The following is a 72,089-nucleotide window of genomic DNA, read 5'->3' on the forward strand; positions in this document are numbered from 1 at the left end:
CAGAATTTTAACGAGGTTCAGCAAATTTTGCCTACGTCCTCGGGCACTACCAAATATATTTCACTCCAAAAATTACAAGTGAAATTTACAAATAGGGAGAGAGAATAATGCCTTAAGTAGAGAATGTCAATTATGGGATGAAGAAAGTAAGAAATGGTTAGGCCTATTTATAGTTGAGGTTCAAGGATCAACTTGCAATGTCCCTATACAATTAGGGATCAAAATTACAATTATCACATGCCAACTTTTAACCCAACTTGCCAACCAATCTTACTTTCTACTTTCGGTGCCCACCCTTTTTGACTTTTCAAACAATGGGTAGGTTCCAATAAGTAATCACATATCCCATTGAACCGACCATGACAAGCACCAGTAGCACTAAAGGAATTTGATAACATAGCAGTAGAATTCGAAATGGGCGAGACACCAAACAAGTATCTTCGTTGCGATTCTTCTTGAACAATCATAGATGGAAGCGGTTGCATAAGGAAAATCTGACCACAAATTGCAGAATAGGTCTCATTGAGTTTCACCAATAATTGAAACAAGCACTACTAAAGAAAATGTTTCACATTTTGTTGTGAATTCGCACAATTGCAGGAAGAAATTGGAACTAAAGCAGCATACTCGTCTCACAAAAGCTTGAGCCACACGAAATATCTAGAGACAGAAGAATCTCCCTAAATAAGCATATCGATATCACGATGAAGGAAAATAATTCGTGAACCATCAATCTTACTGAAACGTTCTTTCAGATCTTGCCAAACAAGTGCTGCACTCGAGGTAAAGACTAATCCTGTTGAAAGTTCAGTACCAATAGTGTTGAGAATCCATGAAAGAAAGATCACGTTACAATGATCCCATTGGGGATGAAGAGAAACATCAAAATCATCTCTGTCACAATTACCATCGAAAAACCTTAATTTGTTCTTCGCCAACAATGCAATTCACATTGAATGACTCCAAAGGCTATAATTCTCGAGACTAATTAGTTGGTGAGAAACAAGAAGACTTCTCGGTGTATCAGATGAATGTAGGTAAAAAGGATGTGTGAAATCGATGACTATGGAATCCATGGTAGATATACAACGGCGGCACTATTAAGAACGCAAAAGGGAAAAAATGAAACGAATAAGAGAAAAAACCCAATAGCAAAACGAAACCGCTCAATAGCAAAGTCCGGTAAAAAACAACCAGGCCCTAGACAAACAAGCAACGCACAATGAGAAATGATTTCACATATTGAAAAAAAATGCAAGTTGTGAAGAAATCAACCATGGAAATCTAAAGGAGGATCGAGATCTAGCTCTGATACGATGTCAAATTTATAATACTTGCAATGTAAAGAATTCAATGTAAAGAATTCATCAATTTCTTATTGATTATTGAATTAAATTACAATGTATCTATTTATACTAGTTAGCTAGCAACCTAACTAAGTAACTAATCCATAACTAATTCTTAACTACTCAACAACTAACTAAACTAATTTCTACATGGTATTGGTGTTTGATATACTTAAGGACATTTTCTCAACCAGTTGTTAACTCCAATACAGGATGTAAAGATGCAATGTTAAAAAGCACACTTATTAGTTATGATTAAACATGTCCATAAAATAAAAAAGTGAAACTTACAATGATAGATTTATTTGTTGCAATGGTAAAAGGTTTGAATCTTATAACTTTAAATTTTTATTATAAAAGGACTTAGAAAGCAAAAATCACCATATCTCTTTTATATATATATATATAATTTTAATATTTTTTATATTTTTTTAATTTTTTATAATTTAAAAAATTAGGTTCAAAATAAACCTAAACAAATGGAATAATAAGAAAAACAAGAACAATTATTTCTAATTTTTAAAATAATTTTTATAATATTCTACAATTTTTTATAATTTAAAAACTACATCTAAAATGATTTTAGACAGATATATCCATATTCAAATGAGGATGTATTTTAATTGACTACGTTAACATAGTAACAATCAACGATTAAAATCATTAATTAAAATTCGATAAAATCATAAAATCTTAAATGATGTTTATTCATATATAAAAATTTTACCAAATAAAAAGATAAAATATTATAAGATAAATAAGAAAAAACAATCAAATCAAATGTATACAAAATAAATAAATTAATTAAAAATAAAATTTCCTGACTAAAGGAGAAAAGAAGCCATTTTTTCTTCCTCAATCGCTCCCCTCCATCCCTTTTAATTATGATGGAATATGGAAGACATTAATTGATGCCGACCCACGCACAGACTTTTTATAAACTTCTGTTAAACTAATGTACGGCGACTTGACCAAGATTTTGCATGGAAAGTGGAAGTCCAAATGAGATACGTTTCTTTCTATATCAACACGTAAAATGGAAAATTTTTATTTATCTTTTTATAATTTATAAAATTTTAAATTAATAATAATAAAATTATATTTTACCTCCTAAAAATAATAAAAATTTGATTTAATACTTTAAAAATTATAAACATATAGACTATTAAAATGATAAAATTATATTTTTACTATAAAATCTATAATTTAATTCCAGCCTCTCAAAATTTTTTAGCTCCACCACTAAATTCACTGGAACGAAGTCATAAATTAAAAATCATAAAAAATATTAAATATATATAATTTTTTAAATTTTAAAAAATTAATTAAATGTTAATGTGTTATCCACGTGATAATGCACATGTATACAATATCAATAATGTTAAAAATGTTAAATTTTTTATTTTTTTTGGATGGTTTGACAAAAAAAATACAAGTTTAAGTGTTAAAAAGGACAAAAAATAATTTTTTTTGTAAAATTGGAAGGCCAAAAAAATCATTATACCTAAATTTAATTCATAATGTTTATATATTTTATCAATTTGACTATTATTTTTTAGCTAAATTTGGTCATTAATATTTTAAAAAGAGTTAACTCATTTTTTTAACATAAATATTGACTGAAACATTAACATTTTAAACAATATTAGTATGACAACTTTTATGACAATTCATATGTACTAAATGTTGACATGACAATATTTTTCTTATATGTAGCATCAACAAATAATTTAAAATTTATAAAATATTCAAAAAATTAAAATTATAAAATATAAAAAATTCATAAAATAAAAAAATAGTATAAAGGACACGTGAATTGCCATACAGGCTGCAATGTTTAAAAATATAATGTTTAGTCAATTTTTCCATTAAAAAAATAATTCAACTTTTTTTGAAAAGTTGATAGTCAAATTCTACTCTTTGTTAAAAAGTTGAAGGTCAAATTTAGTTAAAAAAATAAGGGTCAATTTGACAAAAAAAATGTAAACGTTAAATACTAAGATTTTTTAAGCTCAATACCAATGAAGTTTAGGTAATTGGGTTAATAATTTCTTTAAGTTCATGGATTTAATATTGCTTTAAAATACCATTTGGTGCCTAAGTTTGACTTTAATATTTAATTTGATACATGAGTTTTTTTTTTCAATTTGGTACTAGAATTTGGCTTCAATGCCCGATTTGGTACCTAAGCCAAACATCATGTGGTGCAAAAAATATTTGACATGTGTGCTCTAGAAAAAAAATATAGGTACTTAATTGAGACAAAAAAAGCTCAAATACTAATTTGAAAATTGAAGCCAAATTAAGGTACTTAATTGGGACAAAAAAAACTCAAGTATGAAATTGATAAAAATTACGTTCTAAAATGAACATTAAATCCAAACTCAGATACTAAATTGAGACAAAAAAAAATTTTGAGGTACCAAACAGTATACTGATCTTTTATGACTTGTTTGGTTACTCATATAATAACATGAGGAAAAAAACTCATTTATTTCATATGTATTACAATAGTTAGACATATAATAAAAAAAACAACTAAAACTCATTTATTTCATATGTATCACAATAGATAGACATAAAATAAAAAAACAACTAGCACAAATTTACACTTGAAATTAGAAAGATGAGTAAAAACTCTTGTGAAAAAAAAAGACCTCTTCAAAATACGCATAAATTTTTCCTTTTTCTCGAAACAAGCCATGTAAGTGGCTAAAAATTACCAATTGAAATTAGTCTATTGTTAACTCATATACTAAAACATGGTGAAGTACTTTAAGCTTCCAACAAGTTTCAAATTTGAGGAAGTACTTGGGTATTTCACTTTTTCATAAAGAGAGTCACCAAATATACGTTTTGCTTTATTGTTGACAAAGTTCATAAGCAGGTTAAAGGATGGGATGTTAGACTTCTTTTGTTAGCGACTTGTGTTACGCTTGCTAAGTCAATGTTATTATCAATCTCTTCTTATTACATGCAAATTGCTAAGATTCCTATAGGCATTTGTATGAAAATTGAGAAGACTGTTAGAAGCTTTATTTGAGAGGGGTATTGATTTGAAGAAGCCAACTCTTGTGTCTTGGAACTAATGTTGCCAACCCTATGAGCATGGGATTTAGGCGTTTGAAAATTGAATATGAATAACCATTCCTTCCTAATGAAATTGGGCTTCACAATTTTGACCAACAAAGAAGCTTTGTGGGTTCGAATTTTACGCTCTAAATATAACATGAAGGAAACATGTCCTATCAGTATTAATCGACTAGCTGCTTCTCATGTCTAGTAGTCATTTGCAAGGGTTTGAGATGATATTAGGTGCAACATTCATTTATCAATTGACAATGGGTGTAGCACTAACTTTTGGAAAGATGTTTAGGTATATGCCTTTGCCATCGGACTAGAACTTTAGTCTCGCAATCCATGAGATCTTAGGCAATTTCTTTACTTCAAATCTGCCTAAGTCAACCTAACATTCACAAAGTGAGAAATCTCGATAAAATTCTCCAACATACCGAAAATAAAATGGAAGCAACTCAAAACAAAAAAGTAACAAAAGAATGGAAAAGCCACAAGAAAGTAAAAAAAAAAAAGCATACCAAGTGTTTGAGTAAATACTCTCAATAGTATTCAATTATTATTAATGATCACAACTGAGTGATTACAAATGAGGGGAGAGGCCTCTATTTGTAGTTAAACTCCCCCAAATCTCACGGTACAGATTAAGTTACATCAACGATCAATATTACAGCCTACCTAGAATTGAGATTCTTAAAGGTTTTACACAATCCATTAATATTACATAATCAAATCTTATCAGGTTCAATATATTATAATATTACTTGCCATATTTACCAAGGTAGCCCTGATTTTCATTAAGTGTTTCATTATGCTATTAAGGCTTCAAGTAGATGGACTTCTCCACATGTTTTACGAATTGGGCCAGTTCAAGTGGGTCAAATGGGCCCCATTTCATCAGTTGACCTCCACGGGATGCTATTTGTGCATTTATCACGGGCTTTGTGTAACACCTAATTCTCAACCTGTTCACCGAGTCCAGGTTCTGGATGATACAGATTCTGGATAATTGAGTAACACTATTTAAAATTCACTTTCCAACAAATTAACTAAACACGACAATTGATACTAATACATACATCATTTAAATTTTTTTCTTAACAATCTCATTTATAATTTTGACTGTAAATATCAAAGAATTTGTGATTTGGCTAAAACTCCGAGGCACAACCTTTGGAAGCACCCATCTATATGTCACTTTCATTGTTAGAGCAATTACAATCTAATTTAACCTTTTTCACTTACTACTAACTATATTATGCTTTCACAATATGTCTTTCAATAATATTTTGGTCTTTTACGGGCTTACGAAAGTTTATTTGCTAACTCGAGGTCGAATTAGGACCAAAATGTAAAGTTAACAAACTATTGGGTTGACGTTGCGACTTCAAGGGTTCTAGGTCATGACACAACTCACTGTTGATTCCTCGTCACGATACTATGGGTTTGACGTCGTGACGTGATTTTCTGTTTCCAAAAGTCCAAATGGTACCATTTTGCAACACCTAATCAACCAAACCAATATCTCAATTATGCCATTTAAGCAAAGTTACCAATTACACATACTCATTTCTAGCCTTTAGTATTACATGAACATATACATTACATAATTTACCAATTATACTTTGATACCAAATCATTTTATCCAACCTATTATCATTTTTTTGGGTTTTTTTTATCAATGCATAGATGTACTTCTTAGGGAAAGTGGATTGTTAACGTCAATGAATTATGTCAAGTCATGTGTCCATAATGTTGTTATGGATTTTTATGCTAATTTGTTGCAAAGTATTAAGTAACAAAAATAGTAAGTTGCATTAAAAGGTATTTATATGTGGAGAATGGGATAAAGTTAGCCCTACAATGATAAAGAAAGCCTTGAATTGTTATTGTCTAAATATGATAGCTACTATTGAGGGGGAGAGGTGATGTTGCTATTGAGAGTGAGTAATTTGGATATGATGATGTTGAGTAAGAAGAAGCACCTCAGACCCATAAATTGTCAATTTCTTTAGGTCCCAAGGCTATTCCCTTTAATATTCATAAAAGGATGATTGAAGATCTTACATCCTTTATTGCCAATAATAGGCACATTACCAAACTTCTTATTGAAGCCAAGACTATTAAGAAGATTAGAGATAGGCAAAAGGCTCTTCGTGCTAATCTAATATCCCTTCTTAACGAAGAATAAGTTGGCAATCTTGTTTACCAAAAAGGGGGAGAAAGAGAGTAAGTGGAAGTTGCTGGTGATAGGGGAGATTCATATTTTGCTTCAAATTCATTGATGTTACTGTAGTTTTTTCGGAAGATATGGTTTTTGGAGGTTTGTTTCTTGATTTTTCTACTTCTAATGGTTGGATTTCATTTGGTGAATAGATGATGATTGCTTTGGTTGCATATATTTTCTATGATTCATTATTGATGGATTAAAAGGAAATATGCTAAGAGGGAGTAAGTTGTTAATTTATGTTTAAGCTTCCTACTTTGTTTGTGTTTTGTTCAAAAAATTGTCAAAGGAGGAGATTGTTGTAAAGTATGAAAAGACTAAATAAGTGTATGAGGGAGTGACCATCTACGATAGACTAGACTATCTTCATATTTGAGTTGTTGGCAATTTATTGAGCTAGATATTTGGGTTATATTGGGATTGTGGATCGTATCTAGTCTATCAATGAAGATCATATCACTTAAGAAAATGTATAAAGAAGGTGGATTGAATCAAATCATACTTATCTAATCACAAGGTTTTAGTTGCTTTATAATAATAATAATAATAATATCTATAGCTGTCAAATTGCATGTATAAAATATAGTGCAAAGGTGGAGTATGATTTATATTACCTTTCCTCCTAACCCTTTTGTATTAACAATAAACAATATTTTAAGATTAACCTATTATTCTTTTTAAGTAGAGAAAATTAAATTATAATTTTACGTTAGATGTACACGAGAAAAGATTGTATAAAACAATGATATTATTCATTTCTAATAATTTTATGTCACATAAATTTATCCTGAATTTTAAAATTTTAATTTTAATTTTATTTTTTCTTGATAAAAATACTAAAAATTATTTAAAAAGAAATACAAATGACGTGACGTCATAATTACAAAATTCATTACATTTTGATTACTATTGTTAAAGTTTAAAAATGTTTTTCATTTTATTTTTTATTTTTAAAATTCATGTAATTATTATTCATAAAAAAATTATCATTCCCCACACTTTTAATTTAACACCAACCGACCATCGTCAACACCATTTGCTTGCTAGTCAACCCCATTTTCAAATAAGCTTTCGACGAAAAGAACTGGGTTAGAAGCAGAAACAATTGAAGCAAGTAAATTTGAAGGATCTCAACATTCTGCTAATACCCAGATATAAAAATCCAATCTTTAGGGATAACAAAGCTTAAAAATTAAAACTTTAAACTAAAGGTTAATTTTAAAAAAATAGTAACGAAAGAGACATGCAAGATTCAAGATGGGTAAATCTCAACCTCATCATCAAACTAATGATCAGCCCCTGGAGGTAAAGAGCCACCCCCAAACTGACCTCCACTATAAAAAGCTTGAGGTGGCAAGCCGGGATGAGGCACATCAAGGAAGCCAAAGCAGAGCATGAGAAACTAGAGAGGGAGGTGCTTGAGGCAGAGATTGGGCGAGAAAGGGAAAGGGTGACTGCAATTCTTTTTCTAGCACTACAACGAAGAAATTTTTTTCCTTAGTTTCACTATTAGCTTAGGTTCTGGCTAAAAGAATTTCAGACGTGGAAAAAAATTATTAGCCGGAAATTATTAAATATTAATATAATTTTTAAAAAATTCCATGTGGACGTCCACCTTTCATTTTAACGGGAGTGATTAAAATACGAGTGCCTAAATTACAAACATTTTATTTTTTGTCTAAAATAATTTTTTTTATTTATAATTAATTGATCATTTGTGTAGTTTAACCTTTAATTTTATACTTAAGTAAAAAATTATGCATAATTATTGTGAATGGATCACATTTCATCATCAACTGTTTATTTTTTTTTAGAGAGCACTTGCGGTGAGGGAGAGTCACTACTACCAGTGGTAAATATTTTGGTTTCGACAAAAAAAAAAGTAAAACCTTGAAAGTTAAAATATACTCTAAGTTAAGTTAATAATATTAAGTATTTAGGCCAATTGATGACATTATAAAAATAGAAGGACCAAATTATGTCAAAAAATAAAGTAAGTAAATTAAATCTCAAGTTTCAACATAGTATAAGAGCTAAAATTAAAGTTTGACTATTGTCTTATAATATCAAAAAAAAAAGAAAAGAAAAGAAAGAAGACAAATTCAAAAGAAATGAGAAGACATGTGTTCGTCTTTGAGACCTTTAGGATATTTAAATTATATATAAACACATAGCATCTTAATTGAAAAGTTAATTATACTAACTATTTGGAGTTATTAATAACATTATAAAAATATAAGGACTAAAGTATAGAGATTCAATATCAAATTTAAGCATAATAGAGGGATTAAATTGAAATTTAACCATTTTTCTAGGTCATTAGTGCCTTCCTACTCGCAATAACTCCAAAAATTTTGTATGGGCTGCCGCCATGGATGGACATTGTTGGTATTGTTTCTGGGCCTTAACCGAAAACTTGTATTGTATATATACTCATATGATCACAAAAAGAGGAAGATGGCTTCAGTTGTATGGCATGTAGTAGTAGTCGTCGTCGTCGTACATACGTGCAAATATACCAATATCACCTAAGTTGATAATTCTCATGTACCTTTGCCGGAACATGTTCTACAGTCACAGCCTCTGAGTTCCGGTTTTGCTCCTAGATGCTGTTATTCTAATGCACAATCTCTCTGCTTAAAAATGATTATTCAATTTCCTAACATCCTGTCTAATGAGATCATAACAAGTCCAAGATAAAAGGGCTTATTAGTCTTAGCATACACATGATGGCTTTGCTTACATGACCCTTTTGCAAGTTTTTTACCATTTTGAGCAATAGGAGATTATTAATTAGAAATTACGTAAAACTCAGTTATTACATACAACTACTATATCATTAGATAACTCGAACACAATTTTTAAACCTACAAATGATGGGAGAACACTGCTGAAGGAAGCATTTATTACAAGCCAGAGGAAATACAAACATGACGCAGTACTTAAGTAACATAACTACACGAACACTCTTGAGAGAGATGATTGATTGTTAGGTCGTGACTTAAATTATATGGAGGAAGCAGTTGGACATGGGGGAATGCATATATCAGTAATGCCTTCCAGCATCATCACTACAGTCTTGATGGAAGGACGAAGTGCTGGTTCATCTTGGATACACCAAAGTGCCACCATCACCATTCTTTCCAAGCTTTTCTTATCTACTTCTTCACCAAGCACAAGCTTATCCAACTTTTTTTCAACCAGACATTTATACACCAAAATCGACAGAATGATCTCCTCTGGGTTTGATACAGTGGTGTCCAAGTTTCGTCTGCAAAACACAGTTTCCAATAGCACAATTCCGTAACTGTAAATGTCAGCCTTCGCTGATATTGGAACATTCTTATGCCATTCTGGGGCCATGTATCCTCTAGTTCCCCTCACTACTGTGAAGGTCCTTGTATGATCCCCCATCAACAGTTTTGCCAGCCCGAAGTCTGAAATTTTAGCTCTCCAATAATCATCCATCAATATGTTTTGCGGCTTTATGTCACAGTGAATGATTGGGGTCTCACACTCCTCATGTAAATAGAGGATTCCTCTAGCTACATCCAGGGCTATTCTTGTTCTTTCATCCCAATCAGGGCGCTGTCTTGACTTGAACAGTAGATCAGCAAGGGAGCCGTTGCCCATGTACTCATACACCAACACCCTCTTGGAGTCCTCAGCACAGTATCCCAAAAGTCGAACTAAATTCTTGTGGTGAGCTCTGCCAATTGCTCGCATTTCTGCTTGGAACTCTCTTTCTCCTTCTTCCACTAACTTCTCCAATCGCTTTACTGCAATCAAATTTCTTCCTCTGTTTAAGGACCCTTTGTAGACTGCTCCAAAGGATCCCTTACCCAACTCTTCTTTAAAACCATTCGTTGCTCTCTTGAGTACATTGTATGAAAACGATGCCAACGTAAGCTCTCCGGTTAGGCCCAAATTTCCAATTTCCAACAGCCTTTTGTATCTTAGAACTCGAAATTTAAAAATGAATACACCAGAGATTGCAAGCAAAGCACATGAACATGCGACAAGACTGAAAGTTAAAAGAAGAATTTTCAGCGTCGGATCTTTCCGTTCGATATGGGGCTTTAATTCATCAAGAACAGCCCCGTCATCTGCTTCTAGGCTTCTGATTCCCATCTTCAAGAAAGCTGTGGAAGTGGAACTCTCGTCATTAGCACCATGTTGTCGTAGCAAATGCCATAGTGGAAGCTTTTGTTTCCTGCAAACTCCATCGCTAAACTGTGCTGCCTCACAACTACAGTCTTCCAAGCATGTTTGGCTGCAGGCACTCATGGACATTAGCTCTTCACTGTAAAATATACCTGTAGTCCATACTATATTTTGCAATGGAGTGATGTTATAAAGGGGTATATTGTCCTTCCCTCCTTTACAATGTGCTTCACTATAATTTCTCTTGCAGCCGAGGGTATTGCGCTGAGGATCGATAAAATCAGTGCCGGGAAGGCATGCACAGTAAGCTCTGTCATCATTAAACGTGCAATAGCTATTGGTACCACAAAAGCCTTTAACTTTACAGGAATCCTCCAACGCACGCAACACTCGGGAAATTCGAAATCCACCACTTGGCTCAAATTGATGAGTATATAACTGGAAATTTCCATCAACATCAAGGCTTGCACTGTGAACGATACTGTCGTTGCTGCTGGTGGTGGTGGTGTTCTCGTTGTGGTCATTGTAGCTCACCTCTGGATAAAATTTAGAATTAATTTCTAGGTAGATGGAGGAATCAGTGTTGTTGATAAGTTGTAGGAAGCCTGTCGAGTTAAGAAATAATCGGAGTGAACGATTCACACCATCAATAGCTGTGGCCCAATAGGCAGTTGTAGGATCATCATCGACGTCTAGAGGGTATAGAACGAGATTCCCATCTAGTTGCATACTTAGATGAAACCTTCCGGACGAGTGATCATTTTCTGAAGAACTGGAGATCAACTCGTGACTAGGTAATAGAGCCTGACCACCTAAAAGGGTATCTGTAGGATGCTCGAAACTCTCCCAAATGGTATGATTGACTTTGTTGTAGAGCACAAAATTGCCTGAATCTAGCATGGAGGCAGAGAAGACACTGACAGCCGAGTCATTTGGATAAGCAATAACTTTATTTTCTCCGCTCACACGGCTCGAAAGAAGCAAACCTTTCTCGTTTAGTGTCAGAGTAGCAGTTGCATGGAGCGGCGGGTCATCACGGTTTGCTGTCCATACAACTTTGTTATCTGTCTTTCTATTGCCCTCCAGCCAAACTCCAATTGAAAAGCCATTGTCTTGACTGTAAAAACCAAATGCGAAACGACCAGAAGGCGAAGCCAATGAGGTGGGTGGAGTTAAGGGGGAAAGCGAATATCCCAGCCCAATGGTGCCGCTTGAATGCTTGTCTTCAACTCCTCTAGCCACAAAGAATGAAGAAAGGAGGATGAGAAGAGACCACACGGCTGCCATAGAAATTATTGTATTTCTGTCTTCTACTTTTGGAACTGATGAAGAAATTATTTTACAAGTACCCAAATTAAAATGGCCGAGGTCTGGAATCAGGGTTTGCGCGGAAAAAGACAGGTAACCTGACTCCTTACGTTCTTTTACCTAGGTAACATTACCTTCATCGAAAGAGTGAACGCACGTCTTGAATGCAGAAATTATTGCATAAATCCTTCTCTCCACTTAAACTATACGTCTAATCAATTAAATTAATATATATCATTCAAAGGTATAAATCAAGATTTCCAATTTCATAAGGATGGTACAATTCTACGTTATATTTATCTTTTTTCAATATAAAAATAATAAATTAGATTTTTTTCTTTGACTTTTAGCATTTTTAGTGAGATTTAATTTTTTTAAGAAGAAAAAGTTAAAAGTGAGGAGAAAAATATGATTTGTTATTTTTCTATTAAAAAAATAAAAATGACAGTAAAATTTAAGTTTTTTACAATCCGTTAGGTGGTGGAAACTCCAAGGCTCCATCTAATAATTTTTCCTTTTCAATAGGAGGGATGATGTAGTTGCGAACACGACATTTTCCTCCTTACTTCTCTCTTTTTCTTTTAGATGATACTAAAAAGTATAATTTTTAAATATTAATAAAATAATATCACGTTTTTAAATTTTAAAGATAATAAAGTATTATTATATGTTCATATATATAATATCTTTTTCAACTTAATTTAAATTTAATTAAATTATTTAAAGTAACTAATTTTTTTTATTATAAATAATCATCTTTTTTTACAAATTTTAATTTTTTTTCATAAGTTCTTTTTTTTATGCAACCAAATTAAAAAAAATTGTTTAATTTTTTCATGTCATTGATACATAATTTTGATAATTATTTTATATTGAATCTTAAATCTCGAACCCCAAGATTTAGGGTTTGGATTCAAAATTTAAAGTTCGAGGTTCGATTTTGAATTTAGGTTCAAAGTTTAGGTTGAGAGTTTAAAAATTTGAGGTTTATGATTTGAATTTAATGTTTAAGGATTTGGGGTTTGTGTTTAGGGTTTAAGGATTTAAAGTTATAAGTTTGAGTTTGGGGTTTAGAATTCTAAATTCAAGGTTCAGAGTAAAAAAACTACTAAAATTATGTGTTAGTGACAGTGAAAAAAATTGTTGAAAGGGATCATGAGTAATGTGGTGGAAATGATTAATAAGATAATTTCTCTATAGATGAGAGTATAACAATAATTTAGCTTCTTTACATTGTGATGGTGCAGCAAAATTTTATTGATGCTTAAAAACCTTAGTTTTTAGGATCATCGTAATGTAAGTTATTTTCTTTCTTTTACTAGTTAGTTTTTAATTATTTTAATTTTATTAATATTATATTGAAATCATTTAAAATTAATTTTTTAGTTTTTACATTTAAATTTTATTTTAAGTTATTTATTTAATATAATAAAAAATTAAATTAGTTAATTAATTGAAATATTTAAATAAAATATATCAAAATTATAATACTATTAAAATATATAAAAATAATTTAATAATATTTATTTTTATTAATATTCTTAAGGTGAGCTTGAACTATCCATAGTCTCTCTCTAACCATAAATAAGAGGTTAATGTACTTAAATACACTCGAACATACGTCCTCTTGTATTGATAACATTATCCATGTCAATCGAGTTATGACTCCATCAGCCGAAATATTAAAATTTCTAAAAGCACATCTTTAGATATTTTGTTATATACCAAAATTTCTAAAGGAATATCAATAGTTTTATGAAAAATCATTAGGATTTTTTATATACCAAAATCTCATTCCTAAATCCTAAACTAAAATGTATTATCAAATACCACCGTTTCTAATAACATATCCTTTTATATTTTGATAAATACAAAAAATTTTATGGGACTGTCAACATTTCTAAGAAAAAATCATAATAAATTTAGGACATGCTAAGGTTGAAAATAAGCAAAAACGACACAAAAGGAAAATATATTGTGATTTCCATACCTTGAAATTGTGATACCTCCAACAGTATGGAAAGATGGAAGATCACCTTTCAGTGGTATCCCGATATCCACCCTCAAAGAAGACCCCCAATGTTCGAAACTGCCTGAGGAATCGAGATATCCTCTTCTAGGTATCGCGACACCAACATTGTGAGGGGGACAAAATTGGATAAAAAGAGTAATCTTTTTAATTGATGTATAGATTAGAGACCTTTCACTTATCACATTATAATTGATGTATAGAGCACAAAATGTTTTTCTTTTTAACAACCAGATAGTTTCCACAATGATAAATATTGAAATTTTAATTTAAAAATTACTCCTCTAATTATTATTAATTACATGAAAAACATAATTAAAATAAACCCAACTTCAAAGTTAAAAACACTAATTAGTAACATGGGGAAGTGATGTAGATGGAGGGATCGGTACATTCATTGTTCCTTCCAGCATCAAGATCACATTTCTCATCAGTGGACGCAAATTGGGATCATCTTGAATGCACCAAAGCCCCACCTTCACAAACCTTTCCACCATTTTCATGTCCACTTCTTCTTCACCTTCCACGAGCTTATTCAACTCTCCCCCAACAAAGCAATTGTATACAAATGTTGAAAGCAGTATCTCATCTGCACTGCGACCTTCTACTTCTATGTTGCTCCTGCAACATACGATCTCCAACAGTATCACTCCGAAACTGTATACATCAACTTTTACCGATAACAATGCACTGTTTTGCCATTCAGGTGCCGAGTACCATGCTGTTCCACTTGTACTGCTTGTTTGATTAGGCCTCAATAGCTTTGCCAATCCGAAATCCGAAATCTTTGCAGTCAATGAATCATCCAAGAGTATGTTGCTGGGCTTGATGTTGCAATGGATGATACTCACCTCACACTCTTCATGTAAATAAAGGATACCTTTAGCCACGTCCAACGCTATTCTGGCTCTCTGTTTCCAAACCGGGCGTTCATTCCTGTTGAATAGAAAATCCTCTAGTGAGCCATTGCTCATGTATTCATAAACAAGGAACTTCTTTGAACCTTCCACACAAAATCCAAGCAATCGGACCAAATTCCTGTGGTTATTTCTTCCAATGGCTGTCATCTCAGTTCGAAACTGATCCCTTTCTCCTTCCTTAACCATTCCTAATCTCTTAACAGCAATACTTTTACCATCCCCTGGCAAAGTTCCTTTATAAACCGCTCCAAAAGAGCCTCTACCCAACTCATCTTGGAAACCTTGTGTTGCTTCATCTAGCTCATTGAAAGTGAATGATCGTAGTGTAAATTGCTCGGCAAATCCTGAACTTTTACTTTCTAAAAGCTTCTCATAACTTTGGACCCGATACCTGTATAACAAGAAGCTACATATTGCAATCACAAAACACAAGCTTGCAACGGAACCCAAACTTAAGCCCATAGTTAAAATGAGGTTTTGGTTTGCTTCGCTTATCAACATTGGACTTGTTTCAGGTGGGGGGCTAATGGTGCTACCCGGAATCAACTTGATGAAGGCTGTGGTTGTTATATTTACATGTTTTCTACCATATTTAAGCGGCAAGGAATACAAGCTACAGTGATTTGGGCTATAAAGAGCTCCACCACAGGAGCAATCATCCTCGCAAGCTTTCTTACAGTCTTCCTTCTCCAGATTACGCTTCACAGAATAAAGATTACCAGCCCAAGACATATTGTCTAAGGTAGTGCTATTGTTGTGTATCACTACATCTCTCTTAGTCTCGCACCCATCTACAGTGAAATTCTGAGAGCAACCCAGGAATTTGGCATTCTCGTCGATAAATATGAAACCAGGATAGCAATAGCACTCAGTATCGTTACCGCTGCTGGTGGAGCAGTAGCTGTTCAACCCACACCGACCTGGAATCTCACATTCATCATCCAAATTCTGCCACTTGTTTGACATAGTATTGCTTTCAAGTTGATGCGAGTACAATCTGAAAACACCGTCATAATCAAGGGTTGCTCTATAGATAATCATTGTTTCGTTCCCAGCTATCGAGCCGTTTGCCAAAACGTTTTCTTTGTCGAAACTTAGTGATGAATACAGTACTAGAACGCCACTCTCCTTGAGATTCAACACGGGGGAAGAAAAGCCAGTACGGAAGACCCAGTACTCATAAGCAGCTGCAGAAAAAATATTTAAACCGGCTACAAGCCCATAAGACTTCAAGAGCATATAATAATGGCCAGTTGAGTGGTATTGAAGCAATGGTTAGCATGTAGTGGTTTGAACTTGACACACTGGAAATCAACTCAAGGCTTAAATTCTGGCCTCCTAAGATTGTGTCGGTCGGGATATCAAAGCTCTCCCAAACAACAGACCTGTTCTCGTAGAGCACTAGATTCCCGGTGTCCAGCAACGAAGCTGAATCAACAAAATGCACTCCGGACAGATTCGCAATGGCATTTTCCACACCGCCCTCAGTCCGAAGAAGCAATACGCCTTGTGTAGTGAATTCCAAAGTAGCATTTGAGGTGACAGGCGGGTCATCTCTTTTTGCAGTCCAGACAATGGTGTTTTCTGGTCGACCAACAAGCCATATTCCGGCCGCATATCTTTCTCCTTGCCGGTAGAAACCAAATTCGAAATTCCCCGAAGGTGAGGCCCACGAACTATGCTGTTTTCCGGTATATAGTGAAGAACCGGGTTTGATAATGTTTGCCTCGTCTTCTTCAGCTATGACATTAACAGGGAAAGAAACCAGAAGGAACAGCAAGAGAATAATATTTGACGGTACATGAGCCATAACTAAGGTTGGGCTGTAAGCAAGGAGATAAGGGAGAAGAAGCCCTTCTCTGAATTTGCTTAGCTAAGCCTAAGGGTAAACTAAAAATAGTACATGTCCGGATGAGAAAGTTTTTCGTTTTCTAACATCATTTTCCCTTCTGCAGACTTCTGGCCATATCTCATACACCCTTAAGCATTGAGGATATTATTTTGGTCGTTGTTCCTAACATTGCAAGAACGAATAAAAGAAATGCTCATCATATTGGATAAGAGTAGGTGTATTGAAGGTGTTGTGTTTTATATGTTTATTTACTTGGTGTAATTGTTTTCATTGAATGTGTCGAAAACATAATTTAGATGATTATGAATGTAAATACTAATAATACCTCCTTTTAAACATAATTTTTTTCTTTCATTTTGATTAAAGTTGGGGGATTTTATTAAAGTGTTTATCAACTTTTAAGGGTTAAATTTATATTAGATTATTATTTCTTTTTTGTAAATTAGCAATATATATGTATTGAATTTAATTATATTATCCGAGTAAATATTGATTTTGAAAAAAAATATTTGTGTTGTAAATTAGTATTATATTTATAATATTTATTTTTACTCTTTAACATTTTTGCATTGTTTATTATTAAAATTCAATTTACAAAATAATTGTTATCTATTTTGTGTTTATGTCAAGCTTTATAATATATTTTCATAATTTATTATAATGATATGAAAGTTTTAATAAATTTATACAAGTTAAAATGTGTGTAGAGGTGTTCATAGGTCAAACTCTAACAAAATTTTAGGTTTGATCGATAGGTCTGGGCTCAACTTAAAAAACAGACTTAAATTTTTTTCTAAACTCAACCTAGATTACAAATGTTAAATCTGGGCCCTGATCAACCCACCCATATTAAAGCCTATAGTATTTATACAATAAGAAACGTATCGATACTTGTTACAAGGTGTCAATACCTTAGAAAGGGTGTCAATACTCAAACACTTTTTCTTTAGGCATGTATCAATACCTTCCCCAAGGTGTCGGTATTTTAGGTATGTAAGGTATCGATATCTTGGTCATGTATCTGGGTCGAGCTGGTCTCGGCAAAAAACACCTTTCTCAAGGCCTGATTTGTTTTCTAAACGAACCTTTTTTTTTGCCCAAATTTATTTTTCAGGTCCATATTTTTACCCAAATTCTCCCATTTTTCAAGTGGGCCTTCGCTTTTGTACTTTTAGCGCATTTTAAATTGAATCTCTTTACTTTTATTTCAAGGAATTTACTTTCCTATTTTCTGATTTAAAAATGTAAGTCTAATTATTAATATTGTTAATTTTTTCAATTAAATTTAGGTTTAACATAACATCATTGTTTTAGTTACATGACTACCAAGTGATTATTTTTTCTTATTTTAAAATGTTAGACCAACAAATTTAACCAAAAAAATTTAAACGATGTTAACAATTGCACCTGATTTGAAATGTAAAGTGTAGATGGACTAATTCCTAGAAATAACATTATATAAATTAAATTTAAAATTTACAAAGAGTACATGAACTTATAGCATATTATAATCGTGTGTATATTGATTCGAGTTTATATCAAATAATCTCCTATTTAAAAATATAAAAAATATTTAAATGACTTTTTTCTATGGATCCAATTTAAAGAAATTTTTATTTTTATTTTATTTTACAAATATATATATTTATTTAAAGCTATTTATTCATAAGTTGACTTGGATTGATCTAGAGTTAGTATTCAACTAATTAGAAAATATAAAATATTTTAATATAGGCTTAAATGATGTACTAAAAAAGTTAAAGAGTATGGCGGAGTTGATTTAACATTTTTTTTACTATTAATTTTCATGTATAATTATTTAATAATTAAAATATACATATATATATTTATGATTTGAAATATGAATAAAATTAAAGTTTAACCTTGATAATAGTTGTTATATATATATTAAAAATTGATGATTTATTTTTTATTGTAACTTCTTTTAAAATATTTAAAATTTAAAATTTCTAGATAATTTAAAAGGGGTAGGATTTTTTATTTTAAGATTGAAAGGGGAAAATTTTAAATTTGTAGAGAATTTAATGTAATAAAAATCATCTTAAATGGGGTATTATGTAAATTTTAAAAAATTAAGAAACGACCCCTACCTGCACCTTGTATCCGCCAATGTATATATATATCAACTAATGTAATTGTTCCCATAATTTTATGAGCTATTGAAGATAAAAAAAGCAAAAGAAAGATTTAAAAATTACCTATCCTATAATTAAAAGTTTAATATTAACAAAGCTTATGAGATGTTGCTACACTAATACAATCGAAAGCTCAAAAGCACCGTTAATTTTGTCACTTTCAAGGAATACTAAAAGATTTGTAGGAGTAAAAGCCAAAATATTAACTCTCTCCATCTTCACAAACACTATCTTAACAATTCGATCTGTGACTGAGTTAACTTCTCTCATAACATGTCTGATCTCCCAATGTTCGAAATTTCGTAGCTTCTATTGGATCCACCTAACTAATGTTGATCTCGAACTAGTTGTAAAACTCCTTTGCAAAACAAGGATCACCTCAAGGCTATCCATGTGAATTGATGATCTATTCAAGCCTCGATTTTGTAAAAAACTTAGCCCATCAAAAATACCCTGTAGTTCAACTTTAAAGATGAACACATCCCTAAAGAGTGATTGAAGTCCAAAATTCAATTCCCTTGATCATTCCAAATCACTCACACTATAGAATTATTATTACCTATGCTCAAATTAACAAAACCATCCATCTTTATGAAGTTTATGCTTTTTGAAAAGGAAAGAAGTTAATGCTTTTGTTTGAAAAAAGAGAGTCAAATACGAATTTTTTAGCTAGATGGTATTAAAAAAAACTTAAACAATACAACTTTAAATTTAAATACGAAGATGGTATGACCAGGGTGGTCACGCCACCGCCAGAGGCGGCACCACCCTGGTCTCTAACACAAAATAGTTAAAAAAATAGTTAAAAAAAAAGCTGACTGAAACGAAAAAAAAGGTTGTAGATACTGGTGGTGGGCCTGCCACAGGCGGCACCGATGGTGCCAGTGCTAATGGCGGCACCGCTGCTCCTACTGCCACCAGATGTGACTTTTCAGTCACGGGGGTTTTGGGGGGTTTTGGCTTCTTCTCTGTTGGGACCATATATTATGGTCCCCTAGCTCATTTGGGGAAGAAAGGAGAGAAAAGAAAGAAAGAAGAGAAGAAGAAGAAGGAGCAAGACGTGAGGGAAGGGAAGAAAAAAGAAAAAGAAAAAGAGAAGGAGAAGAAGAGGGAGGGAAGGAAAAAGAAGGAAAAATAGGGTAAAATTTTTTTAAACAAGTATTTTAGACACTACACTATTATTATTGTTGATTTGAATATGATTTAATTTAGATTTAATTTATAAATTTATTTTTTCGCGAGGTGTTATTTGATTAAAAAGAGATATTAAGGTATGTTTGTATTTATTTTATATTTTTATTCATTCATTCCTAATTTATTTTTAATTTTTATTGAAATAAAAAAGCTTATGTATGTTATGTGTAAAGAACGTTTTATTATTATTATTTTATGTAACTTATTTGTTAAGTGTGTTTCAGGGGTTTTTTACCCCAATATTATAAAAAACAATTATACACGAAAATGGGTTGTTAGTCAGATTAAATACGAAAATGGTATTTTTTTTAGGTCGTGCCTACCTGATAGACGCAACCCATTTTTTTAATATTAATTTTTTTGTTTAAAAAATTATTATTATATTATTTTTTTTCGTGTTAGTATAGAACCCGGGTATATGTAAGGGAACATACATACATGTTGCGCCTATCTGACAGGCTCAACTAGTATGTTTAAACAAACCATTAATTTTAATAATGCATACTTTATCCGGATGAAGTATGTATTAGCAGATTCACTAATATGATTATATATATAGATATTTACGCATGTATCACATTACAAAAATAAAAATTAAAATACTTATACATAATAAAACATGTATCTCATTACAATAATAGTTATTTTCCAAATAACATATTGTTTTATAATTTTATTTCTTATTTAATATTTTAATTTTATTTTAATAATGCATACTTTATCCAAATAAAGTATGTATTAGTAGATTCACTTATATGATTATATATATATAGATTTACGCATGTATCACATTACAAAAACAAAATTTTAAATACTTATATCTAATAAAACATGTATCTCATTACAATAATAGTTATTTTCCAAATAACATATTGTTTTATAATTTTATTTCTTATTTAATATTTTAATTTAATTTTAATAATGCATACTTTATCCGGTAGCAGTAGGAGCAGGTGGGGGGTGTTGGGCCTACCTATCAGGCGCGACTAGTCGCACCTACCTGACAAGCTCGACCCGTTTTAGGTATTTTTTACCCGTACAAAACCCGTATTTTTACACATATATTAATATAAATATTAAAATAATAATAATTTTTTAAACAAAAAAATTTTTAATATTAAAAAAATAGGTTGCGCCTGTCAAGTAGGCGCGACCTAAAAAAATATACTATTTTCGTAATTAATCCGGCTGGCAACCCATTTTCGTGTATAATTTTTTTTATAATATTGGGGTAAAAAACTTGTGTTTCAGGTTGATTAGATATATTTTTTATAAAATTTCTTTGGCATGTTATATTCTAATTATTTTAATTTTTTTATTTTTTGTGTGATGTGGTTTTTATACGATTTTATAAAAATAGTATAAAAAAGAAAATATGAAACAAATATATTAATGAAAAAATAAAATACGAAAAGAAATAGAATATGAAAAAAATAGAATAAAATACGAAACATAATATAAAAATAAAATACGAAAATAGTATATTTTAAAAATAAAATCCAAAAATTTTAAAAATATAAACAAAGGGACAAAATTAGGTTATTTAAAAAACACTAAAATAATACATTTGAAACATTATGTACTAAAATAAGATAAAAAATAAAATACGAAAATAGTATATTTTAAAAATTAAAATCCGAATATTTTAGAAATACAAACAAAGAGACAAAATCAAGGTTATTTTAAAAACACTAAAATAATACATTTGAAACATTATGTACTAAAATAAGATAAAAATAAAATATGAAAATAATATATTTTAAAAAATAGAATCTGAAAATTTTAAAAAAATTAGAAATACAAAAAATTTTTATTTCCCAATGAATTTAATTAAAATATTTTACTTATTAAATTAAAATATTATACAAATTTTTTTATTTCCTAATAAATTAAATTAAAATATATTAAACTACATGTCGGGTGTATTAAATATATTATATTTTAAACCAAAATATTTTACTTATTTTATATATTTTAAATTATAATAAAAACATTTGTATTTGAGTTGGATATATTTATTTTTTTAATGTAGTATAGCAAAAATATATGTTGTTGAAAACACTGTTTGCTATTTTTTTGTAATTAAAAGTAATATATAAAATTTAGTTATTCTAATAAATATTTAAAATCCATCAAACATTAAAATTAATAATTGAAATTTATTTTTGAAATTGCAGGCATCGCAATGGCTTCATTGATCAAGAATGATGTTCCTCACATATATGACACAGTTAATAAGATGGTAAAATATTGTTATTTGTTAATCACGGGTTCTATTAAAAAAATATTTACGTAATTTAAGGAAATAAATTATGTTATTATAACTATTTTCTGTAATTTAACACTGTCAGGACTCGTATCGCATATTAAGGGGTCGGGTGAATGGTTTAGGATATTCCCCAGATGCACGACTGATGCCCTACTTGGAGCTAGCTGGATTCGGGTCAGCAGCATTGACCCGAACGTTCAATTTGCGGTATGATTTAATATCTGCATTGGTCGAGCATTGGCGACCAGAGACCCACACTTTTCATTTGCCGTGTGGGGAGTGCACTGTCACTCTAGAGGATGTTGCATTGCACTTTGGGCTCCCAATCGACGGGGATGCCGTCACGGGCGTAAGTGCGATAGCTGAGCCAGCTGCACTTTGTTATAGCCTACTAGGAGTCTCGCTCGGCGATGCTAATTCTACTTTTTCGGAGTTGAAATTTACATGGCTAAAAGCCAATTTTCAGCATTTATCAGTTAATGCCACTGAAAAAGAGTTGGTGTGTGCAGCTCAAGCGTACATTATGCATATCATAAAGAGTTGGTGTGCGCAGCTCAAGCGTACATTATGCATATCATAGGGGGTGTACTGATGCCCAATTCCAACAACAACAAGGTTCATCTCCAGTATTTACCTCTATTAGCTGATTTGCGTAATGTTAACTCGTATAGTTAGGGTTTCACAGTTCTGGCTATGTTGTATCATAAGCTTTGTCGGACGATAAAACCTGATGCCATAGACATGGGTGGATGCCTTGTATTGTTGCAATCATGGGCTCTTTATTGGATGCCATTTTTGGCATCGATTAGTCACCAACCATACGTATTTCTGCTAGTTAACAGGTGATAAAATTTAACTTGTTAGCAATTGACAATTTCTTTATAATGATACTATTCTAACGATACTATATTTACTTGAAAATTGTTTTCGTAGATGGAGTATTTATCTGGGTATCGGGAGGTCGTACACTATCCCGATATATCGTTTAATGATTGAACAACATGCCGAGGAAGGGGTAAGCTATTCAAATATTCGTGACATGTAATTGCTTTGTATATCTTACTCGAATGGTGTTAAATTTTAACCATGGTATTAATCATGCAGTTTATATGGATGCCATATCGTAGACCAGAAATTGCGGCTATTATACTGTAACAGTCCGATTTAGACCCTAATCGGAACGGTGGTTTCAGGACCACGAATCCGAGTCAGAAAAATATTTAAAAATTATTTTTTGTGTTCATTATGTGTGAATTAATATCTTTGAAATTTTTGTGATTTAATTTTATTGTTTGAGTGTCCGATTAAATAAAAAGACTTAATCGCGTAAAAGGAAAAGCTGGTGGTTAAATGTGAAAGTGATAAATTGTTGTTGTCTTTATAAGTAGAGGCATTTATAATGCAATTAGACCAAATTTATGAGTAGTGGACGGTGATGGCTTTAGATTATAATGATTTTATATTAAAATTAAAAGGTTAAATTTTTTTAATGGAATAATATGTTATAATATAATAAAACATAAAAAGAAAACATGCATGTATTCATTTTTATTTGACCGAAGCTAGTAAAAGAAAAGCAAAAGAGAAAGCACATGATATTTGGCCATTGTTGATCCAAATTCAAGGTTAGTTTGGTTTCGGTTTTTGATAATTTTTACGTTTTTGAGATCGTTGCTTCGAGTACTATTCGACCTATGCTTATTTTTTTTATTTTGATGAATATTTTGAGTTATTCCATTGATAAGAGCTTGTGATTTTTGTTGTTTGATGATGAAATATGAAAAATATGTTTTAGATTAACATGTTTTGTATTGGAGTTTTTGATGATTTTGAGTTAATAGGACTGAATTGAAAAAATAATAAATTGAAGGGCTAAAATTAAAAATAAATAAAATATATGGACTAGTATGAGTATGTTGAAAATTCGGCCCAACTATGTTGTTGTGAGATTTGGTGTATTTTGTGTTTTGTGCAATTAGGACTAAATAGTAAAAATATGAAATATCAGGGGTAAAATAGTAATTTTTCTATTTATGTGTTTTTGGATTAAATTGAGTGAAATTGTGTTTAAATGAGGTTAATTTGAAATTATATAGATCAAGAACAAAGGAAATGAGACTTGGATCGGGGAAAAATAAAAATAGTTGAATAGTTGATTTGTAACGTCCGTCGATATCCAAGGTAAGTCTTTAAGTAATTAAGCATGGTTTATTTTGAACATAGAATGATTTAATATGATGATTCGAATTTTATAATGTATTAGTTTGATAGCTGAATGAGATATGTCAATGAATTAATGTGATTAAGTTGTATTTGAATGATATCAAAGCTTTAGAAAATGTGTATGTGTTGCATGGAATATTATACGATTCGATATATGTGAAATGTTGTGGAATGATTATATGTTTGTGATGTTCGGGCTTTGAGCCTAGCAAGCCTTGTGCTGGTGACTTTGTTCGGGCTTCGTGCCTAGCAGGCTTACTGCCGGTGAATGAATTTCAGACCTTGGGTCTAGCAGGCCTTGTGCCGGTGTTGAATCAGGCTTATGCCTAGCAGGTTTTATACCGGTGAATTGTTCTCAAGTTTATGATTAGAGAGTTTAAGATATTGTGGATATTGAACAATTAAAATTAAGCTGTAAAACATTGTATATGTTCGGCCAAACAGGTAAGTACAAGTAAGCGTATATGAAACTTGAGTATTCGATTACATGTGAATTTATTTTGAACACGTGTATTTGGTTACATGTGAGTTTATATTGAACTTATATTTATATACGTTCGATACATGTGAGGTTATATTGAATTCGTATATTCGGTCATATGTGTTGATTTATTGAGTTGGAATATTGGATTATTGTGATAATATATCTTGAACTTATATATATTCGGCCTTATGAGATAATATAATGTATCTTTCGAATTTGGATATATAGGTAAGTATTTATGTGGTATTATATTTGATCTTGAATATTCGGCCAAGGTAAATTATTTGAGTAAACTATATCTTTGATGGTACATTTCGGCTTGTATAAAATGTTTTGATCATTCATTTAAGCTATTTAAATTACTTAAAGCTTACTAAGCTAAGTTAGCTTACTTCGTATGTTTTGTTATTCTATTTTATAGATTTTGGTTGTAAGTTACGAGTTTAGGGATCGTGATTGAAGTCATCCTCACTATCGTCAACTTTCGGTACTTTTAAAAGTTTATTTTTAAACTTTTGGCATGTATAAGCTAATACGTATTTTGTTCGACCTTGAATATGTATAACTTTAGCCATACGAAAATGGCTTAATTTCCATGATAGATTCGTTCATACTTGGATATGGTTTGAGCTTACTTTTAGTTGATGTGTTATAAATTATAAGTGAATGAAGTATGTGATATATATGGTATGTTTGATAATGGTTCGTTGATGTTAGTAAATTTGAAAGTGGATTGATGAAATGATTATCTCATATATATATATAAATTTTATGATATAATTATTTGTTTCGGTTTAGGTTTTTGGTTTGGTAAAATATATTTGGATAATGAGTTTAGAAAATGTAACTTCTAAGATGTTTATACATGTTTTCATGTGCGAATGTATATTTGTTTGTGATGAATTAAAATTGAAAAGAAAATGATGATAGGTGGAATTGGCTATGGTTGGTCACTCGGTTTTGATATGTATAAATATAAATAAAGTATGTTTAATATTTAGTTAGCCATGCGTTTAATATATCTATGAGTATGACTTGTATGAATATCTAAATGTTTGGAATTTTTGTTTTTTTTGTTCAGTAATGCCTCGTAATCCTAGTCCGGCGACGGATACGGGTTAGGGGTGTTATATATACCCTCGTCTGCCTACGTTGATTCTCAATTGTGGTGTACTAATGCACCAATTATCAGTTTTAATGTAGTCAAGTGGTACCACGGGGATTGAGTACTACGATAGTTTGGTTGCATCCAGTATATCCCGGATCCGCCAATGCAGGTGAGAGAGGTTCACGACATCAACAAAAGAGGGAAACATGGACAGCATTGGGGGGTTACGTACCGAAGATTTGTTGCAGTGTGGGAGAATCGGATGGCTCGAAGACCTCAGATGGATATTTCTTCCGATTTGCGACCATCGTTAGAGTACATACAATGGTACTCTAGTATGGGGAAGCCATATTTACTTGGCGGGTAGTCTACTATAATCCCACCGCACATGCAGCGATCTGAGGCATACGAGCCAGTGGTCGATATAGAGCCCGATCCAAATCCAGATCCTGAGCTTGACCCAGAGCCAGAGGCCGAGTCTGAGCAATCGTATTCACATTCGGCTAATACTTCTTATCATCCGGATTTCCAGAGTAATGACTATTTACCGGGCTCGTCATCACATTCACATTCAGTCGATACTTCTTATCATCCGAATTTGCCGAGCAATGACTATTTCCCGGGCTCGTCAGGGGGCGGATACCATTATGGGTTTGATATCTTTGGGTCGTACCCACCGCAGCACAACACTTCTCCCGGCCCATATCCACTGTATTATAGCACTACCCCCAACCCCTATCCGTTGCAGTACTTCACTCCTATTGGGTTGTATCCACCGCAGCATGGCATTCCTCCCGGCTCAAGTTCGTCTATGCCATTCGAGCCATATGATTTTTCTTCTATGTATCAGACACCCTCACCTGCGACTGAAGAGGATGTTGGTTGTCTCAATCACCCACAACGTGAACGTCGACCTCTGCAGAAATATACCCCTAGGACTACACCATCGAACCATCAATTTTAGGGGTCTCTTGGGGTTTTGATATTAAAAAGTTTGTATTTTTTTAATATATTTAATTAGATTAATTGGAACTTTGAAAATTAGAACAATATTTAACCATAACGTAAATTAGATTAATTTGGACATTTTTTAACATTAAAACACTAAAACTTGTAACAAATTTAGTATACTAATATAAATTAAATACATTACAACATTAATCTAATTGGAACAAACTTTGCAATATAATTTTTTTATATAAATTAAATACATTACAACATTAATCAAATTGGAACAAACTTTGCAATATAATTTTTTTTATATAAATTAAATACATTACAACATAAGCTCAATTTCTACCGGATCGTGATGATTGTCCAACATGATAGTTTTGTTGCGGGCATTTGTTTCGGGAATGACCAGCTAACCTATATAATCCACAACGCTTACCATCAAATTTCTCCCTAATGTCCATTTCATTGTAGATTCTAGATGATTGCGGACGACCTCTCTGATTCCTACGTAGCCCTCTGTCTGGGACAAGCTCGAAAGTCGTCAGAGGTACCTCCCACGTAGATAGGTCAGGTAGGACGGGGAACTCATTTTCCCAGACACATAACGTGCGCTCAAGTGTGTATACATCATCGATAAATTGTTCAACATTAAGGTTCATTTTAGCACATGCTGCCATGACATGCGCACATGGATAATGAAGTATTTGGAATCTCTTGCAATCGCACCGTCTGTTCCAGAGATCAACTCCATAGGACCTAGGTGGTATGCCAGGTCGACGACTAATGGTCTCCGCAACACGAAACGTTTCAAGGTGTCGTGAATATATTTCTACATTCATCGACCTCGCCATCCGACGGTTTACAACCATTGCATCTCTAACATCTTCGACAAACACGTGTTCTGTCTCCATTTGGTTGACTTATTGTTGACCCATTCTTGGCATCAAAGTAGCCAACCTGTAGAATGTAGCCGAGAAGACAGATGAAATCGGAAGATGTCGTGTTTTCAACAACATAGCGTTGACCCCCTCCACTAAGTTTGTGGTCATCTGACCATAACGAAAGCCCTTGTCAAAACTTTGAGCCCATTGCCACAGCTTCATAGTACCCAACCACTGTCAGAAAGATGTATTTGTTTGACCCTCCATGTCACTCTCAAGTTGAATCATTCTTTGGCGAAAAATGTGTGGCTCTAGCTCATGCGCTGTATATGTATAAAGAAAAGATAAGTTACAATATTGCCCTAAAACATTAAAACTTATATTGAAAATATAAGGTAATCATTTACCCATTTTCAAAACTTGTCTCTTCTAGTCTGCATTCTTATAATCTCGATGGAAGTTAGCCACGATATGTCAAACGCAGTAAATGGATCTCCATGGTATACTGGAACGTCTAATGGCAGCAATTAATCATTTCTCTCTATCAGAGATGATGCAAATATTATCGTTGCTAATAACATACCTTCGCAGGTTGGTAAGGAATAATTCTCACGATTTTATGTTCTCCTTATCTACGATGGCAAATGCTATCGGGAGCACGTTCCTGTTGCCATCTTAAGCAACTGCAAGAAGTAAGATCTGTGTATATTTTCCATATAGTCAGGTCCATCCAATTGCACAAATGGCTTGCAGTGGGGAAATGCGCGTACACATAGATCAAAAGTCTAGAACATCCGATGAAAATTTGTTTCCCGACTGTAATTGGTCATCCAAGGTCGTAATAAGGTCGTGTCTGTAACTCAATTACAGTCTCCGGTATGTATTCTCGCGTAGCGGCTATCCATCCCTGTAGCTCGTTATACAACGAATCGAAATCCCAATACAATTGCTCCATTTCCATCTGTTTAGCTATCAACGCCTTTCGATATGATATTTAATACTGAAATCGTGTCTGCATTTCGGCTATCAGTACCAAAACTTTAATTTTCGGCATGTCCTTCACCATTGGCATGATACACATACAGATAGTTTTGGAATCAAGTTTTTCATGATCTTCTGACATATGTGTTGATGTGTATGTGTGAGGCCCAACAAATTTGCATATCTCCCACATCTGCGAATTTTGAATAAATGCAGCTCGTACCTGCCAATTGTAGCCTTCCGCCGACTTCCAACATTCCCTAATATATAATGTCGATTTAGACACTGCAACTTTGTAATCCACTGATATATTCATGCTATACCGCTTAATAGCAAAAACACACTCTTCTTTACTTGCGAATCTCTAGCCTACGAACAACTCCTTAGGTTCTGAACTTACGGCCAGCCGGTGAGCAGGAAGTATTTCAGGGTACTCTGGGAACTCAACTGCATGCGCCGCGTTGGGGTCTATGAGCGACATGTGTGGCCTAGGATTATTGTGTATCACAATGCGTCGCATCTGGTTCCTGACCGATAACGCGTTAATGCTTCCATCGTCATTCATGTCTTCATCGTCAATATCATCGGGGACATCGTCCACATCGGGATCAGTATCACTATCGACCTCTTGATCACAAGGATCACTACTATCGAATCCATTATCACCAACCACATCAATATCGGGTGTAACATTAAGATCGATATCACTCTCATGTATAGTCGATTCACTATCAACGTATGATATTGGAGCCACCATGCACGGTTCTTGAGCTCCATGTTCTTCATCATATGCATTGAGATCATCATTTTGCTCCATACCGGCTAACTCAGCAAATAAATGAATCGGTGCATTTTTGTTACTCCCATTCCCACAGTAAAGAGCGATCATTGTCTCCACGTCTTCGTCGTCTACAAGTTTCATTTCGGTGAATTTAATGGGATCTGTCGAAATAGGAAACTTGTAAAAAAGTTTCGAGATCCTTCTCCCACAACGTCTAACAATTTTTGCGTTAATTCTTCCCTTCATATCATCCAACGAGACATTTCTATTAAATCTCATTGGTATTTGTTTCCGACATTCAAATATGCATCCAATGGTTGATGTCAAGATGATTCCATCGAAATAAACGCATACGAAAAACTGATTATCCATCTTCAATACTCAATCTGTTAAAAAATAAACAAAATTTCTCAAAACAATTTCAAACAACAAATAATTTACTTAAATAAAAAATTAATTAATCAATATGTAATTTTAAATATATTAAAATAAAACATAACATTCACAATAAACACATAATTAATCTAAATACAAAACTTACTAAAAAATCACAATAAACAAAATAACTTTTAAAACAAAACATAAAAATAACACTAAACAAACTACATTAATGCTAACGAAATATTTTTTTTCTTATCATAATTTGTTCTATTTAAAAACGAAAAAAAGAGAAAGATACCTTCTATTTTTTCTCTTCTTTCTCCCTCTCTTCTCTTCTGTAATCTTTTTTTTACTGAAATTTTTTTCCTTCTTTCTTGTTTTCTTCTCTTCTCCCTCCCTCTCTTCTTCTGCAAGATTTTTTTCACTGATGTGTGCTTCGTTTTAACACTAAGGGGTTTAAATAGGGAATTGGGGTGTCGGTGCCGCCTCTGCCATGTCATCAACTGGTGCCGCCTATGGCAGAGGCAAGACCAGTGCCGCCTCTGACAAAGGCAAGAACAGTATTTTATTTTTTTCCAATTTTTTTTCAGATTCATTTTTTTTACTTTTTTCAACTATTTTCAACTGTTTGTGTCAGGTGGTAGGGTGGTCACGCCTCTGCAATAGGCGGCACCACCCTGCGCATACCATTTTTGTCAATAACTTGACTTTAGTACCATTTTAGTATTTTTTTTATTATTTTATATTATATAAGTAAAAAACCCGTCAAATACATAAACATCAGAATTAATCCTTCGATTAAAGTTTTGGTCAAGTTGTCGCTCAATTGGAACAAAAGACTTTAATTATAATTCTTTGATTAATTAATTCTGGCGCTCAATTTTCTTTTCAGGAATTTAAAACCATTTCTTGTGTGAATTATTATCTGCTAAATTAATGGTAGATTTTTTACTTTCACAAATAAGATCACGAATTCCTCCGATGTTTTATTTATTTATTAATGGTAAATTTTATTTAAAGTTATTAAACTATTAATAAGTTTACGTTTCGGTAATTTAACTTAAAAAAATTATAAAATGATTATTGAATAATTTGAAAGTTTTCATTTAAGTCATTGGGTTGTTAAAATTATTGTTATATGTTTTTCAATTGAAAGCTCCCACTTCCATTCTCTTTTACAGTTTAATTTCTTTTCACGAAACAACTTTAAATTTCACGAATCTACAAACAAAAATTCAAACAACGTGATTCTCTGATATTTGATATTGACAATCAAATCGATTTGATCTAAGATATTATGTTCTTCTACTTAGTGATAGATACTGATCTGCCGTACTGATAGTCAAATTGTCACATGAAACTCGTTAGTCAAACTTAAAAAAGAAAAAAAAATTAACAACTCAATGACTTAAATAAAAATTTTCAAATAATTCAATGATCATTGTTTTAATTTTTTCAAGTTGAGTGACTAAAATGTAAATTTACTAATAATTTAGTCAACTTTCTTATTAAAACGCGTAATGATTTAATTTAGTTGACCCAAATGTTGTTTGTAATTAAAAAAGAAAAAACCATTTGTCTTTTTTAGGAAGCTTTCATGAAATAGAAAGAAACGTGAGACATTTGGCCTTTCACTTCACTTGGCAAGTCCACGTACACACTTTTCAATACCGACGTTGGAATTTTCCATGAAAGAAGAAAAAAATGAATATGGGATCCTTATTTCCCTGCGCGACTAGTGTTATCCATTTGCAAGGGAGGGAGACCCAGCTAGAACAGGAGTAGCATGCGCGTCGATGGACCACAACCAAGAGCGACTGTTCTCATTTGGTAAAACAGTGGAGTTCGATGACATACAACAAGGGACATTATTTGTAGTCCGGGAAGCATTATTTCATGCAAAAAGGAGTGGCCTCACGGTGGGAATTTTCAAAGATAATGTTAATATTTTGGCTCAAATAGTAGACGGTAAGGGAAAAAGGAAAAAACATTTACATTTGGAAACTTAATGACATTTATAGAGGATATCAAGAGATTTGGGAATGTCAGATTAATCGACAAAGAAATGAGATCAATGCGGGGTTGGATTTCATTCTATTACTTTTTACTTTTTAACATTTTGCATTGTTTATTATTAAAATTCAATTTACAAAATAATTGTTATCTATTTTGTGTTTATGTCTAGCTTTATAATATATTTTTCATAATTTATTATAATGATATGGAGATTTTAATAAATTTATATAAGTTAAAATGTGATATAATCTTTTATACTCTTAGTACATTTTGAATTCAATCATTTTACTTTTTATTTTAAGGAATTTAGTCCTCGATTTTTCAATTTAAAAATACAAGTCTAATTGTTAACATTGCTAATTTATTTTATTAAATTTAGGTTTATTATAACATCATTGTTTTAGTTACATGGCTATCAAGTGAGTATTTTTCTTATTTCAAAATGTCACACCAAAAACTTTAACAATGTTAACAATTGGACCTGATTTGAAATCTAGAATGTAGATACACGAAATTCCTAGAAATAACAATACATGAACTAAATTTCAAATTTACAAAGTCTGGGGTATGCCTCATACTTTTGGTCGAATAGACGATGATGTCACGCTGAGAAGCTTCCCAATGTTACGATGTCGTGATGACATGAATGGGGACATTGCGATGTGGCGATGTGTTCCCCGTATAAATCAGATTTCTTTTCCTAGTTAAACTCTACTATCTTTTCTTAGTTAAACTCTAATTACTTTAGGGATATTTTAGTATGATTAGACCTCTAATCTTAGCCTATTTAAATCGATCTTGTATTCCTGTTTTGGGATACCAATTAAAAAGACAATTAAAAATGTAGTACTACATAACTTTTCTTTTGGGGGCGACAAGATGTAGTTACAGATGAGTATTGGTAAGAGTTTTTGTGGTAACTATGGAGAGAATCTTGTACCCCTTTTTAAGAAAGCTCTGTGAGAGTTGGGGGTTTGTTTTTGAGTTTACTCTAAGAGAGTTAGGGTTTTTTTTTCAAGATTTAGGTTTGCACGTTTAGTACATTTAGGTTTATTTTTTTCATATTATACTCTCGTTTGTTTACTAATTTAATGAAAAGTCGATACCTCTTGTGCCATGGTTTTTCCCTTTTTGATAGTTAAAATATTTGTATTCGTTCTTCACCACTTTTACAATCTCGTTGTTTACATGGGTCGATCCCCAACAAACTGGTATCAGAGCTTGATTCAGATTTTGCAACCAACCCATTCAGGAATGATGACAACGAATTTTAATATCAAGAAGTTTGATGGAATCACAAATTTCAAATTGTAAAGCACACATTTGTTCGTATATCACTAACTTTGGTTGCATTATACAACCTTGATTTGAAGATTAAGAGTCTTTCGATTTCCAAATTTGAGAACGGTTTGAGCTTTGTTGACATTCTGCAAAGATTGAGTTTGGCTCGTGACGGGGTCTGGAGAAGAATGTATGGTAAATACGCGTCAAGGTGGAGATTTGTGGGATACGCCTTATATTTTTAGCTAGACAAATAGCAACGTCACGACAAGAAGCTTCTCGACGTTGTGACAATGGACAATGTCATGACGATGCAAATGGGTACGTTGTAACGTGATGACGTTTTCCCCACATAAATCAGGTTTCTTCTCACAGTTAAATTCTGCTATATTTTCCCAATTAAACTCTAATTAATCTAGAGATATTTTAATATGATTAGACCTCTAATCTTAGCATATTTTAATGGGACTTGCATCCTTTTTTTTGGAAGACCAAGTAAAAAGGCAATTAAAGGCTTTTCTTTTGGGGGTGTCAATATGTAGCCACAATTGAGTTTGGTGACAGTTTTCATGGTAAATATGGAGAGAATTCTCTAACCCTTATTGAGAAAACTCTATGAGAGTTAGGTTTTGTTTTCGGGTTTGCTCTATTAGAGTTAGGGCTTTGTTTTCTAGGTTTGGATTTGTAGATTTAGTACAATTAGATTTATTTTCTCTATATTGTACTCTCATTTGTTTACTCATTTAGTGAAAAGTCAATAATTATTTTTTTCGGGGTTTTTTCTTCTTTGACTATTTTTCAAGTAAAATATTTGTGTTCGTTCTTCTCCATGTTTACTCTCTCGTTATTTAGACGAGTCAATCCCTAACAAACTAGTAAAAGAGCTTGGTTCAGATTTTGCAATCATCTTGTTCAAGGATGGCGACAACAAATTTCGATATTGAGAAGTTCAATGGAATCATAGATTTTGGATTGTAGCAATTTTATATAAAGTAGGGTGACAATCAAGTGGAGGGAGTTGATTTGCTCGATGTTTTCTTTCCTGATGTGAAGCACACATCCGTTCATGTATCACTAGCCCTGGTTGCATTATACAACCCTGAATTGAGTATTTAGAGTATTTCAGTTTCCAAGTTGAGAATGTTTTGGGCTTAATTGACATTCTGCAAAGATCGAGTTATATGTAACCACGTAATGTTTTAATAAAAATGTTAACAATATTAATTATTTGAACTAGTTAGTAGCATTATAAAAATATAAAGACTAATTATATTAGAAATTAAAAAATAAAAATGAAAATTAAATTTTAAATTTAAAACTAAGAATTTAATTATTATTATTTAAATATAAAAATAAGAAAAAGCACTTGTAAACAAAAAGGGAGGTGGACATTCCTCATGGTCCCCATGCATGCTGCCGTGTTCATTACCTTCAATGCCGTGAGTCTCTTATGGTTTTGGGCGCAAAGTCATTTATTTTCTTCGATTCGAAAGCGATAGATGGACCCTACATATTTAAATAATAATAATCATTATATTAGATATTAGTAGATGAAAAAATAATGAGTGAATCTTAACCTTTCAAATAAGTGAAAAAAGAAGTATTGGTTGAATCGATATTCTATCAATTCACTAGAATCCTAAATTTTTACTATTTTATTTTATTTTATTTTATTTTTTGTTTTAAAATGTTTTTTATAATATTTTTTCTTTTAAGTGACTATAGAATTATAATCTTCCAAATATATCAGGTTATGATACTTCAAATATATCTAAAATAACTTTAAACAAAAAGAAAACCCTTCTAAAACAGGTAAATATATCCGTATTAAACATTTGTATTAGAAACTCATACCTTCATTCTACTCAAAATCTATATGCAGGAGGGGGAACAAAGGAGAAAAGCAAAATAATAGAAACGACGGCATCAGCAAGCCTGTATATTAAAGCATGCGCCACCCTTACCCAACATCTAAAATTATGTGCAATTATGTTACTTAGGATCAGAGACAAAAGTGTATTTTACAAAGTTTTCGGGGCCAACAGATAACCCTTCTGTTGTTAACATAAATCTTAACCAAAAACACATATATTGTAGATATATACTCCTATGATCACAAAAAGAGGAAAATGGCTTCAGCTGTATAGCATCTAGAGGTGTGCATGGGTCAGGCTACTCGGCCCGACTCGAAGGTCTGCCCGAAAAATGGGAGGTTTCAGGTAAAGCTCGGGTTAAGCTTTTTTGGCCCAGCCCGGCCCAAATTATATACTAAATATATATATTTTTATTTTTAATCATATTTATATTTTATTTTTAATTTTAATATAATCACTTTTTATTATATTTTCAATTTGTGTATTGTTTTAAGAATTGTTTTAGTATCATTTTTTATTTGTTTCTTGTTTTAATATTTATTTTAAATGTATTTGATTTATTATATTTTAAAAAAAAATTATTTAATGAAATAAGGTTAAAAAATAATATGGGCCGGGCCGGGCCGGGCTCGGACTTAACAATTTTATTTCGGGCCGGACTTGAACAAATTTTTAGGCCCATATTTTGGGCCGGCCCCGAACCTAAAAAAGAGCCTAAAATTTTGTCTGGGTCCAGCCCAAATCCAGCCCGGCCCATGCACACCTCTAATAGCATGTAGTAGTAGTCTTTCAAACCATAGCGCTGTACATATATGCAACTATACCAATATCACATAAGTTGATCATTCTTATGTACCTTTGCCAAAATGTTTAGCCCCAACGGTTAAATTGGCAGGTATGCAAGACTTACCACCTTCACTAAGCAACAAGTTTTTCATCTCTTTGTAACTCCGAAGTTCCTCTAATGCATCCGCCGTTGTCATTGATGCAACAAGCCTAGAAGATGTAATAATTGAAGAAGCATCATGTTCAACGGTCACAGCCTCTATGTTCTGGTTTTGCTATTGGAAGTTGTTATTCCACATTTCTGGCCTCGAGGCTTCTGAAAAATTAATCGAACTCGGTATGTCTTGGCGAAGTGGAGAGGCTTTCTTCAGCAACCGTACAAAAGCACCAACTGCAGCATCTTGGGATTTTCTATTCATAAACAATCCTGTCTCGTTTGGATCAGATGGATTTCCTTTTCTATCATAAGACTCGGGTCTACATAGTATGCAAAGCAGGCCAATTCAGTTTACCCAAATAATTCAGGGAAAGAAAAATAGCAATTCCATTTCGTGACAATTAAGATAATGATCGTGACAAAGGGTATAAGGCGTTCTCTCCAATATCAGAAAATCTTAAAACGACTCATTGTGGCTTTGGATATGAATTCCATGACTCATTTTCGATTAACGATCCTGCTTAAGTTAATGGTTAAAGGATTTTCCTGAGGGAACATTTTGAGCTAACAATTGCAGAAAAGAGAATGTCAAATGTTCAAATTACCTTTAGAACTTTTGGATTTCTTCACCCATGGTAATTTCATGGAACCTCAAAAACGTGAAGTAGGCTAATAAAGAATAGGGGAGGAAAGAGAGAAACTGGAGAATCAAATAAAAACAGAAGTAGGGTTGAGTATTCGATTGAATCGAGTCGAATCAAGTTAAAAAATTTTTAGTTAGTAAATCCTATTTTAGCAACCGAACTCAATTTAAATTTTTTTTCGAATCGAATCGAATCGAATCAAGTAAAAAAATTTCGAGTTAAATCGAGTCGAGTTAACGAATCCTATTATTTGTATTTAATGTTACGTTTAGATAGACCAATTACTTAACTAGTAGACGAAGTAGAAGATTATTTAACTGCATGAACAATATAATAATTTTGTCTTTTAACTTAATTATTTTGAATTTTAACTTTTAAAAAAGTAAAATTTTATCAAAACGATGTAGTTTTGTCTTTTCTTATTCGGATTTTCGGATAACTCAAATTGTATAATTCATATTCGAGTTAAACTAAAAAATTTAATTTTTTATTCGAGTTGATCCGAATAACTTAATTAACTCAAATAACTTGAATTATTTAATTCAAAATTTAAATTTTTTATCGAATTTTTCGATTCGAATCGGATTTTGTTCACCCCTAAATAGAAGGGGGAAATAGATGACCTTAGCGAGAAATAAAGAAGAAAAAAAAATCCAACTCTGACAACCCACATATGAAAATCTCCATTATCTATAATCCCAACATCTCAAATTCAAAAACTCCTAGAAACTAAAATAAATATTTAAGTTATTCCCTAAATCTGAATATCATAAGAATACCAAACATAATCCTATATAATAATTATAAATACGAAGCTAACTAGTAGAAATTAGTATATGAATACTTTGTTCATGTATACATCTGAGTATGCCATAAAATAAATCAAAGTGACAAAATGATGTTTGATCCTTCAAGTAGTTTGTTGTGTCTGGTATTACAGGAAAGCAACACAGACTGATAAAGTTCCATGTTTTAATAAAGGTTTATCAGAGTTACTACAAATGCAACTGACACAAGCCATTCGACTACATTTTGTTGCAATTTTAGAGGTAACTCAAGAAACTGAACAAATCAAATTACTGACAAGCAAGAAGGATGCATAGAACGTTGCTGCAACCACCATATCCTTTAGTCATTAACAAATCATTCTTAATCAACCATCTTTGTTTTTTGGCCTCCTCTTAATCACCCGTCTTTATATTAATTTAATTCATTCACCAATCAAAAGATAAAAAGTAAGACAGCTGTTGTTTCAGCAGCCTCAAACATAAGGGCTAAGTCATACACAGAAATCGGCCCCAATCCTACCATGTAACCTAAAGACATGTTCCTGCAGTTCTACATTGTTAATATAACTATGTTAAAATTAAAGATACCAAAAAAAAATATGATTCATTCACTGATACTGCTTGCGCATTGCAAGAAACAACTGAAGTATGATTAGCAGTTAGCACCGCTTGCTGCTAAATTCAACTGGCACAAGAAACTTCAGCATGGTTATACAATCCAACTTCATATCTATTAAACATTTTAAAGTTAACCAACCAGGCTGTCTTTCTGAAAACTAGAAAACAAATTTTGCAGACTACCTGATATATCTAAATTTATAATACCGTGAAGTTTCTTACTTTATTTCACAAAACTGGAAAGCAAAGTTTAATTGGCAACTCTCCATAGATTGATAGACCACTACTTATCCCAATCCCTGAAATAGATATTTCACTACAGGTTACTACCTGGACTAGATATTGAAAATGTTTAATGCCAGCCAGAGTGGCTTGCTCAAAAATAGAAAACAAACTTTATTTGGAAACTCTTCATAACTGATATATCCCGATTCTTGAACCAGAAATGCCACTACTTAGACTCCTAGCAGCAAGGTATTGAAGTTTCTAATGCACAATCACTTTGCTTAAAAATGATTATTCAGTTTCCTAGAAAGTTCATCAATTGCTAACATCCAGTCTTATGAGATCAGAATTAGTTGAAGACAAAATTCAAACAGAAAAGGCAATTATTAGTCTTAGCATACACATGATGGCTTGCTTACATGACCTTTAGCAAATTACTCCAGGGTAAGTTAAAGCAACCAAATCAAGTCCTGAGCCAATTATGTTAATACAAAAAAAAAATGATGCCACAATTTCAAATACACAAGAAAAATTAATTAAATGCCAAATCCTCAAGAAATCTGGATAAAAATAACTTCGAAGTTAAAAAGCAAAATATGTAAATTAATTGTATGAGCTATTGACAAATGATGCAAAAAGGGTTAATCTAAAAAATACAATTTATATGAGGAGTTCCGTGCATTACCTGCTACCAGGGTCCATATCATCATACTCCACATCAAATGGACAAGGAAACTCAGAGTCATCAAAATCGTCTTGTATAGACCTACTGGAGCTTATGAAAAATGAAATTCTGGGTGAGTTCACTCCAGAATATTTCTGACCGTCTCCTTTCCCGAAAGAGAACAGCTATAAGATACAAAACGAAAGTTAATTCCAAGGAGAAAAGCAAGATAGGGTTGGAATCACAAATCATACCAATGAGGCATATATGAAATACCTTCTCGATAGTTGCCCCAGATTTCATGGGACCCATATTATTATCAGTCCAAGAAATATCAGCTCTTGAAATTTTAAGGGGAGGAGATGGTGGCAAATTTTGCTTGCAGGACAATGCAGGGGAACCAGCAAGCTTACGGACAGGTATGTTAACAGGAGCACTTTCAAAACGTAAAAGATCTTTTGACAGATGAACCCCAGGAATGCGGATGGACGGTGATGGTGAGGGGGAAGAGGATGGCAATGGGGAAGGGGAAGCAGAAAAATTTGGGGAAGGCCAATACTCATCAAAGTTTGTATTCTTCTTATGAGGTAGAGATGCCACAGGAGGATGAGGAGGTAAGCTCATAGGTGGCGCATGGCGAGAGCTTGGGTTAGAAACCAAAGCATGTGATTCGGAATGTGTTGGTGATAGAAACTCAACAAATACTGAATTAACTAAAAGAGAAATATCTGAAGGTAATACTCTGTATTTCTTAGCTACCTCATCTAGTATATAGTCATAGTTTATATACACAATAGAAAGACTTAACTGTTGTTAACAACCCTTAACAATAAAACTAATTTTGTCAATTGCCTAACCACCTTACTAATTATTGAAACTTGTGTATTATTTACATACTGTAATTTAAATACTGTAACATTCACCCAGCTTCCTCGAGTGGCACGATCCGAAGAAGTTGACGAAATCGAGTAAAGAGAGAAACAGACAATGGTTTAGTAAGAATATCTACCACCTGATCACAGGCTGGTACTTCACCAACAATCAAGGCGCCACTAGCTATGTTTTCACGAACAAAAAACAGATCAAGTTCAACATGTTTGAACTTGGAGTGCAGTACAGGATTAGCCGTAATAGCTACTACACTAGAATTATCACACCATATTGTCGAAGAATCAACAGAACAAATTTTGAGTTCTGTCTACAAAGATACAAGCCAGGCAATATCACTTGTGGCTGCAGCTAAAATTCGGTATTCAGCTTCTGCCGTATACCGAGAAACAACTTGCTGTTTCTTAGAACACCAAGATATAGGTGTATGACCAAAGTACACGCAGTATCTCGTTGTAGACCGACGATCATCAAAATCAAAACCCTAGTTTGCATCAGCATACCCTACCAATGATAGTCGATCAAATCGGCGAAACACCAGACCATGAGAGAGAGTGCCACATAGATACCGTAAAATACGTTTCAAGCCACCATATGAATTTTAGTGGGAGCATGCATGAACTGACACACCCGATTAACAGCATAAGCAATATCTGGTCGCGTTATCTGGTCTCATTAAAACAACATACTGAAGTGCTCCAGCAAGACTACGATACTCAGGTGGATCAGCAAGACGTTCACCCTCATCTTTAGACAATATGGATGAACTGACCATTGGCGTATGCACACTTTTATCATTAGTCATAGAATCTGATCAAGAAGCTCTCGAATGTTATTTTTGTTGACATAAATGAAGACTGTCAGAGGGAGATCGACTGACTTCAATGCCCAAAAAATAATGAAGATTACCCATATCCTTTAAAGCAAACTTATTGTGTAACTGCTGAACAAAACAATTAATCTCGTCAGCTGAACTGCCAGTAATAACAATGTCATCCACATAGACAAGAACGTAGAGAGTAAATTCAGAGGAAACTTTGACAAACAACGATGTATCTAATGTAGACAGAACAAAATCAGTAGACACTAGAAACTGTTTTAATTTGTCAAACTAGGCACGAGGAGCTTGCCGTAAGCGATATAATGTTTTTGTCAGACGACACACCAGCTTTTCACCATTTGGACCATTTTGAACATAGCCAAGAGGTTGCTGCATAAAAACTTCATCAATCAAATCTCCATTTAAAAAGGCATTATTAATATCAACTTGCCGGAGATGCCATACACGTGACACAGTAACTGCCAGAATGGTTCGAATAGTGGTATGTTTGACCACTGGATTGAAGTTCTCTTTGAAGTCACCACCAGCACCTGCGAACAGCCCTTGGCGACCAATCGTTCCTTCCGTCGTTCAATTGTCTCATCAGGATCTTTCTTTACCTTAAAAAGCTATTTTCACCCAATCACCTTTCGGTAAGGAGGAAAAAGACTAAGTTCCAATGTAGAGTTAGCAATTAATGCATCATATTCAGCCTGAACAGCAAGTCGCCAATCTGGATGAGCAAGAGCCTCCTCAACAAATGCTGGCTCAAAATCAACCGTATTCACAGACAAGGCTTTAGGTTTAAAAACTCCAGCCTTAGATCGAGTAACCATAGCATGAGTATTAGTAGTAGATGCAATAGGAGCAGTAGCAACAGTAGGAGTAGTAGGAGGATTAGTAGGAGAAGGAAGTGGCTCTCGTATATCAGTCATCGAGTCAACTGAAGCAGGTTGTAATGGACTATATGTAGATGAATCAAGGTGAGTCGATTCACAAGTATTAGCAGGCAAAGATACAAGATCAGAGATCTGTCGAGGCTCTGCAATGGAAAAGGACTGAACAACAGGAACATACGAAGGAGTACATGCCGGTGACTGATCACTAGTAGTAGCAGACACAAGAAACAAAAACTGATTTTCATCGAAAACAACATGTCGAGAAACAATTATCTTGCCACTTGGTGTTAAACAGTAATAACCCTTATGTTGTGAGCTATATCCTAGAAATGTAAAAGGTTGAGATCGAAACTCAAGCTTATGTTTAACAAACAAACGTAAGTACGGAAAACAACAACACCCAAAAATCTAGAAGTGGTCATATGTCGGTACACTACCAAATAAACTTTGATACGGCGCATTACTTTTCAACATCAGAGTGGGTAGACAATTAATGAGATATATTTCACTGCAAAAAGCATAGCCCCAGTAAGCCATAGGTAGATTCTCTTGAGCCAAGAGAGTGAGACTGATCTCCACAATATGTTTATGTTTACGCTCAGCAACACCATTTTGTTCAGAAGTGTGAGGGAATGAAATGCGATAAAGAAACCCATGACTAGCTAGAACTGAAGCAAAGGCACGAAACTCTCTGCCTCAATCACTCTGGAATTTCTTAATACGCTTTCCAAACTGTGTATGAACCATCTGCTGAAACTGTAGAAAACTGTAACACCCCGAACCCGAGACCGACACCGGAGTCGGACACGAGATGTTAACAAACTTTGAAAAATTTTTCCAGACACTGCCCAGTCTGAGTACTAGTCGCTTCAAAAATTATATCTTGAGTTTCACAACTCGAAAATCAGTTTTGTGATTTTTCCCTGAAACTAGACTCATGTCCCCACCTATGTATTTTTTTCTAGAATTTTTGATCAGGCCAATTAGTACAGTTTATTAGTCAAAGTCTCCCATGTTACAGGGGTTGACTACACTGACCTTTTCCCATTACGACTTGGATATCTCTCTGCACAGAGCTTCAATACTGATGCCGTTTGTTTCTATGGAAACTAGACTCAGAGAGGAATCCATACATATATGGTATGACCCCTAATTATCTCTGGTCAATTTATAGTGAATTTCCAAAGTCGGAACAGGGAATCCAGAAACTGTTCTGGCCCTGTTCCACAAGAACCTGAATATCTCTTACTGTACTGTTCATATGATTGTTTCGTTACTTTCATATGAAATTAGATTCATCAAGGTTCGATTACATAATTTATTCACTATTTAATTCCACTCCTACGAATTCTTGTGATTTTTCCAATCCACACTACTGCTGCTGTCAGCCTCTGTTTTCAAAGTAAACCTTACCTATTTTCGGGGTTTCATGGACCAACTAGGGCCTTGTCATACATATGCCCACATATGATCATACTTAGCCATTCCAATGGCTGATCATTTACTCAACACTTTCATTCCAACTATAGTTACATCATGAAACCATCTATACATTCATAAACACGAATGGTCTAATGCCATACTCCACTTCTACAAGCCATTTTCGCATGGCTGTACACTTATACATTTCATAAAGTACTCGAAAACAACAATGGGTAGTCCTATACATGCCATATCAAAATTCAACCAAAATAGTACCCAAAAGAGCCTTTGATAGTGTGGGCGACTTCGACTTCAAGATCCCGAGTCCGATAGCTGGAGAACCAAAAAATCTATAAAACAGAGGAGTAGTGTAACGAGTAAGCAATTTATGCTTAGTAAGTTTTGAACAAGGAATTCCAGCATAAACAAAGAATAACACACATTTAGCTAAACGGAATATTTCACAATACGCAATTAACCGATATCAAACTTGCTTCACAACATTAACAACCCTTATGTACATACACAATAGACTAACTTAGCCGAAGGCCGGTAGCTCGTTTATCAACTGAGCGAACATTTATTTGTAAGGGCTCGATTAAATTCAACACATACGTAACATATCCCCATATTGGGATGTTTTCGAGTATTCGCTGGAATTTTACAGCAAGCTCATTCATTACCAAATCACGTACCGTCGGGATTTAACCGGATATAGCTCCTCGTTCAAATGCCTTCGGGACATAGCCCGGTTTTAGTAACTCACACAATACCTTCGGGACATAACCCGGATTTAATAACTCGCACGAATGCCTTCGGGACTTAACCCGGATTTAGTATCTCGCACAAAGGCCTTCGGGGCTTAACCCGGAATTTGTATCTCGCACAAATGCCTTCGGATCTTAGTCCGGATATATTCACTTAGCACAAAGCCTTCGGGACTTAGCCCGGGCAGCATTCAATTAATCATGCACATCTAACAATAATTCATGGCACATTCATATTTCATTTTCATTTGCGAAACTCAAACACAAGGCACATATCGTCCTTGCACATTCGGCTCAATAGCCTCACATAGAGCATGATTTAATCACATCGTAATTTAAGCTCTCTTACTCAAGAACTTACCTCGGGTGTTGTCGAACGATTCCGCTAGCTATTCAACCACTTTTTCCTTCCCTTTATCGGATTTATTTCCCCTTTGCTCTTGAGCTTAATTAAACAAATAAATTGATTTCATCATTTAGGCATCAAAAAGATGAACACAAGGCACTTAGCCCATATTTATACATTAGACATTAAAGTCTCATACATGCAAAAATCATGCATCAACACAACATATTAGCTAATTTCTTTCCCCTTGGCCGAATATGCATGTCTATTTTTGGGGTCGATTTCAACACTTAATACACACATATACACACTAGTAAAGCATCCTCCCCCTTTTCATCAATTTAACACATGCATTGCTCATTAACATGCAAAGTTACATTCGGCCTTAGCACACATCTTGCTAGCCGATTCTTCTCCATTTAGCAACCAATGCACATATGTGCTCACACAAAAATGCTAAAAAGGAGGTTCAAGAATCATCAAGCCATCATCACATGCATCATTAACAAGCTTCATATTTTGCATGCAATGGCATTAACACAACCTCCACCTAGGCCGAATCTTAACTCATCCTCATGCCTCATCACCACAACATCAAACACCAACCAAGAATGATGCATCCATGGTCAAGTGCCATTTCCATCACATAGCAAGATTTAGACCATGGGCTAGGTAGAACTCAAGCTAACAACTAAAACATGCATGCATCTCATGGAACATCATCAAACATACCTTAGCCTAGCTACATGCATGGCCGAATCTCTTCACCTTTCTTCTTCTTTCCTCCTTAAAATTTTTGGCCAAGGATGAACCAAAGGATGAGAAATTTTTTTCTTTGTTTTTCTTTCTAATTTAGGCTAAATGAAGGTGAGAAAAGGATGAACAAAGATCTTCTCCTCTCTTTTCTTTAGCTCACGGCAATGGGGGGGGGAAAGAATCAACTACACACTTTTTTTTTGTGTATTCATCATACTCCTTTTCATTATTTAATTTCCATGCCTATTATTTTATTTTTTTCCACCCATGATGCACCAACAAAACATGTCTATGACATGTCTTGGCCATCAAACTTGGTCTACCATGCTTGTCATGGCCGGCCACTACTAGTAGGGGGGAATTTGACATGCAAGTCCCCCCATTTGTCCACATGCACTAATAGGTCCTCACACATTGACCTATCACATTTTAGAATTTTCTCACATAAGTCCTATTGACTAAATTCACATGAAATCAACCAAATTGAAGCTTGAAATTTTCACACATTCATAATTACATATTCTAGACAATAAGTATCACATTCAAACATTTCGGTGACTCGGTTTAGCGGTCCCGAAACCACTTCCCGACTAGGGTCAACTTTGGGCTGTCACAAAAACAGTCCACTGCTTGAGACTTGCGTTTGATCAAATACACCCAGGTAAATCGACTACACATGTTAATGAACGAGACATAATACAAATTCCCTTCATAGGTAATAGACGCAGGTCCCCACAAATCAGACGCAACTAACTCAAACAATTCAACATATTCAGTATTAGAGTGAACAAAGGGCAATTTATGTGATTTTTCTTTCTGACAAGCTATACAAATATTATCAAGAGATCTTTTATTGGTAACAATCTGACAGTTGTCAAGAACAGTTTTTACAATAACAGGAGAAGGATGACCAAGCCTTTTATGCCAAAAAGTGAAGAGATCATCTCTCGTATATCGGTCTTATATGTTAGTGTTATGAGCAAAATGATATGGAGCAGCTGATGCAGCAGAAAAATGATAGAACCCATCACGAACTTGGCCCCGCATTAAGATTTCCTGTGTCTGAATGTCCTTAATCACAAAATAAGACGAGTGAAATTCAAAGAATACATTGTTGTCAGTAGCAAATTTAGACATAAACAGTAAATTTTTCCGAATGCTTGGTACACACAAGACATTTGATAGATGTAGTAATTTCTTTTTTGTAGGTAAAATAGTACTCCCAATGGAAGAAATCTTAGAGAAGACCCCATTACCCATTAAGAGAGAAGAATCACCTGTATATGGAGAGGATGCATGTAAATCAGAAGCATTCTGACACACATGGTGAGTAGCCGCTGAATCTGGGCACCAGGATATGCTATGTACATGCAACGGAACATACGAATCAGTACTATTAAAATTGGAGTCATATGCCGTGGCATCAGAAAAATTAGAAGCATGGAAATCAAGAAGCCTAGGTATTCCAATAAACTGAGACGAGTCAACATCAAATACACGGGCTTGCAGTTTTGTCTGCCATGAAATTTCAGAAAAATTAACACAATTTGCATCTGGGCCTGAAAAATTTTGCTCATCACTAAGACGAGGCCTAACGGATCCAGTAGGCCCAAAACTCAGATTAGCACTTATTAGCCCCCTACATCCTAGCACCATACGAATAACCCACGCCATCGTCACCCGAATGCTGGCCCATGGAGTGATTAAAATAACGCCCAACACTGTTGCTAACCACATGCAACCCAGGAGTAGTTGACCGAGCACTAGGTGACACAAATGGATTTGGCTCAGTTGGCAGATTTGATGTATGTGGCCCACATGTAGGAACAACCCCTACATTCGGCCTAATATACTAAGGCAGAGAAATTTCTTTGGAATGCACCCTCCAATTTTGACCAGTGGACATCCAATTTTGACCACGCCCCCAGTCGTCCCTAATTGCGCCAGGCTATGCGTCCTTAGGCGACGCAGAAACATGCTCTCCTTGATGTGCCGTCGGAGAAACAAACGGTTGTTGTTCGTCATGGTGGTACCTGTAGTAACAGCGTTGAGCAAGATGACTATACCTACCACATATCTGACACTGGATCCAATTGAGAAAGACTTGTCCACGACCACGAATAGGGGGTCGACCACTACGAGAAGCCACATCCACCATTGGCGACGGAGAACCGTCCACAAAATTCGTAGCAACCAACACGTTTGAAACAGAACACATTTGACGATCTTCGCATTCAAGAAGCGCATCAACTAGGCGTTGGAACGGCAACAGAGCGGAAGAGAGAGAGGCAGAAGACACAAAGGCATCAAACTCAGTCGACAAGCCGGTAAGCAAAACCGCAGTGGACAAGCAGGTAAACAAAACCGCCGTCATCTCGACCTCTAAGATCTGAGTATCATAGGCTACAAGAAGAGCACAAAGGCCTTTGATTTTATCAACATAAGCACGGATGGAGGGACTACATGTAACACCCTGAAAATTTCTATAGTAAGATATTATCCTTAATATAGTAAAATAAGAAAATAAAGTGACAAGAAGAGGAAAAATTGAGTTGTGTCACTGGGAAGTATATTATGACATATTGATTCAAGAAAGGACTAAATTGTAAAAGTGAGAAAAGTTTTGTGGCCCAAGAGTAAATACTTAAAATTTGAGGGATAAAGTGTAAATATGAAAAGTTGAAGGACTAATAGTGCAAATATTTTAAGGGTGGAATGATTTAGAAACCAAGGAAAATTGATGAATTAGGACCAAATTAAATAGGTGAAGAATTATGAAAGACTAAATTGTAATTTTACCAAATTAAGTGATGACTCAAGAATGAAATTTTAAAAGATCACAAAGGGAAAAATGGTCAATTGTAAGAGAGAGAAATCTAGAGACAATGATGATGTTAGAGATATTTTAGATAAAATAAATAAATAAATATTAGTACTTTAAATTGATTTTTAAATGATATTTTATTATTTTTTTTATTTTTTTATTTAATATATATATATGTAAGGAAAGAAAGAGGAGGGGGATCACCTTCTCATGCAACTAACGTGAGAAGAAGAAGAAGAAAGAAAGTTTTCCTTTTCTTACAATTTGGTCCTTCCACCAAAAATTTACCATTTTCACCTACAAATCAAAAGAATTTCCATAGCCATCAAGAGAGAAAGATGACAAGAAGACCATGGGGAGTTAGAATATCAAGTTAGATTCAAGAAATAGAAGCTGGAGGATAGAGAAAATCAAGTTAAAGATTGAAATCAATGGAACAAGGTAAGAACATTAAGATTTTAATATATTTTTAAGATTAATATTATTGAAAAAGCATGGAATTGATATCAATGTAGAGTTTTCTTATATATGATCTTATGTTCTTGATATGTTAGTGAAGAGAAAATAAGAGAAAGTAATGAGAAATAGTGTAGAGAAAGAAATTAATGGTGTTATAAACATGGAAAATAAACATCTTGCACTAAAACAGTTTTGGACAGCAGCAGTAGGCTAATTTTGAAAAATCACCATAAATTGTGAAAATTTAATTAGAGTATGAAAAAAATATGGAATTAAATATTATTGAGTCTAGTTTCTTATAGAAGAAACATTCTAGGCAATGGATTTGTAAATCATGAGATATAATAAATTTTGTGAGATAAGGTCAGAATGATTTCGGGTTCCCTTGTTCTGACTTTGGAAAATCATAAAAAATTGGAGAAAAATAATTATGTTCTTAAAGTTATATTTTTAAAATCCTGAATGAGTCTATTTTCAATATAAACAAACGAGAACATCATCCAAATCTTGTACAATGAGATACTTTATTTTTAGTAAAAAATGGTCAGAACTGTTAGACAACAAAATAATGGTGACTTCAAAGAATAAACTGTACTTATTGGTTGAACCAAAAATTCTGAAAATTTTATGGTAAGAAGACATGTAAGTATAGTTTCATAGAAAATTAGCAGATCTTAATTTCTAGTTCTGTAGCTCAAGATATAAATAATTTAGTGATTATGACGCAAATGGACATTTTTGAATATACATATAAGTAAATAGTGAAATTATTGATAATGTTACTTGTAGCATGTTATATAAATTAAGGATGTGGAATGGAGAGGAGGAGGAGGAAAATATGTATGAATATTCAGTTAGCATGGCTAATTTGTATCTTTTAGGCTTAGGGACTAAATTGAATAAAAGTAAAATTTTTATAGATAATTTTGTAAAAATGTTAGAAATGACCAATTTGCATGAAATGGATTATTTTATTATTTAAAATTACAAAATTGAATGAAATTATTAATTTAGCTCAAGATCGGCGAAAAACATATTTTAAGGATTAAATTGAAAAGTGTTGAAATTATGGAAAATTCTGATATTTTATAGAATTCATGGGTTGTTATCAATTTGTATGAGAATAACTGATGGAAATAAGGATTAAATTGCAATAATTTTATTTTTTTAGCCTAAGGATGAAATCGTCATTAATTAAAAGTTTAGGGGTAAAATGGTAATTTTATTTAGAGCATTAATTGAATGGATTAGAACATGAAATAAATGAAAACGACGATCAAATTTATTTATAAAGATCTGGATGACTCGAATACGAGACTTGAACGTGGAAAAGAAAAGATATCAGATTAATGAAATTATAAACATGAACAAGCAACGAGGTAAGTTAGTGTAACTTGAGTTAGTGTAACTTGAATTGTATTTTTAAATGCATGAAATATCGATATAATAAATCACCTGATTTATGTTTATGGAGAAATGACAAGAGAATGATTTTTATCATGACATGTAAATATGTGATTATCTTTGATATGTTGATACAATGAAATTAAGTAAATTGAGATGAGTAATAAATTCAAGTAAAACATATCGAGAAAAATAAGTACGTTAAGGGACAATATGTTTGATTTTAATTAGTTCCAAATATGAACGATAGATGAAATGAAATATCTAATAAATAATTCGGTAACTCCGGTAATGCTCCGTAACTCTATTCCGGTGACGGATTCGGGTTAGGGGCATTACACTACCTTTCTTGAGGGAATGGAGTTTGTGGCGAAGTTAAGATTGCTTCGCGCTAGTGTCGGTCGCAAACAAACTGCTCGCCATCATCCACATATCACACGCTGATCGAACATTTGTCAAGGAGGTCAAAAATGACGAAGTGACCGTAGACAACAGCCACGGGGTGAGAAGATTATCTTGCTGAGTGAAGATCGAGGCAAACGGATTTGCAACAAGGGTGCCATTAGATGCATGAACATACCCGCTAGAGCAGAAAACGTCCCATCAAAAAAACAGATCAAATCATAACCAGTAAGAATAAATCGTACCTACTGTTGCCATTGAATAAAAATGCCCTTATCAAGCTTTACAACATCATGCCGAGGAAAGGAGGTGACGATCCGACCACCAGTGAACACAGAGCCACTCGGCTCAACAGAATCAGAATCAGGAGAGTGCGTGATAGCCATGCCCAAGGATCACCGAGCGACTGATACCATGATAGAAACTCAACCAATACTGAATTAACTAAAAGAGAAACATCTGAAGGTAATACTCTGTATTTCTTAGCTACCTCATCCAGTACATAGTCATAGTTTATATACATAGTAGAGAGACCTAACTGCTGTTAACAACCCTTAACAATAAAACTAATTTTGTCAACTGCCTAACCAGCTTACTAATTATTGAAACGTGTGTATTATTTACATATTGTAACAGTTGGGGATGGTGAGAAAGAAATTGAAGGTAGTGAAGCTTTGTAACGATCAAAACTCCAACTATGTCTTTTTGAGATTGGTAAAGATGATGGAGAGCCCTGTGACACAGGAAGAGAAGGAAATCTTCTCAGTAGGTCTGTCAATGGGCTTTCAACATAATCTGGTGTAAATTGAGGGGACATAGAGGTTGATGACTTGGAGCTTACATCTGAGATTGATGAACGGTACATACCTGAAAGGCAAAGCCTTCCACAAGAAGTATCGACAGGGGTGAACCAAAATCGTTACATTTCAGCCTCGTCTTTCTGAGTGAAAGATTCAACAGAAGAGGATACCCTAGGAACAAGCTTAAAAGCACGAATTTGACCAGATGAATTGAGATCACGAAATATCTTGCACACAGGTAAAAGCCTAACGGTCACATATAAAGACCTCAACATCAATATCAATTTCTTAAATAATGCACTCAAATTATTACAACTTGACCTTCTACTCCCTGAACTGCAATCCCTACCCTTTCAACTTTCATGCTGCACGAACCAACTTTCTATAACCTTCTCACCTTTTGCCTTACAGCCTGATTCCTTTTTATCAGAATTCCAGAAAAATGAATTCTAATCTTTTGATGAAGAATGCTTAACAAGATCACTTTTGGGGGAAAAGGTCACAGGATCCTAATCAAGTGGCTTTTGCTCCAAGATAACATCAATCATTACCGACTCAAAATTACTTTGGCGAAAAAGATCAAAATTTTCTAGTGCTGAAGGGCACTCCCTAAGAGCTAAATTGAACCATTTATCTCTTGGTCTCACACCTGAGGAAGATGATAAGGACGAAGATGAAGATTGTCCAAACCATTTTTAAATCGAGTTTTAAAAAATGGGAATCGACTTTAAGAAAAACGAAAACGGAAGTCGCCACCAATCTTTTTAGGTGTGATTGGATCACCTTATAAAATATTTTGTTTTAAAACATTAATTTTGGTCTACGAAAGTCGAGAAAACGGATTCGGGAGTCGATTACGTACGAGGAAGGGTTAGCACCCTCGTAATGCCCAAAAATTGGTACCTAATTGATTATCAAGTGTCTTTAATGTCGGAAATTTGAAAGTTTTAAGATGCAAACATCTTTTAATTAGAATGACTCAATTTTGAAAATTAAGGCTCACTTATTTCAAACGAGTCAAAACATCACATCCAGTAAGTTAGGACGCAACATTTTAAAACCTTCGAAACTAAGCTCGTCTTTCAAAAATTTCTATCTCGAAACAACAAAACGCCATATCCAATAAGTTAAGACACTATGTTTTGAAATCTCGAAATAATTGTTTAAGTTTTGAAAACTCAAAATCACTTAGAAGGGTGCTTGAATATTCGAATTCAACGAGAAAAGTCGCAACCCAGTAAGTTAGGGCACTACCTTTCTCGAAGTTTCCAAATATCAAGCATTGCCTTTTACTTTTTTTAAAAAAAACTTGGAATATTATTTTAAATGACGTTTTAGGATGACATATTAATGCATCATAAAGCATAGATGTACAAAATATTCTAACATTTCCATACAAACATAAATAATATCATTAAGACAAAACTAAATAATATGAACATACGTTTAATGAAAAAAATCATACTAGGGTAAATATAAGATAATAAATAAATAAAAACATGAATAAACTAAAAGAAAAACATAATACATGCAAAAATTATACAACAATATATATCATAAAATAGCACATAAAATAAATAATTAAACATAGCATATAAAAAAATGAAACTATGCACAAATAAGATAAATGACATACACTAAAAAATGAATAAATAGAACATTTACAAATTATAAAAATATAATGCAATAGTTCAAAATACATGAAATAATAATATAATATATATACATGCATAGAAAATATATATTTGAAAATAAACTATATAAAAAGGTTAAATATTATAATATATAAAATACATAATCAAATATATAAAAGATAGGAATAAATATACATATTTGAAAAATGAAGAAATTAAAATTAAAAAAGGTTGAAAAACTAAGATAGACGAAGAATAAAATAAGAACAAACCACAGAGAGTAAGAACGTAAGAGGGAGAGAAATTTGAGTGAATGCTCTCAAGAATTCTTATTGCTTCCCAAAACTCAAGTGATTTACAATGAAGGGATAGGCATCTATTTATAGTTGAGCCTCCCCAAATCCAACGGTACAGATCAATTACATCAACGGTTAAGATTAAAGGATACCTACAAATTAAATCTTCAAGATTACAAGATCATATCTTCAAGATTGCATATCATATCTAAGATTGTATCATATCTAAGATTGCATATCCTTAAAGATTATATTTCCATATGAGTCAAGCTTATAGATGAACTTTGAATCTTTTCAAATAATGGGCCATTCCGATTGGGCCAAATTATATGTTTATAATTTTGTACTAGACTTGGACTTTGTTTTATTTTTATTTTTTGGGAGTTTATTATTTTAAATACTGAAATGGGCCGAGCAAAAATGGGCTATTACAAAGATAACATAATTTGTTCACCACTATAATTTCGCGATGACACATAAGGAGACCTCGATTCAAGTATAATTAGAAGACTCTTACAGAAGAATTCAGTGATGATTTGCTCCAATTTTGCGGCTTCAGTGTGAGTATTGCTATGAGATGATGCCATATTATAAAAAGAAAAAAGAAAAAAGAAAAAAGAAGAGGCTAAAAGTGGAACAATCAAACCATTTTAAGGGAAACTGAAAATTCGAACTTGAAACACCTGTGCAGATAGTTTCACTGCAAGTAGAAAAGCCATAAGTAACAATCAGAAGGTCATTCATAAGGGGAAGAAAAAACCCAGTAAGAAACAACTCAAAAAGAACTAAATTAACCAACGAATAGCAATTCAAGTAGCGAAAAACAGTATCTAAAAGAAGCAACTATACAAATATTATATTAAATATAAACTATCTAAATTACAGGGGAAACCCATTAAATAAAACAGTCCAGACTCTTGCTTCTCCATAACGACCTAGGCCCGGTTGTGTAAGAAACACGTTTGGGCGCATACGCATAGGTCTTTTTCATTTCTTTTTCTTATTTTTGCCTTTTGGGTTTTTCTTCTCGTCATCCATCTTACTTTTTCCCATGCAAACATTGAATAACAGACGAAGGAGGCAACAGACGAAGGAGGAACCGAGCGGATTGAAGATGGGAACTTGGAGTCATTTTCAGAGGGCTGCCATGATTCAGCTTTCTGGGTTTTGGCTTTTCCCTTCTTTGCTGGAGCCATTTAACTTTTCCTTCAATTCGAGAATAAAGCCATAGATCATACGCACCAAGGGAAGCAATGCAGAAGAACGGGTCTCCTCCAACCAAACGGGTGGGTTTGGCGGATTCGGATCGAATTATCTTTGGATTTATATTATTTTGGGCTGGGTGCACACCTGTTGATGGGCTGAGTTTTTTTGTATGAATTATTTTGGATATTAATTGATTTGGGTCAAATAGTTAAATAATTTTGAATTTTGTAATAATTAATTTTTTTTAATTTCTCGATGTTTCTATCGGATCGAATTTAGTAATTAATTTTCGGTATTCTGTAGGTTCATTAAGAGAGTAAAGACTGCTCATGAGTTTTGAAGTTGCTCCATACCCAAAAGGGTATAATAGTTTAATGTTTCTATTGAGTATTAGCTTATTATATTAGTAATTTATCAATTTTTATTTTATTTTAATTATAACGATTAATTCTATTTTAAATAATAAAAAATAAATTTAAAAATTTAAAAATTAACATATATTTAATTAATATAAAATTATATAATAATTTAAATTTTCCTATTGAGTATTAATATATTATATTTATAATAAGGCCAAACCTTGAGTAGAATTATTTTCTAGCCTAGATGAAACTCAATTAGGCCTGAAAATTGTTGTTCTATGTATAAAGGCCCAGACTAGAGCCTACCAACTCAAAAGTTTTTTATGTGGCAAAATGACCCATTAGTCCAATAGGTCACTATCCAATTATCTTATGGTAGTCCATTAGGCCGGGTTAGGGTCGTAAACCCGCCCTTATATGTGGCCATTAGTATGGAGCTACTGTATAAACTCATGTACTGTAGGCAAGTGATAGTTTTACACATATTACATAAACTCATCAACTGGCTACTGCAATACTGCTTCTTACAATTGGATAATCTGTTCCTGTAAGTAAATTCTTCATACTTTGTGTTTAATGATCATACTTAAATCACCATTTCATTAATATATGATTTGAGTAATAATAATGCAACTGAATTTTCATACTAACAAACCAGTACATAAGCCAAGCCTATCATAGGAGGATACTACAGGAAGCATTTTACATATTTTATTGACAACTTACACATATACTTTGAGTGAAATGATTGATTGTTGGATCATCACTTGAACTAGATGAAGGAAGCAGTTGGACATGGAGGAACACATATATCAGTGATCCCTTCCAGCATCATTACTACAGTCTTGATGGAAGGACGAAGAGCTGGTTCATCTTGAATACACCAAAGTGCCACCATCACCATTCTTTCCAAGCTTCTTTTATCCACTTCTTCACCAAGCATTAGCTTATCCAACTCCTTTTCAACCAAACATCTATACACCATACTTGATAGAATGACCTCCTCTGGTTTTGATACATTGGTGTCCAAGTTCCGTCGGCAAAACACAGTCTCCAACAGCACAATTCCGTAACTGTAAATGTCAGCCTTCACTGATATTGGAGTATTTTTCTGCCACTCTGGTGCCATGTATCCTCTAGTTCCCCTTACGCCTGTGAAGGTCCTTGTTTCATCTCCCATCAACAGTTTTGCCAGCCCAAAGTCTGAAATTTTAGCTCTCCATAAATCATCCATCAATATGTTTTGCGGCTTTATATCACAGTGAATGATTGGAGTCTCACACTCATCATGCAAATAGAGGATTCCTCTAGCAACATCCAGGGCTATTCTTGTTCTTTCATCCCAATCTGGGGGCTTTGTTGACTTGAAAAGAAGATATGCAAGGGAGCCATTGCCCATGAACTCATACACCAATAGCGTCTTGGAATCCTCAACACAATATCCCAAAAGTCGAACTAAATTCTTGTGGTGAGCTCTACCAATTGCTCGCATTTCCGTTTGGAACTCTTTTTCACCTTCTTCCACTAACTTCTCTAGTCTCTTCACTGCAATCAACTGTCTTCCTCTGTCTAAAGACTCTTTGTAGACTGCTCCAAAGGATCCTTTACCCAACTCTTCTTTAAACCCATTTGTTGCTCTCTTTAGTTCTTTGTATGAAAACAATGTCAACGTAAGCTCTTCCGTTAGGCCCAAATTTCCAAGTTCCAACAGCCTTTTGTATCTTAGAACTCGAAATTTATAAATGTATACACCAGAGATTGCAAGCAAAGCACATGAGCATGCAACAAGACTGAAAGTTAGAAGAAGAATTAGCACCGTCGTATTTTTCCGTTTGATTAGGACTTTGGGTGCCTTTAATTCAGAGGGAACAGTGCCGTTGTCTGCTTCAAGGCTTATGATTCCCACCTTCAATAAAACTGTAGAATTCACTTGGGCATCAGTCTCTCGTATCAAATACCTGAGTGGAAGCTTTTGTTTCCTGCAAATCCCATTCTCGAACTGTGCTGCCTCACAATTGCAGTCTTCCAAACATGTTCGGCTGCACGCATCCTTGGACAATAGCTCTTTACTGTAAAATCTGCCCGTCGTCCATAAAATACCTTGCATTGAAGTGATGTTATAAAAGGGTATGTTGGCCTTCCCTCCTTTATAGTGTGCTTCAGAATAATTTCTCTTGCAGCCGAGGTTGTTCTGAAGAGGATCAATAAAATCAGTCCCGGGAAGGCATGCACAGTAAGGTTGGTTATCATTAAATGTGCAGTAGCTGTTGAAACCACAAAAGCCTTTAACTCAATGTCAGTCGAATAGAGAATATTTTTATTTAACAACTGAAATTTTATTTTTTTAGAATTAAACTCTTTTATCATACATAATTACATGACATTAAAGAAAAGAAAAATAAGCACATCATCATGCATTACATGGAAAGCAAAATTAAAGTAAATACTAAATCAAAGTTATAACAGAAGTGATGGAGATGGAGGGACTGGTATAGTCATTGTTCCTTCCAGCATCAAGATCACATTTTTCATCAGTGGACGCAAATTGGGATCATCTTGAATGCACCAAAGCCCCACCTTCACAAATCTTTCCACCATTTTCATGTCCACTTCTTCTTCACCTTCCACAAGCTTATTCAATTCTCCCCCAATAAAGCAATTGTATACCCATGTAGAAAGTAGTATCTCATCTGCACTACAAACTTGTACTTCTATGTTGCTTCTGCAACATATGATCTCCAATAGTATCACTCCGAAACTGTATACATCAACTTTTACCGACACCAATCCACTGCTTTGCCACTCAGGTGCCGAGTACCATGCCGCCCCTTTGGTCCCAGGAGTACTGCATGTTTGATTAGGCCTCAAAAGCTTTGCCAATCCAAAGTCTGAAATCTTTGCAGTCAATGAATCATCCAAGAGTATGTTATGGGGCTTGAGGTTGCAATGGATGATACACCCCTCACACTCTTCATGTAAATAAAGGATACCTTTAGCTACGTCCAGTGCAATTCGGGCTCTCTCTTTCCACACTGGGCGTTTATTCATGTTGAACAGAAAGTTTGCCAGTGAGCCATTGCCCAAGTATTCATAAACGAGGAGCTTCCTTGAACCTTCCACACAAAAACCAAGCAATCGGACCAAATTCCTGTGATTAGTTCTTCCAATGACTGTCATCTCGGTTCGAATCTGATTTGTTTCTCCTGCGTTAACTTCCTTCAGTCTTTTAACGGCAATCGTTTTACTTTTACCATCCCCTGGCAAAATTCCTTTATAAACTGTTCCAAATGAACCTTTACCTAACTCATCTTGAAAACCATGTGTTGCTTCATCTAGCTCATCGAAAGTGAATGATCGTAGCGTAAACTGCTCGGTTAATACTGAACTTTTATTTTCTAAAAGCTTCTCATAATTTTGGACTCGGTGCCTGTATAACAAGAAGCTACATATTGCAATCACAAAACACAAGCTTGTAACGGAACCCAAACTTAAGCCCATAGTTAAAATGAGGCTTTGGTTTCCTTCGCTTATCAATATTCGACTTGTTTCAGGTGGGGGGCTAATGGTGCTACCCAGGATAAACTTGATGAAGGCTGTGGTTGTTATATTTCCATGTCTTTTACCATATTTGAGCGGTAGCCTATACATCCTGCAGCTTTTTGGGTCAGAATAGAGAACTCCGCCACAGGAGCAATCCTCCTGGCAAGCTTTCTTACAGTCTTCCTTCTCCAAGTTAGGCTTCACAGAATAAGGATCACCAGCCCAAGACATATTGTCTAAGGTAGTGATGTTGTAGTGTATCACTAGATCTTTCCTTGCCACGCACCCATCTATAGTGAAATTCTGAGAGCAGCCCAGGGATTTGGTATTCTCGTCGATAAATGTGAAACCAGGGTAGCAATAGCACTCGGTATCCTTACCCCTGCTGGAGCAGTAGCTGTTCAACCCACATTGACCTTTAGCATCACATTCATCATTCAGAATCTGCCACTTGTGTGAGATAGTATTGCTTTCGAGTTGGTGCGAGTACAATCTGAAATTTCCGTCAGGATCAAGGGTTGCTCTGTAAATAATCATTGTTTCGTTCCCAGTTGCGGAGAGGTTTGCCAAAACGTTTTCTTGGTGGAATTTTGGTGATGAATACATTGATAGAACGCCTCTCTCATTGAGATTCAACACAGAAAAATACCAACCATTAGTCATAGTGGCCCAGTATGCATCACTAGGATCAAGTTCAGCAGGATTATTTGCATAGGCTACAAGGTTACCGTCATCCTGCATTCTCAACAAATATGGCCCAGATGAATGGTTTGACATTGACACACTGGAAATCAACTGGTTATGAGAACCGCTTAAATTCTGGCCTCCTAATATTGTGTCCGTTGGAAAATTAAAGCTCTCCCAAACAACAGTCCTGTTCTGGTAGAGCATGAAATTCCCGGTGTCCAACATAGAAGCTGCATCAACAGATACTGACCTGGTCAGATTTGCAATGATTTTTTCCATGCCGTCCTCAGTCCGAAGAAGCAACCTGCCTTGTGTTGTGAATTCCAAAGTAGCATTTGAGGAGACAGGCGGATCATCTCGATTTGCAGTCCAGACAGTGGTGTTTTCTGACCGGCCAACAAGCCAGATTCCAACCGCATATCCGTTGCCTTGCGGATAGAAACCAAATCGGAAATACCCTGAAGATGAGGGCCATGAACTAGGGTGTTTTCCGGCATAAAGTGAAGAAGCTGGTTGGATGATGTTCGACTCGTTTTCTTGAGCTATAATAATAACATGTAAAGAAAGGAGGAGTAGAAGGAGAATATCTGACTGTAGTAAATGAGCCATAGTTACGTTTGGTGATGTAAGGAGACGAATAAACGACTTAAAGAGAAAATTGGAAAGCTAAGCTCAAATAGTCACAGAACATTTGGATTCGTCCAGCAACAGTGTTCCAATTTGCTCTTTAACTCGTTTACTCGTCTCCTTACATCACCAAACCTAACTATGACTCATCTACTACAGTCAGATATTCTCTTTCTATTCATTCTCCATTCTTTACATCACCAAACCTAACTATGGCTGTTATGCGGCAGTTAACCTGACAGATTTCACCCATTTGACTATGGTGAATGCACAATATGATACAATACGTTTAGTTACTTTTTATTTCATATTATTGTATTTAATCTTATCATATTGTCATTATTATTTTTACACCAATATAATCTAAACTCACTTTACAATTTTGACATGACTTGACTGAGTTGACATTTTATTTTTTATACTAGAAATAGTCTTTGGGAACAGGTGAATTTGTAATAAATAGAAAAAACAACCGTTTCTTATAAAGAAATTAAACCCTTTCTTAGAGAATGTATCAATCAAGTTTTTTAACTAACAATTTTTAAAATAATATATTTCTTAAATAAAGTCTTTAGTTTTGTTGAAATTAATATATTTTTGGCTGACAATTGCACATAGTAAAAGAGAAAAAAGAGACCGTCATTCTATGTTTGACGGTGACAAAATAATTATAACACTAGTTTTATGATAACAAATGAAAATTTAGACAAGTCTAAAGCAACAAAAGAAGAAAAGATAATCAACCTCCCCAAGGGAAAAAAAATAGATAAATGGTCCAAGAAGTTGAAATTTTCTCTAAAAAAAATCAAATATCTTCATTAGGTGTTTTGACTAATTATTATCATATTAACATAGTCGTTAATATCCACCGAATCAACCATCATGATATTAACATAGTAGTTTAATTTAACAAAAAATAAAAATTATTAAAAAATTCAAATTGAAAATGAATATAGATAAATAGACACCTAAATTTATTTAAATCTGGACTTTTTTTTATCCATGTTTCATTATAATTTATAGGCATAATTCTTTTAAAATATAAAAAAATAAAAGAAATTATTAGAACACGGTAAAAATTATTTTAAAAAATGGAAATGGTGATTCTTGATTTTTTTTTTCTATCTCACAATAGATAAATATAAATTTTTATACTTCTTGCTATAGAATTTTTTTTTATCTAATTTACTAATTATAGTACTGGTATTTGATATACTTTTAGGGACATTTTTTCAACGAATTATTAACTCCAATACAAGATGTAAAGATGCAATGTTGAGAACCTCATGTATTGGCTTGATAGTCAGAGTATTTATCGCCTCAAGTATGGCCTGTATTTGAGTCGTGTTAATCGCATTGCTATTAGAACTTTACTCTCCTCTTGTAAAAAATAAAAATACAATGCTGAAAAACACTAACTAAACTAACAACTTAAAAGCATAATGATTAGCTACCCTATCATTCCCATATCTTCCTAAAATATCCCTAAGCTCTATAGAATTTCCTTTGGATGACTCTAAACTATGTGTCATATTGTACTATTTTGCCCATTTTATTGAAATCTTAATAATATCCGTAAAATTTCAAGATATGCCTTGAAGACAAACAAGTTACTATTCTTCCAAGATCATTATTTTAACCTACAGTTAAACTTATGTACGGCGACTTGACCAAGATTTTGCATACAAAGTGAAAGTCCAAATGAGGTAGGTTTCTTTCTATATCACCTCATAAATTAAAAATAATAAAAATTATTAAAAAATTATAATTTTTAAAATTTTAAAAAATAATTAAACGTTAATGTGTTATTCATATGGTAATCCACATATAGGCAATGTCAACAATGTTAAATAAATGTTAACATTTCCATTCATTTTAGGGTGACTTCACAAAAAAAAAACCGCAAGTTCAAGTGTTAAAAAAGACGAAAAATAAATGAAGAGCTAAAATGATTTCTTTTGTAAAGTTAGAAGGCCAAAAAAATTATTATCCCTAAATTTAATTCTCAATGTTTATATATTTTATCAATTTGACTCTTATTTTTTAGCTAAATTTGGTCATTAATATTTCAAAAAGAGTTAACTCACTTTTTTTAACGAAAATATTGACTAAAACATTAACTTTTTGTAACAATATTGGTATGGCAACCTGCATGACAATCCATGTGTACTACATGCTAACATAACAATATTTATCTTATATGTTACATCAACAAATAATTTAAATTTTATAAAATATTAAACAAATTAAAATTATAGAATATAAAAAGTCTATAATTTTTTAAAAAATAGTATAAAGTACATGTGAATTGCCATACAATCTACAATGTTTAAAAATTTAATGTTTTAATCAGTTTTTTCATTAAAAAAACAATTCAACTCTTTTTGAAAGATTGATGGTCAAATTCTACTCTTTTTAAAAGGTTGAAGGTCAAATTTAGTTCAAAAATAAAATAAGGGTCAAATTGACAAAAAGAATTATAAAATATAGATGTTAAGGGCTAAGTTTTTTAAGTTCAATACCAATGAAGTTTGGGTAATTAGGTTAATAAATACTTTAAGGTCATGCATTTAATATTGCTTTAAAATATCATTTGGTACCTAAGTTTGACTTTAATATTTAATTTGATACTTGAGTTATTTTTTTTTCAATTTGATACTAGAATTTGGCTTCAATGTCTAATTTGGTACCTAAGCCAAATATCATGTGGCCCAACAAATATTTGGCATGTGTGCTCTAGTAAAAAAAAATAAGTACTTAATTGGGACATAAAAAGCTCAAATATTAAATTGAAAATTGAAGCCAAATTAAGGTACTTAACCAGGACAAAAAATGTAACATCTCGTACTCGGCCAAATTGTCGGACCCAAGTAACAGGAAGCTACATCAAACATCAAAGCTTCACACATATACCAAGACTGTCTTTGATGTCGCGATACAGACATTGGATGTCGCGACACACCCCTGAGGCTGAACCAGGAATCGAGCATACTATCTTCGATATAGCGACACAAGCACTAGGTGGTGCAACACCGACTAAATCATGCAGGTATCAATACATATGTCCCGATTATCGATACCTCTACATAATTCAACAAAAATAACATCAAAATAGAACATTTAACATACCAACTAATCATTCATTTATAAGCTCAAAGTTTAGCATCAAAATGATCCGGAAATACAACTCAAAGCATCAACGATAGTTTAAGCTAAGCAATACCAATAAACAATGTCAAACGTCTATAAATTCTGTGAGTAACAAGTCCAAGTAATCATCCCAAAACATCATGGCATCACTCAAGCAACAAGTCTACTACATTGCCTTATTCCCACAGTTCAAAATAATACTATAATTCACCTACTCAAATGCTAAACTACTTAGATCAGTCCCTTGGAAAATATTTCGCATCGCTCACACCGCAATGTTTAACAGTCTGCAAAGGTTTAAAAAGGAGTGGGTGGGCTTAAACAAGCTCTGTGAATGATCAGAATAACTATTATGCAAACATGTCATCATGCATTAACGAAGCATTCATATAGCCCAATTACAACATTTCCAACTTTAGCGTCATATTACTTAATCATGCATTATTCAAACGTTCATTTACATAGAATTCACATACTCATTTAAGCTTATATCACATCACACATAATCACATTTAATGATAATTTGACACTTGAGCTATGAAACATAAAAGTGGGCTCTATCACCATACATCGGATACATAACTCTCCAACACACCAAATGACTCGTAGAGTCAAACATATCCCAAAAATGAAGCATATAGCTAAAACTCTTCAACATACCAACATATCCTGATGAATAGAGCTTAGCTCACATTCCCTTATCTCTCCAAAACTATCGCAGGCCTTAACACCCCTAAAACACAACACATATAGGTGAGTATTCACAATCCTATGGCATGCCAACTATATATAACAATCTCAAATATCACAAGCCCAAAATATTTGTTATTAAACACACATATTACTTACCATTTTTGCACTTTTTCACTGCATATTCACATTATAAGCACAACATAAGCACTGTTGTTTGGCATTTATAACATGCCCACAATCAACTCTTTCACAATAGCCATCATAAGCTTATTTTTTACATGTTACAATATCATATCTTAATCCATAAATTCACAACACATAATCATATATTAAATCAATAGTATAAGAAAGCTAGTATGAGAAAGCTTACACTCGAAATTTAGAGTAGAGGTTTAGGCTACTTCTAAATTCTCAATTAACGTAATTAATCATGTCTACAAGCAGCGATTCCAAACAATCACCGTTCACGCTTTCACCTAGACGCGCTTTTTCTTACCTTTCTCTTTACTCGTAGAAGGTCCTAACGATTCCGAAGCTTCAACCGAATAATTCACACAACAACACAATCAACATTCAGCCTAGGACTCACCAAAATAATCTAAAAACATAGGCCTAAGCTAAATTCTCTTGAAATCGAAACTTTCGACATAACAAACTTGAAATTAAAATATCTTAATATTTACTCATTCTCATTACTTATAATCGATTCTAATAATCTAATTATATATTAAAGACTAATTCTCAGCCTTCAAACTACTAAAAACTATGCAAATTCATGGATCCAAAATTTCGACATATAATGGAATTTTCACAAACACTCAATAAAACGTTGGAATTTTAACGAAACTTTAAGGAATGTTTAGAAACCTTCTAATCATGTAAAAACTGATTGAAAAATACTTTGAAACCATGTTTTTACTCAAAATCTCAAAATTCACCATTAGCGACCCAATTTTCGACTTTTATTCAAAACATATGATTTAATGGCTAAAAATTCAGTTTCAAAAGCTTGACAACATTAAAAACTAATACGAAAATGGTTTGTTACCTTCGATGGAAGAAAAAATGAATGTTTAGTCGAAAATTTGGAAAACCCACAAACTTGAACGATGCCAAATTCAATGGTGCTTTTGGTGTTTTTCTTAAAATTCTATTGAGATTTATAGGTGATGATAGAAATCAAATGAATGAAGTTTGGGAATCAAAATTGATTGAATAGGGTTTAGGAAAACAATGGGATACAACAACAAATAGATGGAGAAGAAGTATCGTGACTAATATATAGATGAAGGGGGAAAATAGGGTATTTTTAAAACTTTAGGATATTTACCTTAATGGTACTCCTAATTCAAACCCTTCTACAAAATAGTCCTTATGTTAAAATCAAAGATCTTTTTAACCTTATTTTAAAAAAAAATTGAAAAAAAAACTATAGTAAAAAATAATTTCAGGTTATCACAATTCAATATTTCTAAACCTATTCCGAATCAAAATTTCCAATTTACCCTCAAAATTTCCAGGCCCAATTTTGGTGTGTGACAAAAAAAACTAAAGTATGAAATTGAAAAAAAGTACGTACTAAAGTGAATATCAAATCCAAACTCAGATACCAAATTAAGACAAAAAAATTTGAGGTGCCAAATTAAACATTGAAGCCAAAATAAAGTATCAAATAGTATATCAATCATTTATGACTTTTTTGGTTTCTCATGTAAGAAAATGAGGAAAATACTCATTTATTCTATATATACTACAATAGTTAGACATAAAATAAAGAATAGCTAGTGCAAATTTACACTTGAAATTAGAAAGATGAGTAAAAACTCTAGTAAAAAAAAGATATCTTCAAAATAAGCAGAAAATTTTCCTTTTTTCTCTAAACAAATCATGTGAGTGGCTAAAAATTACAATTGAAATTAGTCTATTGCTAACTCATATACTAAAACATGGTAAAGTACCCTGGGCTTCCAATGAGTTTCAAATTTGAGAAAGTACTTGGGTATTCCACTTTTTTATAAAAGAGTCACCAAAGATACGTTTCGTTTTATTGTTGAGAAAGTTCGTGAGCAGTTAATGGATGGGATGTTAGAGTTATTTCGTTAGCGGATTGTGTTGTGCTTGCTAAGTTAGTGTTATTCTTAATCTCTTTTTATTACACGCGAATTACTAAGATCCCTATAGACATTTGTATGGAAATTGAGAACATTGTTAGAAGCTTTATTTAAGGGGGGTATTGATTCGAAGAAGCCAACTCTTGTGTCTTGGAACCCATGTTGCCAAAAACCCTATGAGTATGGGGTTTAAGTATTCAAAAATTGAATATGAATAACCATTCTTTCCTAATAAAATTGGGCTTCACAATTTTGACCAACAAAAAAGCTTTATGGGTTCAAATTTTGCACTCTAAATATAACATGTGGAAACATGTCCAGCCAGTGTTAATCGACCAGCTACTTCTCATGTCTGGCGGTCCATTGCAAGGGTTTAAGATGATATTATGTGCAATATTCATTCATCAATTGGCAATGGACGTAGCACTAAATTTTGGAAGGATGTTTAGGGTACTTGTCTTTGTCACGGGGCTAGAACTTTAGTTTCGCAATCCATGTGACCTTAGGTGATTTCTTTGCTTCAAATTTGCCTAAGTCAACCAAACTCTCACAAAGTGAGAATTCTTGATAAAATTCTCCAACGCGCCGAAAATAAAGTGGAAGCAACTCAAAACGAAAAAGAAACAAAAGAATAGAAAAGTCACAAAAAAGAAAAAGCACGTCAAGTGTTTGAGTAAATGCTCTCAATAGTATTTAATTACTATAAAGGATTACAACTAAGTGATTACAAATGAGGGGGGATACCTCTATTTATATTTAAACTCCCCCAAATCCCTTGGTACAGATTAAACTACATCAATGATCAAGATTATAGCATACCTACAATTGAGATTCTTAAAGGTTTTACACAATCCCTTAATATTACATAATCAAGTCTTATCAAATTACATATCTTATAAGATTACTTGTCATATTTACCAAGGTAACTAATTTTTATTAAGTATTTTACTAGGCCACCAAGGCTTCATATATGGGTTTCTCCACGTGTTCTAGGAATTGGGCTAGTTCAAATGGGTTGAATGAGCTATATTTCATCAATTGACCTCTATGGGATGCTATGCGTGCATTCGTCATGGACTTTGTATAACACCCTATAACACCCCTAACTCGTATCCGACGCCAGAACAGGGTTACAGAGCATTACTGGTCTTATAACTCAAACATCACATTTCATGTTCAATTCTCAATCCAAACAAAAACCATTCAAATAAAATCATATAGTCCCTAACACGAGCCCTAGAGGCCCAAAACAAGCATTAGAAGTGATTCGGGACTAAACCGATAACTCAGGAAAGTTTTGAGAGAACATTGAAAATTTTCAAGGTACAAGGGTCACATGCCCGTGTATCCTAGCCGTGTCTCTTACATGACCAAGAGACATACTCGTGTCTCAGGCTGTGTGGGTATTCGAAATTAGATTACATGGCCGTGTCCCAGCCCGTGTCCGACCCAATGTAACTCTTTGACTTGGTTCACACGGCCAGACCACACGCCCATGTGTCAGCCCGTGTGCCTCACGAAATGGCCACACATGCCCGTGTTCAGGCCGTGTACTAAATCATGCTAAAACTAGAGGGTATACTGACTTGTGCCACACGGCAAGCTACACGCCCGTGTGCTAGACCGTGTGAAGCCATTAACTTGATTTTTGAATAGTATCAAGGGACACACGACTGTGTACCATGGCTATGTGTCACACACGACTGAGACACACACCTGTGTCTCTACCCATGTGGGAAAAAATAGGCTATTTTCCAAGCCATATTCCTCACGCAAAGTGGTGCCAACCTAAACTCAATAATGCACATCCAACCATGGCATAAATAGGCACTTCAAGCAAACCAATATCAAGTTTATACTATACACAAACCACACATACAACATTATGTCCACAAGCACATTCATTTGACCACTTTTAAACATACCAAAGATATTTCTAAAGTATAACTAAATGGTCAATTACATGCTTTAGACCTTGTGCCTAACTTAGCATACATGCTTATCTCAATTCCAACCATTTGCTACACAAGATACCAATCCACAACAAGGCATTCACAAAGCTACTATACACAACATATCAAAAGGCCATATATATACATACTTACATATCAAAACATATATCATTCTCAAGCCAACTCACTTGGCTAATTATACAACCAACATATAGGCTACCTTAACCAAAACACCTATACATGCCATTTCACCCAAAATATACAAAGTCCAAAATACCAAAATGAGAGTTTGATTATGTGACACGATCTCCGACGACTTTCGAATCGAGCGAGCTTCTGATTCATTATAAAACATAGAAACATAAACCGAGTAAACAATTAAGCTTAGTAAGTTTGTATAACTATTAAAAACAACCTTCCAAAACATCCATAATTTAACTTATCAAAATTAATATTTAGGAAATTTACAATTCGACTTAAAGCTTATCACATAATCGTAATTAGGTTAACCATGTATAGCTACCTTCACTATGAATTACTTTTCGTAATTCTTGTGAATACTTGTACTATTTACTTTAACTCGAATCACTTCGTATTATTACTAAGCTCATTGGATTAATTAAATATCGATAAATGCACTTACCTCATCTTTCTGAATCTAAGATTGGCATACGAATATGAGTACATTATTTTCCTTGTGCCATAGTCCAACTATGATCTTTTACGCGAAATGTCATGGCCCTACTGTAACAGTCTGATTTTGACCCTAGTCAGAATAGTGGTTTCGGGACCACATATCCGAGTCAGAAAAATATTTTTTATATTATTTTCTGTGCCTATTATAAGTGAATTTACATGTGTGAAAGTCTCGTGTGAAAATTTAACTGCTTGTGTGCTTAATTTGCAAAAAGGACCTAATCGCGTAAAAGGTAAAAGCTGTGTGCTAGATGTTAAAAGTGCCCATTTGATTTGGCTTATTAAAGGTGAGGTCCTTAAGATGTTATAAACCCAATTACACGTTAGTGGATGATATGGTTTGGCAATATGGTAAATATAGTTAATCTTAAAGGGTGGTTAGGTAAATAGCATAATAATGTATATTAAAATAAAACAAAACAAAAAAAATGGTCATTGTCATCTTGTATTGCTGAAATTTAAAAGAAAAAGAATCCATTGAAGCTTCAAAGTATTTAGCCATTGCATGAGTGAATAGGTAAGTCTATTTTGCTCGGTTTTTGATGATTTTGTTGTTTTTGAGATCGTTGCTTTGTGTTCTAGCTAGCCTATGCTTAAATTCATGGAATTGTTGATGATTTGGAAATATACCATGGATAAAATCATGATTTTTTTGATGTTAGTTGATGAATTATGGAAGCTTGATGTTGGGTTTAAATGTTTTGTCTTTGGATTTTTGATGAAATTGAGTATTTTGGGCTAAATTATAAAAATGTTATTTTGAGGGACTAAAATGAGAAATAAATGAAATATAGGGACTTGTATAAGAGTCATTAAAATTTGGCTAAGCTTGTGTATATGCAAATTATGTGTATTTTGTGATTTTGTGAAATAGGGACTAAAGTGTCGAAATGTGAAAATGTGAGGGCTAGTTTGAAAAATACCCTAAATGTGTGTCTATGGATTGAATTGAATTATTTGGTGAATAAAAGGGTTAATTTTGAATACATATAGATCAAGAAAAAAGGAATTCGAATTTAGATCGAGGGAAGTCGAAGGTTATCGAGTAGACGATTCAAATCGACAATTTCGAGTTCGAGGTAAGTTCGTACGTGATAAATGATGTTAAAGTTATGTTTTAATGTGATGGTAAGGCATAAATTGTATAGATATTTGATTTCGGTTTGAGTATGATGATATTCGACTATGCTTGGCACTAAGTGTGCGGTTTAATATAGCTTCAGCTACAAATGGCACTAAGTGTACGAGTTGGAATAGCTTCGACTATATAAGGCACTAAGTGTGTGATACCGACTTAGCTTCGGTTAATTGAAATGGCACTAAGTGTGCGGAATCATTTTAGCTTCGGCTTACCTTTACAGCACTAAGTGTGCGGATGTTAAAGTATGAATAATTTACGGAAAGTCTTGAAATACTCAAACAATAGGTGAGAATGAAAGTGAATAAGTATGGGAAGATCTAGGTATGTACGATACCTTTGTGGTGGATGATATTATATAAGTAAAGTTTATTGGATTGTTATGAACATATGGATTGGGTTAGTATAGATTTGATAGATGATTTGAATTTCGTAAATACTTATGTGTTGATGTTTTATGTTTTATATACTGTTGATGATTATAGTATGAGCTTACTAAGCTTTTGAAAGCTTACTTTGTGTGTGTTTGTATTGTTTTATAGATATCGAATCTACTACAAGCTCGAGGATCATCCAGGATCGTCAGCACACTATCGAACCTCATTTCAGTACTTTTGAAATTGTATATTTTGAAGTATGGCATGTATAGGCTAGTAGTTGTGGAAGTATGTTTTTGTGATGAATATACTTAGCCATGTGATTTGGCTAATTTGTGCGTGAACTCATAATTGATAATGGTTTATAGTATGTGATGTTATAATGCAATTGTGGTATGTTTTAGATGGACAAAAGAAATGGTAAATGATGGTAGGTTTTGGTAGGTTTAGTATGGGTTTGAATGATGTATGGAAGAAATGTTCTGAAATGAATTTACCCACATTTGGCATGAATTGGTAAGGTTTATGTGTATGGAATTGGGTGACTATTTTATGAGATGAATAGCTTAAGATTTGGTGTGAAATTTGGCTGAATTGGTTATGCAAAAATGCTTATTTCTTTGCTTGTATGTTGACCCAAGTTTGGGGTGGCAAATTGGCTATTCAAATGGCTTATTTTGTCCATACGGGCAGAGACACGGGCATGTGTCTCAGCCGTGTACGACACACAGCCATGTTGCATGGTCGTGTGTCCCCTAGGATACCTTACAATTGTAAGTTAGGCTCGAACACGGCCAAAGCATATGGGTGTGTGGCTAGCCGTGTGGCCAAGTCAGATTCGACCACGGTCAAGGCACATGGGCGTGTTTTGTGGCTATCTGGGCAAGCCAGTAGCTATGCCCTGTTTTGCCACGGCTTTGACACACGGACATGTCTAGACCGTGTGAGGTACACGGCCTGTTCACACGGGCGTGTGACCTTTTAAAAGTGGAAAATTTTTATAAGTTCGAAAACTTTTATATGTTATCAATCTAGTCCCGAATGCATGTTTAAGCATTGTATACTCGATTTTATATGAATATTTTATGTGAATGAATGACTTTTATTAGTAATGAAATGATATTCGATGTATGGTGGTTCTGATTTAAGTTATAAGTCTGGTAATGCCTCTTAACCTATTCTAGCGACGGTTACGGGTTAGGGGTATTACACCTACCATGGTCTTACATTCATAGTGCCATAAACCAGTTATGGTCTTATCATCAGAATGCCATAGCCTGGCTATGGTCTTACATACTAATGTTGCCATGGTCCAACCATAGTCTTATCCGTAAATTCCTCATTTGCATAAAACATTTGTACTCAATCCTGTGATGTACTTGTTTGAACATTTAATTCCATTTCAAAGTTTAACAATACATATGTACAAGTGCATAATATCATTCATCAATTAAATAAATAAACATTAAATGTTTAATTGTACGAACTTACCTCGTAATTGTACGGATTAAATCGACCGATCAATCTACCACTTTATATTTGCCTCGATTTAGGTCCGAATGTTGCTTTTCTTGATTTATATAATCAAATTTAACTAATTCAATGCTTATTCTATTCTATTCAATCCAATTTCATATTAGAAAAAATTGCCATTTTGCCCTTATACTTTTGACCTTTTTACAAATTAGTCCCTAGGCTCGTAAAATGAAATTTATGAAATTTCATCCATATCAAAGCCTAACCGAATTATCTAGGTGCTCATAGCAGCCCATATAACCCTCAATTTCACACATATAACTCAAAATCTTCATACTTCACATATTAACCCCTAATTGGATTTTACATAAAAATTCACTTAACAAAAAGTATTCCAAAAACATAAAAATCAACAAAAACAAACACCAATTTCACTTACATGCAAGGGAATTTGTGGCTGAAAAATTCAAGCTTTCCAAGCTCTTAGTTTGCTGATATTTTTGGTTGAAAAAGAAAGAAGAAGATGGCCATTTTGTTTTTATTTTCTTTACTTTAACATTAGTCAACAATTTACTAACCCCTTACCTACTTTGACTATTCATGATTTCACCACATGTACATCCAGTCGCTTCTTTAATGGTCTAATTACTCAATAAGGACCTCTAATTTAACATTCTATAGCTATTTAATACCTTTAGCTAATAGAACAAAACTTTCACATTTTATGCGATTTAATCCTCTTTCACAAATTGAGCAAACAAACGGTAAAATTTCTTAACGAATTTTTTTTACCATACTTCTAACATGCTGTAGACCACATAAAAAATATTAAATAAAAATTTTTTACTCTGAATTTTTGGTCTCAAAACCACTGTTTTGATTTCACTGAAAATGGGTCGTTAGACACCCAATTCCTGACCCGCTCACTGAGTCCATGTTCCGGATGATACAAATTTTGGATAACTAACTAA

The 72,089-nt window shown here is 33.5% G+C and overlaps 3 protein-coding genes and 2 pseudogenes across 3 annotated transcripts; 1 reads left to right on the forward strand and 4 right to left on the reverse strand.

The window, feature by feature from the left end:
• Positions 1–9,417: 9,417 nt before the first annotated feature.
• Positions 9,418–12,248, reverse strand: LOC107959586 (G-type lectin S-receptor-like serine/threonine-protein kinase LECRK4). Its single transcript, XM_016895671.2, has one exon. The coding sequence runs from the start codon at positions 12,097–12,099 to the stop codon at positions 9,655–9,657; it is 2,445 nt and encodes an 814-aa protein (XP_016751160.2). The 5' UTR covers positions 12,100–12,248; the 3' UTR covers positions 9,418–9,654.
• Positions 12,249–14,305: 2,057 nt separating this feature from the next.
• LOC107959585 (G-type lectin S-receptor-like serine/threonine-protein kinase LECRK4) lies at positions 14,306–17,093 on the reverse strand (annotated as a pseudogene).
• A 9,650-nt stretch (positions 17,094–26,743) lies between these two features.
• LOC107960915 (leucine-rich repeat extensin-like protein 1) lies at positions 26,744–27,319 on the forward strand. The gene has a single exon (XM_016897168.1). It carries the CDS (start codon positions 26,744–26,746, stop codon positions 27,317–27,319), a length of 576 nt encoding a protein of 191 aa, XP_016752657.1.
• Positions 27,320–27,644: 325 nt separating this feature from the next.
• LOC107960914 (uncharacterized) lies at positions 27,645–28,220 on the reverse strand. Its single transcript, XM_016897167.1, has one exon. It carries the CDS (start codon positions 28,218–28,220, stop codon positions 27,645–27,647), a length of 576 nt encoding a protein of 191 aa, XP_016752656.1.
• Positions 28,221–35,602: 7,382 nt separating this feature from the next.
• Positions 35,603–54,250, reverse strand: LOC107959584 (autophagy-related protein 13b-like; annotated as a pseudogene).
• Positions 54,251–72,089: the final 17,839 nt, after the last annotated feature.

Source organism: Gossypium hirsutum, chromosome A05 (genome assembly GCF_007990345.1).
Source record: "Gossypium hirsutum isolate 1008001.06 chromosome A05, Gossypium_hirsutum_v2.1, whole genome shotgun sequence".
Taxonomy (NCBI): Eukaryota; Viridiplantae; Streptophyta; class Magnoliopsida; order Malvales; family Malvaceae; genus Gossypium; species Gossypium hirsutum.

Coding starts and splice junctions, on each gene's coding strand:
- LOC107959586 (XM_016895671.2), bottom strand. CDS start 12,099: ATGGCAGCCGTGTGGTCTCTTCTCATCCTCCTTTCTTCATTCTTTGTG.
- LOC107960915 (XM_016897168.1), top strand. CDS start 26,744: ATGCAGCGATCTGAGGCATACGAGCCAGTGGTCGATATAGAGCCCGAT.
- LOC107960914 (XM_016897167.1), bottom strand. CDS start 28,220: ATGGAGACAGAACACGTGTTTGTCGAAGATGTTAGAGATGCAATGGTT.